Source organism: Mauremys mutica, chromosome 2 (assembly GCF_020497125.1).
Source record: "Mauremys mutica isolate MM-2020 ecotype Southern chromosome 2, ASM2049712v1, whole genome shotgun sequence".
Classification (NCBI taxonomy): Eukaryota; Metazoa; Chordata; order Testudines; family Geoemydidae; genus Mauremys; species Mauremys mutica.
Genome location: NC_059073.1, coordinates 53693690 through 53754637, shown reverse-complemented (window position 1 = coordinate 53754637; position 60948 = coordinate 53693690). Strand labels below are relative to the sequence as shown.

The 60948-nt window shown below is 44.1% G+C and overlaps 2 protein-coding genes across 2 annotated transcripts; both read left to right on the top strand.

Moving 5' to 3' along the window:
- The first annotated feature begins 18704 nt into the window (after positions 1-18704).
- MRPL53 (mitochondrial ribosomal protein L53) lies at positions 18705-27500 on the top strand. The gene is made up of 3 exons (XM_045003097.1): positions 18705-18849; positions 23376-23488; positions 26472-27500. The coding sequence occupies exons 1-3, from the start codon at positions 18758-18760 to the stop codon at positions 26597-26599; spliced, it is 333 nt and encodes a 110-aa protein (XP_044859032.1). The 5' UTR covers positions 18705-18757; the 3' UTR covers positions 26600-27500.
- An 18203-nt stretch (positions 27501-45703) lies between these two features.
- Positions 45704-52819, top strand: LOC123364947 (fatty acid-binding protein 5-like). Its single transcript, XM_045007494.1, has 4 exons — positions 45704-45858; positions 50750-50922; positions 51958-52059; positions 52560-52819. Exons 1-4 carry the CDS (start codon positions 45783-45785, stop codon positions 52608-52610), a joined length of 402 nt encoding a protein of 133 aa, XP_044863429.1. The 5' UTR covers positions 45704-45782; the 3' UTR covers positions 52611-52819.
- The last annotated feature ends 8129 nt before the right edge of the window (positions 52820-60948 follow it).

Genomic DNA, 60948 nt, shown 5'->3' with positions numbered 1-60948 from the left:
TAACCATAATTAGTCAAACACTATACAACTAGAAATACTTGCAGTAAATGTGTGTGTGTTCTATCTATCAAGTTAGAGAGGTGGCAAGATTGAACGTTATTGCCAAAAATTATTCTCTCCTTCCCCCACAGCCTGACACTGGCTTTTTGTAAGATCTGAAATTTGAAATCAATAGACAGTTCATTTCTGTTCAAGCTGCTTAGTCTTGTAAAAAACAAACAAAAACCACAAACAAACCTGGAACTGAAATTAAAAAGGACCGCTATGTAGGCATTTATTTTTGGCATATATTTTAAGATGATTAGAGAGAGAGAACTGGTTTTTAACCTATGATTGTATGCCCAAAATTTTCAGACTTGGGTTTCTAAAGGTAGGCACCTAAATCCTTATGAATGTAGGGGCCTAAATATGTTTCAGTACCAAACATGAGGTGTACACCCTTCATATTGATCACCCAAGTACCTTTATTTCAGCATGTTTGTGTCTACCACTTATCCTGTTCTTGCTATTCAATTCTGACTGTCAAATTCTTGAGGTCCAAACCTGGAGATTACCATTTTTTTCCTATACCTCTCAGAACTGTAGCCACCCAAACCCAAAAACCCATGTGGATCTCTAGATCAGTAAATTTTGTAAAATGGTAGAAAATTGATGGATAGATGAAGAATTTATAACAGAAGCCTGTTCAGCACATAAGATCACAAAGAAGAAATAAACATCCCTTAATAGCTCATGAAATGAGCTTTATAGCTAATGAAAAGAGCTCACTGAAGCCAGCTTCAGGCAGGTTCACTCAACTTTTTTAAAAGTGCACCTAATATATTTTTAATATCTCATTGGGGACATGAGCCACCACATTGCTCGTGACTTGGGCAACAAATGTCAGTTCTTAGCATACACTAAAAATGGGATTTGCTTTTTTTCTTAGTTATGTTGGGACAAGTGTGATTGAATCAGTAAAACCTTCTCCCAGTGCATGTTGTATTATATAAACTGCTGCAAAACTAAGCATAAGTGAGTGCTGTAAATTTATATGAAAGTGTGTGTAAATTTATATATTTAACAAGTGAATAGAGGGCACTGAATTCGCTATCCTAGAGGCTCTGAGATGTTTAACTTAGCTAATGTCTCAAAGTTAAAAGGGGAATTCAATGTGAATGTGCTATCAATAATTCAAGACAATGAAAATTGATATAAATTAAGAGGTTTCTTCAGTTCTGAGAGACAGAAGAAAGACAGGTATTTTGAAGGCATCTATAATCTTGATCTGAAATAGTTAAACTTCTAGAACTAGATACAAAATTCTCTGCTTATCGTATTGCAAAGTTCCAGTGACAATGAATAATATTCCAGAAGTCTCATTCCTGTAGCTAACACTGTAGGATCAATGTTAATTAAAAAACTTCCAATTAATTTTATTTACTATTATGGAATCATTTGTGTAGCATCCTGTGTTCCTACTTTGAATTGTGTGGGGTAATTTTCCTGAGAACACCTATTGTGTAACATAATTCCTTTCTGCACAATTCCTGTATTATGATAATTTTCTTATATTTTGACATAGCAATTACATTGTTACCAATTAATGTAATATTATAGATTGAAGTATTTGTCAGGTGTCTCCTTAAAGTGGCTAAGATCTATATCTAATAATGCTGCAATAAATTTATGTGCATCTTTGATTACACTGCATTTGGAATTCCTGTGTGGAAGCAACAGATGTACTCTTATTGACTTTGGGAAACTTGTGTCCATAGATGCACATTACACTACAAGAATATACAAGTGTTGCCACAGTGTCAATTATTTTTCTGATTCCATAACTGCATAAAACTGCAAACAAAAGATGAGGCTCCAGTGAGAAGTACTGGCAATATTAAGAAACTATGCATCTAGATATAATATACTGACAGTTTGGGGGACAAATGGCACAAGTCTACTATGCATGCACAGAATTGCCATACTGTTTTTATAATTAAAAAAAGATAGATTACTGTTGGTACATAGAATCATAGAAATGAAGGTCCCTTCCAGTCCTAAATAGGTCATGTAGTCCAATCCCCTGCACTGAAGACAGATTAAGTATTATCTAGACCATCCCTGACAATTGTTTAGCTAACCTGTACTTAAAAACCTCCAATGACAGAAATTCCACAACCACTCTAGGTTATTTGTTCCAGAATTTATAATTACCCTTATAGATTAGATATTAGTAAAAACTTCCTAACAATCTCCCTTGCTGCAATTTAAAACCATTACTTCCTGTCTTGTTCTCAGTGGATAAGAACAATTCATCACTGATATACCAAGGTACAGTCCAGATCAGTGGGACTATCACCCCTGCCCTGCAACCTGGAGAGCTTTACAATGCTTTGCTGAAGTACCTTCTATCTGGTCCACTCAAACAGCCAAATAGCTTGCAGGCCACACCCTGAGTGTCTGTGTGTAACTGCAGTTAAACGCTGGGTCTCCTTAGCCTTGGTTATACTGCAGGATGACACCAACACACCCCCAGTCTCAGATTGCCCCCCAGAAGTGTATGTCCTGTTCTGTCTAGCCCTCTTCTGAACAGTACATATATTTTAAGTCCATTAAACTTAAATGAGAATAATATGCCAGTTAATTATCTCAAATAGTTAAACTGAAGTGCCTGAATAGACACTCTGGATTAGTTAATAAACTTGCTTTATCTACAAAGATAGATTAAGTACTACAAGTAACAGGGCATAGAAGTCAAATGGTTACAAGAAAAAGAAGTGTACAAATGCCTAAGGCCTTGGCTACACTGGTGCTTTACAGCGCTGCAAGTTTCTTGCTATGGGGTGTGAAAAAAACACACCCCCTGAGCGCTGCAAGATACAGCGCTGTAAAGCGCCAGTGTAAACAGTGCCCCAGCGCTGGGAGCGCGGCTCCCAGTGCTGCAAGCTAATCCCCACGGGGAGGTGGAGTACCTGCAGCGCTGGGAGAGCTCTCTCCCAGCGCTGGCGCTGCGACCACACTCACACTTCAAAGCACTCCCATGGCAGTGCTCCCGCGGCAGCACTTTGAAGTTTCGAGTGTAGCCAAGCCCTAACTATATTAGATTCAAGCAAAGTTTCTCACCATATGCTCCAGCAGATGACCAAACTCTCAGGTCAGGACCCTAGGGTACCCCGCCCATACCCTAATGAGGCTCAAGGCATGACCTGGTTAATTTAGGCACCCCCACCCTTTCCTTACTGAAGGCTCGGTGTAAAGCACCTGCCCTTACCTACGGGGCCCAAGGAAAACCTGGTCAATTTAAGTACTGCCTTACCCACAGTGCTCAGGGCCATATGGGTCTGCAGAACCTTTTCCCAGTGAAAGAGCTTTACACAGCTGTGCGCTAAATGTCTATTTATTAGCAACATACACAGAATACATATGCCAAACAAATCTCTTATGCTCACTACTCCCAATATATGGACAACTTTCACCTGGTGGTCAGTCAGGATTCACTCATCTGGGGGTGCTGGTGATGCCTGTGCATGTCATGGTCATGCTGAGGGGTCAGTTCTAGCAGCTTGATTTTGAACTGCAGTCTGGAGACGGTTTCTAAAGAGCATGGATTTTTAGCTACATTATATAGGTAAAACTAGCTACCTCCTATCGCCTTATTCTATACCCCCAGGTAACAAAATTAAACCAATCATGCACTGGCACCTATGTTTACTCCTCCCTGCTAAAATATTTACATTTTAATCTTTCATGCTCAAATTGTAACTTATTTATGACCCTCTTTGTTTGTGCAGCTGGTCAGCATAAGTTTGCTGGTCAGGAGCTTATTTTATCTATTTTACCATTTGTTGGGGTCTTTTTGTATCCTTCCTAAACTTCCCAGCGCCTGGGTGCATCTACTTTACAACCCTTGGTGTTATAACTCATTAGGGGCATTCCTGAGGTAGGGGTGTCTTATTAGCGGTGGAGCATTTTTCTTAATTTTTAGTGGTGAAAGTCCCCAAGTTTCACACAAAGCTAATCCAGGCTAGTTCAGTGTGGGGATGCATTAAGTCCCAGGGCTACACAAAACTGGTTAAGGCTAGTTTAGTATTGGGGTGAACTAGGTCCCAGGCTACACAATAGGGTGGGAATACAGGGGTGTATTCTGTCACCCTCCTCTTTAACAACCTTATGTGTACTTGAAGTCTGTTATCGCAGCTCTTCGCACCCCCCCAACCCCTCTTCTCCAGGCTAAGCTTCCCACCCCCAAATCATTCAGTGCAAGTCATATTTTCCAAACCTTTAATCATTTTTGTTGCTGTCCTCTGGACTTTCTCCAATTTGTCCACATCTTTCCTGAGATGTGGTGCCCAGAACTGGACACAATATTTCAGTTGAGGCCTTATAAGTGTGGAGTAAAGCAGAAGAATTACTTGCTTTTTTTGCACCAGTGTTACACTATGGACTCATTTAGCTTGTGATCCACTATGACCCCCAGATTTCTTTCTGTAGTTACTCCTTCCTAGGCAGTCATTTCCTATTTTGTATGTGTGCAGTTGATTATTCTCTCTTAAGTGGAGTACTTTGCATTTGTCCTTCTTGAATTTCATCCTATTGACTTCAGATCACTTCTCCAGTTTGTCCAGATTTTTAATCCTATCCTCCAAAGCACTTGCAACTTCTTCCAATTTGGTATGCTCCGCAAACTTCAAGTGTACTCTGCCATTATCTAAATCATTGAAGATATTGAACAGAACCGGACCCAGGACCAATCTCTGCAGGACCCTACTTAATATGCCCTTCTGGCTTGACTGAAGCACTGAAAACTACTCTGGGAAAGGTTTTCTAGCCAGTTATATACCCACTTTATAGTAGCTCCATCTAGGTTGCGTTTCCCTACTTTGTTTATGAGAAGGTCATGTGAGACAGTATCAAAAGCCTTACTAAAGTCAAGATATACCATGTCTACCACTCCTCTTCCCTCCCCCCCCCCCCAAGTCTTATTACCCTGTCAAAGAAAGCTATTAGGTTTGACATGATTTGTTCTGGACAAGTCCATGCTGACTGACTGTTACTTATCACCTTATCTTCTGTGTGTTCACAATTGATTGCTTAATTATTTGCTCTATTCTCTCTCCAGGTACTGAAAGTTAAGATGACTGGTTTTTAATTCCCCGCGTTGCCCTTATTTCCCATTTTTATCAATTTACACTATATTTTCCCTTTTCCAATCCTCTGGAATCTCTCCCAGCTTCCATGACTTTTCAAAGATAAAACCGCTAATGGCTTAGATATCTCCTCAGTCAGCTTCTTGAGAATTCTAGGATGTATCCAAGTCATCAGAGCCTGATGAAATACATCTAACTGGTCTAAGTAATTTTTAACTTGTTCTTTCTCTATTTGAGCCTTAAATCCTACCTTATTTTCACTCACATTCACTATGTTAGACATCCAATCACTAATAACCTTTTTGGTAAAAAGTGAAAAAAAATTAGCTTTTTACCAAGATACACTATTACAATTAAATCTGTGGAAAGTTAGTTTAGAGTGTCTCACTAAAAAGATATCTAGTTCCTATGTTAAACAGGTCCATCAAATGAAACAAAATGTGTTGTGATTTCTGATTACCATTCTGTATTTTACAACACATCTGCATAAATAAGCACCTGGAATATGTGGTGAAAGTTCTGTGATAAGCACAACAATTGAGGAAGAAGGGGAAAATATTGTTGCACCTCTTTGACCCAAGCAGCTAGTCAAAGCTTGGAGTGCTGGGAACATTCTAGTTAGGAGGAGAAATTGGGGATAGTCATATTTCTTTGATGCAGTTTGATTTATTTACAAAGAATTTATAAAGTCTTATGTCTCTGAATGCAGAAGGAATCAAATAGCAGGAAACAGCATCTCTTGCTCACCACACCACACCACAAACACTCTCTTCAGCCTGCACCCTGACCCAAAACATATCATGTTTCTTCTAGGGTCAGAAACTCTGCTTTCAGCTGTCTGCCTATCTCATGTGTTATATTTTTTACAGCTACTTTCACTTCCCCTCTAAGCCAGATCAGTTGTTTAACCAGCACAGCCTTCTTCCTCGATTGTGGCTTTTTGGGGCATTTAGTGAGGTGTTTTTAAATGGCTCCCAATTATTTCATATGGGCATAGTGGGGGAATCCCAGGGAATGGGTGAAGTCCCATAGTCCTTGTCCCAAAGCCTGGTGGCACAATGAGGTTTTGCAAGGTCAATGCAATTTCCAAGTTCAATACATAGTCCATGCCTAGGGTACTGGAGTGTCTCATGGTGGCCAGTACCTCGTAACACTATCTACAGTGACTCAAGAGCATGACTACTAACCTCAGGGTAGACTGTTAGGAACCAAAGCACAAACCCCAAATTGCTTGGGAGTTTTATACTTAGATTTGTATAAACTCCTCAGGTATTATTACAGCCTAACCACAGTCTCCTGGGGTGCTCCAATCTATCTTGCCATGCTGGTGAGCATACCTTTGTGACAGATGGTCCCTTTCACCATGAATCACAGCAATATTCAGGTTACTCCCAGTCCAAGGACCAGTCACTCACCCCAGGTCAGTTGCAAGTTAGATTTCACACCGAGACAACACTTGTAGCCTATCCTATAATACAGGGGTTGGCAAACTTTGGCACACGGCTTGCCAGGGTAAGCACCTGTGGTGTTTAGATGCTGCTGTAATTATTAGAACTGGGAGCACTGGCTGTTGGGAGTCTGAAAGGACTGGAAACAGGAAGGAGGGGGCAGGAGTTGGGGAAGCAGAGTGAGAGTTAGAGGGTGCAGCAGCAGTTTGGTAAAGAGGTTTCCACTGTAAAAATAAGTCCTGTTGAAGTTTGATAGTACCTTGCCTGGTTGATACAACAGCACCCTGGCAGGCTGGGGTGGTTTGTTTACCTGCCACGTCCACAGGTTTGACCAATCGCAGCTCCCACTGGCTGTGGTTCGCCACTCCAGGCCAATGGGGGCAGCGGGAAGTGGCATGGGCCAAGGGATGTGCTGGCCACCGCTTCCCACCACCCCATTGGCCTCGGACAGCGATCTACGGCCAGTAGGAGCGAAGATCGGCCAAACCTGTGGACGTGGCAGGTAAACAAACCAGCCCAGCCTGCCAGGGTGCTTACCCTGGCGAGCCATGTGCCAAAGGTTGCCGACCCCTGCAATAATAGGAAAATTTACACACTTAAAGCAGATAAACATATTCAAGGGGTCTGCTACTCACCACTTGGTGGCACCTGCTCATGGCTCATCCACAGAATTAGCTCATCACACTCAGCATTTGTTCAATCTCTTGCCTCTGTCATTTGCACTGCAGCCCCTCTCTTGCTCATCACAAGCTGCAGCACCTCTCTTTCTTAGCTTAGCCCTCCAGTCAAGTCACCATTATCCTTCCCTTCTGGGGTTTTATCACAAGCTCCCTTCCTCAAAGGCTCTGGCACTGTGCTGACTGCACCACTCCTGCCATGGCTGATAGGGTAATCCAGGCCCAATCTCTACACCAGCTTCCAATCCAGGGACCTTCAAACCAGCAGTTCATATCTTTCCCTCTCAGGCCTTACTGCTCCTTCCCTGGACTCCACCCCCCTTTCTCAGGGTGCTACTCTCCTCCTTTTATCAGATAATGTGACTACAAGCTTCCCCACTACAGCTCCCTGCTCTAGCCTCAGCTTCTAGACTTTATAGAAGCCCTGCCTGTTCCTGCCCAGGTGAACTTCCTTCTCAATCAGTCTCATTTCCCCTTAGTTGCCCAGCAGGTGCAGCCCAAGACCAATTGGCTTCTCAAGCCACTTTAACCCCATCCATGCTGGTCAGTGGTGAATGCACCATCACACATGTATACACAAATGAGTTACAATCTTAAGTTTCAAAAGATGATAGAAGCTTCTACAATAGATAAGCTCAATATGTCCTTTAGGGCTAACCCAGACTAAGCAGCTGGGGATCTCTTGCTTATTCCTAGAAACCCTTGCCCTCCACATTCCTAGCAACATAAAGATACCAAGTTCCTTTTGTTTGAGGTGTTTATCCCCTTTCTGCTATGTCCTCTGAACTGCAAACTCAGCTAGTGGCAGAAATCCATTTGGATAACTCCTCTTCACGGGGGAGGAAAGAACAGAACAACAAAGTTTTTTGTCCCCTTTAACATCCCGCAATGGGCTGTCTGGTGTTGATCAGGGCCGGCTCCAGACCCCAGCGCGCCAAAGCACGTGCTTGGGGCGGCATGCCACGGGGGGCGCTCTGCCTGTCGCCGGGAGGGCGGCAGGCGGCTCGGGTGGACCTCCCGCAGGCGTGCCTGCAGAGGGTCCGCTGGTCCTGCGGCTCCGGTGGACCTCCCGCAGGCATGGCCTTTTTCCCTTTGAGTTGACTCGAGGAAGACATTATTCCTGGGTGCGCTGGAACATTTATTTTCTTTTTGATACCTCATCAGAAGAGACATAAAAAGGCCTGTAAAGGGTGGGATCTCCCTTGCAAGGACTAGAGACTGGGCCCTGAACATAAGCCACCCAGTGTAGATAACTGGGCATTTCCTGGGTCTTCCACTGTCTAAGAAAAACCTAAAGGGACTGTTTTACAAGATGGCTCAGACATTCTTCTTTAGCACACTTCCAAGTTTCCTGAAGTCATCTATTATCTGTGAGATATCCTGTGAAGTAGTGTCATTTGTGCTGATATAAGCCATCACCAATGGATCCTTGTCCATTGACCTCAGAAGACTACACTCTTAGAGTGATGTCTTGTGTCTTGGCTCCAGGAAGGCAGCACACTCTCCTGCTGTCTGCCTATCTCTTGCAAAATGTTCTTTTGATATTTCTGAGTACTGAATCTCCATCAAGAATCGTCTGTCTTCCTTGGACGGTTGGAGAACTCTGCAGGTAAGATTAATTTTCTTATAGGATGGGCTGAGCTCTCGTCCACATGTGTTTTGTACATCTCTCCATTCCCTTGGACCTGCTGGATCTTGAGCGGTATCTTCCATAGTTTCCATATTGAGGATGTGGCATCTATTTGAAACTTCTAGCTGTATGGAATTCTGTGAGGGACCAGACCAGCTAGCAATAGCTGTTGGCTTGCTCCCTGACTAACTGCTCTGGCTAGGCAACCAATGAGCCCATCTGCACTGCCTTAGAACTCACAGTGGCCACAGCCCCTGATTGGCGGCTGGTTTAGTGCTCTGCCAGTACGCCTGGCCCCACAGCAGATCAACGGCTGCTCACCACATAGCACACCTGTTGCTGTGCTTGCCCTTGTTCCAGTCTCTGCTCCAGCCTGCTTGCAGTCTGTGCTCCCCTCTGGCACCAGACTTCTGGCATTTGGCTTTTGCTCCTCTGGTACTGACCCTCAGCTAATTTCCTGGACTTTGCCCCTCCTGTACCCAGCTCTAAAACTCTCGCTTTCACCACTAGGCCTGACTGTCTATGTTCCAGTCAGCAACAAATTCCTCCTCCTTCTCTTCTGTCTGGTGGCCACAGCTTTCCTATCCTCATCTGTCTCAAACCATATAGAATGCTGCTGTGAGATCTTGTCTCTGGTGGTTGTGAACTGCCAGGCCTCCTCTCTGACTTCCTCTCTCACTGATTCTTCTGTGGGCAGCTCCATTCTTCCTTGAACCTGGGGTACTGGTGTTTTCTGAACCTGGCTGTCTAGGAACTCCTCAGCTTCTCTGATCCTTAGTAGCATCTCAACTTGCATCTCCAATCCAAAAATCTTTTCCTCCAGCACAGCAACCAACTTGCACTTCATGCACAGGAAATCCCTTCTGGCTTCAAGCAGGAGAGAATACATGGCACATCCATTGCAGGTCACTGTCACTGGTCCATCAGTGACCATCTTGATATCACACATACTACTGAACCTGGAAGGAAAGCCTCACGCACATCCTCTCTCAACTCCTTCCAAAACTCTCCTGTTACTTGTCTGTGTTAGTGGTTCTTGAGTTTGCCTACAACTCTTGAGTTCGTAACAAGTCTTCCCTGCTTCGCTCAGCTCAGCTTTGCCCCTCACCACCAGGGAGTGATTATATAAGAATATAAGAAATAAGAATGGCCATACTGGGTCAGACCAAAGGTCCATCCAGCCCAGTATCCTATCTACCGACAGTGACCAATGCCAGGTGTCCCAGAGGGAGTGAACCTTACAGGTAGTGATCAAGGGATCTCTCTCCTGCCATCCATCCCCACCCTCTGACAAACAGAGGCTAGGGACACCATTCCTTACCCATCCTGGCTAATAGCCATTAATGGACTTAACCTCAATGAATGTATCTAGTTCTCTTTTAAACCCTGTTATAGTCCTAGCCTTCAGACCCTCCTCAGGCAAGAAGTTCCACAGGTTGACTGTGAGCTGTGTGAAGAAGAACTTCCTTTTCTTTCTTTTAAACCTGCTGCCCATTAATTTCCTTTGGTGGCCCCTAGTTCTTATATTATGGGAACAAGTAAATCACTTTTCCTTATTCACTTTCTCCACACCACTCATGATTATATATACCTCTCATATCCCCCCTCAGTCTCCTCTTTTCCAAGCTGAAAAGTCCTAGCCTCTTTAATCTCTCCTCATATGAGACCCGTTCCAAACCCCTAATCATTTTAGTTGCCTTTCTCTGAATCTTTTCTAATGCCAGTATATCTTTTTTGAGATGAGAAGACCACATCTGTAAGCAGTATTCAAGATGTGGGAGTACCATGGATTTGTATAAGGGCAATAAGATATTCTCCATCTTATTCTCTATCCCTTTTTAAATGATTCCTAACATCCTGTTTGCTTTTTTGACTGCCGCTGCACACTGTGTGGATGTCTTCAGAGAACTATCCATGGTGACTCCAAGATCTCTTTCCTGATTAGTTGTAGCTAAATTAGCCTCCATCATATTGTATGTATAGGTGGGGTTATTTTTTCCAATGTGCATTGCTTTACTTTTATCCACATTAAATTTCATTTGCCATTTTGTTGCCCAATCACTTAGTTTTGTGAGATCTTTTTGAAGTTCTTCACAGTCTGCTTTGGTCTTAACTATCTTGAGCAATTTAGTATCACCTGCAAACTTTGCCACCTCATTTTTTACCCCCTTCTCCATATCATTTATGAATAAGTTGACTAAGATTGGTCCTAGGAGTGACCTTTGGGGAACACCACTAATTACCCCTCTCCATTCTGAAAATTTACCATTTATTCCTACCCTTTGTTCCCTGTCTTTTAACCAGTTCTCAATCCATGAAAGAATCTTCCCTCTTATCCCATGACAATTTAATTTTCGTAAGAGCCTTTGGTGAGGGACCTTGTCAAAGGCTTTCTGGAAATCTAAGTACACTATGTCCACTGGATCCCCCTTTTCCACGTTTGTTGACCCCTTCAAAGAACTCTACTAGATTAGTAAGACATGATTTCCCTTTATTTTGCCCTATATTGACTTTTGCCCAAAAATTTATGTTCTTCTATGTGTCTGACAATTTTATTCTTTACTATTGTTTCAACTAATTTACCCAGTACTGACGTTAGACTTACTGGTCTGTAATTGCCAGGATCACCTCTAGAGCCCTTTTTAAATATTGGCGTTACATTAGCTATCTTCCAGTCATTGGATACAGAAGCTGATTTAAAGGGCAGGTTAAAAACCATAGTTAATAGTTCCACAATTTCACATTTGAGTTCTTTCAGAACTCTTGGGATAATGCCATCTGGTCCCAGTGACTTGTTACTGTTAAGGTTATTAATTCCAAAACCTCCTCTAGTGACACTTCAATCATAGACTCATAGACTTTAAGGTCAGAAGGGACCATTATGATCATCTAGTCTGACCTCCTGCACAATGCAGGCCATAGAATCCCACCCATCCACTTCTATAACAAACCCCCAGCCTATGTCTGAGTTATCGAAGTCCCCAAATTGCGGTTTGAAGACCTCAAGCTGCAGAGAATCCTCCAGAAAGTGACCCGTGCCCCATGCTGCAGAGGAAGGTGAAAAACCTCCAGGGCCTCTGCCAATCTGCCCTGGAGGAAAATTCCTTCCCGACCCCAAATATGCGATCAGTTAAACCCTGAGCATGTGGGCAAGACTCACCAGCCAGCACCCAGGAAAGAATTCCTCAGATTTGTCACCTACAAAGGATGGCTCAGGTTTGGGAATCTCCCTAACATCCTCAGCCATGAAGACTGAAGCAAATAATTCACCTAGTTTCTCTGCAATGACTTTATCATCTTTAAGTGCACCATTTGTATCTTGATCGTCTAGGGCAGTGGTCCCCAATCTTTTCGTCTGGCGGGCACCAGACGAAGGACCGTGGCGGTGCTCGAGCATCTGCTGAAATGCCGCTGAAATTCGGCGGCATTTTGGTGGCGACGCCTCTCGATGACATCACTTGTCGGTGGCAAGCGTCGTCATCGAGAGGCGTCGCCACTGAAATGCAACCGAATTTTGGTGGCATTTCAGCGGATTCTCGACTGCCGCCAGGACGCAGGCGCATTTAGATGCCCCCGTGGGCGCCATGGTGCCCGCGGGCACTGCGTTGTGGATCACTGGTCTAGGGCCCCACTGGTTGTTTAGGAGGCTTCCTGTTTCTGATGTACTTAAAAAATATTTTGTTATTACTTTTTGAGTTTTTGGTTAGCTGTTCTTCAAACTCCTTTTTGGCTTTTCTTATTACATGTTTACACTTAATTTGGCAGTGTTTATGCTCCTTTCTATTTACCTCACTAGGTAAATTAACCACTCAGACTTCAAACAGCTGAGCTGATCAAAGCTCCAAGAACATAAGAACTGCCATTCGGGGTGTGACCCTCTAGCCCAGTATCCTGTCTGCTGACAGTGGCCAATGCCAGGCCCTTCAGAGGGAATGAACAGAACAGGAAATCATTGAGTGATCCATACCCTGTTGTCAACTCCCAGCTTCTGGCAGTCAGAGGCTAGGGACATTCCAAGAGCATGGTCTTGCATCCCTGAACATCTTGGCTAGTAGCCATTGATGGTCCTGTCCTCTATGAACTTAGCTAATTATTTTTTTAACCTTGTTATAGTTTTGGCCTTTACAACATCCTCTGGCAATGAGTTCCACAGCTTGACTGTGTGTTGTGTGAAGAAGTACTTCCTTTTGTTTGTTTTAAACCTGCTGCCTACTAATTTCATTGGGTGACCCCTGGTTCTTGTATTATGTGAAGGAGTAAATAACACTCCACACCAGTCATGATTTTATAGACGTCTATCATATCCCCCCCTCGGTCATTTCTGTTCCAAGGACTAGACCCTTGCAACCTTTAGCAAGGCACTCATCAAAGCCCCCAGGGTTTGCTCAGGGGCCCACAGCCGGTACATAAAGAACAACAAACAGAGTCAAACAAAAAAAACCCACAGATAGACCAAATGCACCATTCACCAAGCCCTGCTACCTCCATGCATGAGGCTGCAGCTGGAACTTCTCCCTCCGAAACTCCCCTGTTAGCTTCCTCTGTTTGTGATTGATCTTCTGAAGTATTTTTATGAACCTCAGTGGCAAGTCATCTCTTACCTCAGTGATAAGTCAGTGATCCTCCATGGGAGATAGGGAAGTCATCCCTTCAGTTTGGTGTAGAATTTTAACAAGGGTGTCCCATGTGTCTTTACTGCTCTTAGATGGCTGAATCTACACTACAGGGTTATGTCAGAATAGCTATGGCACTAGGCTCTGACAGTATAGTCCCTGTAGTGTAGACATGGTGTGTGTGTTTCTCTGCTTCCAGAAAAGACCTGTTTTATATAGCCAAGCTTGGCATTCTGTGCAGCCAGCTGGAGACACTGCCTCTGCACATAACAGGCAGGCATGCAGGGCTTGTTTGGCTCACCTGTCTTCTTTGAGGGCTGCTGCCCCCAGGCAGCATTATGTTTTATTCATACAGAGAGTACTTTGTGTTATGAATAGGTGTTTGGAATTTAATTACCAGATGCTAAATCCTGGGCCTGTAGCCATCTGTGACAGAGGGTCTTGGGGAAATAATCAGGAAAAAAAGATTAAAGGATCCAAGGGAAGGAATCAACTTAATAGCAGAAGGGAGCCTGAACCAAGACTCCAGAACCAAACATGATCTTTGAAGAAACTGAAGCCAGATCTCAACTCTGAAGTGCATGCATTTCTCTATGTAATTATATTACAGAAAGGAAAATGAAAGTGAGGAGAAGTAATGGAAAAGGGACAGACCAAAAGAAAAAACAATCAGAACAAGGAAGAGAAAAAAGAGAAAAAAACAGGCTGACAAATCTAGCTAAAATGATAGCTTGCTGCCGCCCGTCGTTGGGTAGAAAAGGTTGAATTAATTAAGGGTACATAGTCGCCATTTTGGATTGATAAAAGGATAATCAGTCCTCCATCTTGGCATCCCTTCTCCTTCAACTTTTCGAGGTTGGCGCCAAAACAAGGAAAAGACAGGAAAGATGGTGTCTTGTGGCAGTAGAAGCTGCCTAGCAACAGAGAACGCATATAAGAGAGTGTCACCCTCTGAGGGGCACTCTGTGTCTCTGGATGCTGTAAAAGCAGGTCAACCTAGTGAGGCATAGAAGCTCTCCCACAGAGTACCAGCCTTGCTATTAGCTAGAGCCCTGAGGGATTAGGACTTGAGGTGAACCAGTAACGTCTACCAAGATTCCCTTAACTTACCTCCACTCACCTGTTCCATCATCACGTGAGATAGCATTCGCATTCAGCATGTAGGATGATGAAATAAAGAATAGAAGACAGAAGAAACCATACTGAAGATCTACTTACCTGTCACCGAAGTTCCTAATGTCCAGTTCCTGTTGTGTTCCTGTTCCTGGCACCTGTCCCTGAGAACCTGGTTCCCGTCTGTGCTCCTGTTCTCCTGTCCAGTGTCTGCAAGATATAGTATAGTCCTTGTTGTTAAGTCCTGTGTACCCCATTGTGTATAGGGTTTGGGGCTCTGGGGTTCACCCCCATTTACATCATTTGTGTTAACAACCAATCTGTTATTGTGTTATCTTAGTTTTCAGGGAGTCCTAGCCTGCTATTGTTACTCTTAATAAATACCTCCTGACTATTTGCAACCTCAGTGTGCCTTTGTCTTAACTACACAATTGCTGATGATAGATGTGGAGGGGGTAGAACACTGCAGATAGTCCATCTTGTGTAAAGTAAAACCTAGTTCCAACTGTCTCAGGCTAACACCCTTTCCATAATGAGGGTGTGTGAAGGGGCTGAATTGCTGCCTGATGCATATATTGGTTAGATATAAAACTATGGACTGCTGAATTAGTCAATGGGACTACTGTATTTTTCCTTTTGAGAAAGTTTGCCTCTTTAAAATAGTAATTAGAATAAAAATCAATCAGGTTGGGATACCAGTGTTACAGATGTTACAACATCATTGTCTGTTAAAAGTAACTATACTCTAGTTATCACTATACAGTACTTAAGAATAATTAATCACTTGGTTTCAAATGTGAATCCTTGGAGAATAGTCTCTAGCATAGACATTTCAGAGTTCTCAGATTAACTGCTGGAATGGAAAGGAATGATTCAGGTCCTTTGTGGATAATTTGTTATGAGCTATTCTGGAATCAAATTAAGACACTATGGGACAGAGTTCAATCTCAGTTATACCTGTGTAAGTCCAGGGTAAGCGGAGACACTGATAGAGTTAAACTGTAAAAGATCAAAACTAAGATTCCTGCTTCTGTTCCATATTCATTCTAGGACTTGGTTGTAACCAAGTACAGAGAAGATCCTTCTTTAAGCAAACAAGATGCCTACGGTCATTTCCCTTGGCTTCATTTCATAGAAAGATTCTATCTTTTTAAGGGAGGAAGAAAGAATGTGTTGTATTAAGGTTATCAAACTTATATTTTCCCTTATGTTACTTTAAGTTGGATGGATCACATTCAGGCAGCTAAAAAATTCCTGAAAGGGGGATTTTTTTTATATCTTTTGAAAGTGATGGTTCAAATCTAGGAGGAAAGATAAAACTTTTATAGATTATGACAAAGGCCAACAGGTTGGTTGATTTGCATTATGGAGGAGATGATTGGAGAAGGTTCTCTTTGCCCTGGATTCTGCACAGCAAACTGTACAAATTCCACAGGAAACTGCTATCAAAATACATATAAACACATATAAAGATTATTTCTGCCTTACCTGTTTTGAAATCAACAGGAGTACAGGGTGCCCAGCACCTGGCAGAACTGAACTCTTAATGATCAATAAAATACATCCTTTCTTCCGCATTCCCAAATCAAGGTTGATCCATCCTGCTCTAAGAAAGGCTGATGACAAAGTGGTTATTCACCCATGAAAGCTCATGCTCCTATAAGTTTGTTAGTCTATAAGGTGCCACAGAACTCTTTGTCGCGTTTACAGATCCAGACTAAGGGTAGGTTTACACTTACCTTCCGGGTCGACGTGGTGAGTTCGACTTCTCGGAGTTCGAACTATCGCATCTGATCTAGACGCGATAGTTCGAACTCCGGAAGCGCTGCGGTCGACTCTGGTACTCCACCACTGCAAATGGCGGTGGCGGAGTCGACGGGAGAGCCGCGGAGTTCGACCCCGCCGCGTCTGGACGGGTGAGTAGGTCGAACTAGGGTACTTCGAATTCAGCTATGCTATTCAATAGCTGAATTTGCGTACCCTAGTTCGACCCCCCTTCTTAGTGTAGACCAGGCCTAACAGGGCTACCCCTCTGATATTTGATGGAAATGTTGTTACTGAGTTGTATTATAATGAAGCAAGAGAAGGATTGTTGAAGTTCTATAGTTTGGTTTCACCTTTTAAATATAAAACTTTCTATTTGCCCCCTATGTGCCTGATCTGGCACTTCTTACTCAGGCAAATCCTCTTTTAAATCACTGAGTTTTTGCTTAAGAAGTATGTTTGTTACAATGCTTTCTCTCAGACTTATTTTTGCAAAGACAAAGCTATAATATAAATGAATTTGGAGACAAAGTTTTAAAATATTACTTCTGAAATTAGTTTGACTATTTAACTCCATCTTTCTAGTGAGATGAAGCCTAAACAATAAATTAATTTAGTGACTACATTAAAAAAAAAGAGCTAAAGCTACATTTCAACAATAGTTTAGCATTTCCAAGTGATGTCAACTATTCTATTTTGTACATCAGTTAATTACTGGGGAAAAAAGCATCAGAAGCACTTCAACCAAGGTAAAAATGAAATACAGTATTGAAAGACTCCCTAGAATTTCACACTGTATTTAAATTCGTTACCAAAGCTGATTTATTCCAAGCTCCCACACCAAAGGTTTGCTAGGATCCCAGTACTCTACCAACAATTTCAGATAGTACACAACTCCCAAAAACTTTACAAAAGTTGTTTCTGCCCTCTACTGTAAAATTGATGAATTGCATTGGCTATGCTGCATTCCAGTCAACTTCAACAGTGTTTGTTTAATGATATATGATTTAGCTGGTTTATCTTACCTCTTTTTATATATTTTCTAATGCACCTATTTTAAAAAGTCTTTATTTCCATTTCTGTCAGACTCTTCAGTAGGTCTCTCTTCTATATTTTATAATAGTAATGATTCAGATTCTTGCATCCGAAGAAGTGGGTATTCACCCACGAAAGCTCATGCTGCAAAACGTCTGTTAGTCTATAAGGTGCCACAGGATTCTTTGATGATTCAGATTGCCCTTTGTTTAGTATACAACCATTCTTATAAAAAAGGTTTGTTTAAAAAATTGATAGATATTATCAGAGGAGGCCAGGCAAACCAAAGCAAGACACAATTCCTAGGAGAAGTGGTGGAAACCAATTGGTACATTTTACAGAAATAGACTCAGATCCTGCAGTGAGCTCTGCATGGATGTATCCATGCCCACACAGCAACGCACTAGAGGATCAGGGCCATATATGGCCAGGGATATAGAGCTTTATATCCTTAACTCCTGCAATTCTAAATTCTATGAAGGCAGAGAAACCTACAAGAAACCATGGTAGGCCCTGATTCTGCAAGTGATACTTCATGTGCCAACTAGGGTTACCAATTTTGGTGGGATATATTCCTGGAGGTTTCATCACATGACATAATCTTTAATTAAAAATTAATCTTTAATTCCTGGAGACTCCAGGACAATCCTGGAGGGCTGGCAACTCTATTGACAACCCACACTGAAGCCAGTGAATGTCCATCTGCACAAAGCCAGCTGGAGTGGGGCCGTGTATAAACAAACTACAGGGCACCATGGCAGGGATATATACTACGTTTACAGTTCTACACTTTTGCTCCTGCTGTTTAATAAGTTTGATGAAGAAAAAAGGATCAAATAAAAATGTTAACATGAAAAGAATCAAATTTCCTAACAATTGCTCTGAACTGGAATCTTTGCTCTTTGTCTTTTGAAAGCTTTGATGAGGCCGGGGGTGTCCTGCTCTTCACGCATTTCCGTTCATTGCCTTGCACGGTAATGAACGGTACCCGGCGGGGCGTACGCTGCCCCGCACCCATCCGCCTGCTCCCGGGGCAACATCTGAGCCCGTTCCCAATACCGGGACAATTTCTTTACATGGGTGAAAACGGCTCATGGGAGGCGGCAGCCCCAGCAGCCACCTCTGCCACCCCGCAGCGGGAGAGGCGCGACCCCGGCCGAGGGGCGGGGCCAGGCTGGCAGTACCCCCAGGGCACAAGCCCAGGCACCCGCAGAGCGGCTCCGGCATCCGGGACCTGCCGCGGCGCCGCGCTCCCGCCGAGCACTACATTTCCCACAGAACTGCGCGCACCGCGGCCCGCCTTGGCGAAGGGGCTTCTGGGAATTGTAGTCCCGGGCCGAGCGAGGGGAAGATGGCGGTGCCCAAGGCCGCGGTGGTGCTGAGGCACGTGAAGAGCGTCATGGTCCGGTTCTGCCCGTTCCAGACCAACGTGGAAACCACACGGTGAGGAGAGCTCGGGAGGGCGGCCAGACACCCCCCATTCCGTCTCCACACGGGGAGCGGCCCGTCTCCCCTAGACCTTCCTCACGGGGAGCAGCCAGTTCCCTCCCATAACCCCCTCACGGGGAGCAGCCCGTCCGCCCCCCCATAACCCCCTTCACGGGGAGCAGCCCGTCCGCCCCCGTAACCCCCTTCACGGGGAGCAGCCCGTCCGCCCCCATAACCCCTTCACGGGGAGCAGCCCGTCCGCCCCCATAACCCCCTCACGGGGAGCAGCCCGTCCTCCCCCCCCGTAACTCCCTTCACGGGGAGCAGCCAGTCCGCCCCCCATAACTCCCTCACGGGGAGCAGCCAGTCCGCCCCCTACCCCCCCTCACGGGGAGCAGCCCGTCCCCCCCCCATAACCCCCTCACGGGGAGCAGCCCGTCCGCCCCCGTAACCCCCATCATGGGGAGCAGCCCGTCCCCCCCCATAAGCCCCTCACGGGGAGCAGCCCGTCCGCCCCTGTAACCCTCATCATGGGGAGCAGCCCGTTCCCCCCCCCATAAACCCCTCACGGGGAGCAGCCCGTCCCCCCCCCCATAACCCCCTTCACGGGGAGCAGCCCGTCCGCCCCCTACCCCCCATCATGGGGAGCAGCCCGTCCGCCCCCCATACCCCCTTCACGGGGAGCAGCCAGTTCCCTCCCATAACCCCTTCACGGAGAGCAGCCCGTCCGCCCCCGTAACCCCTTTATGGGGAGCAGACCGTCCCCCCCCTACCCCTCCTCACAGGGAGCAGCCAGTCCCCCCCTATATCCCGTTCACGGGGAGCAGCCTGTCCTCCCCCCATATCCCATTCACAGGGAGCAGCCCATCTCCCTATACCCCTCCCTGCCCCAGGGCTGGTGCAAGGATGTTTCGCGGCCTAGGCGAAACTTCCACCTTGCAACCCCCCCGCGTCCTCACCTTGAGGTGCCCCGCAGCAGCTACCCCCCCTCCGCCCTGAGGCACCCACCTTGCAGCAGCTCCCCACCCCCCCCAGCTCACCCCTGCTCTGCGCATGAGCAGAAGCACCCCGAGCACGCTGTCGCCGCTTCACTTCTCCCATCTCCCAGGCATGCGGCGCCTAAGCTGATTGGCGCCGCAAGCCTGGGAGGTGGGAGAAGTGAAGCAGCTCACCTCTGCCCTGCCTCCTCCCTGAGCCCGCCGTGGCTGCTTCACTTCTCCTGCCTCCCAGGCTTCCAGTGCCAATCAGCTTAGGCGCCGCAAGCCTGGGAGGCGGGAGAAGTGAAGCAGCCACGGCGGGCTCGGGGAGGAGGCGGGGCAGGGGTGAGCTGGGGTGGGGAGTTCTCCTGCATGCCGCCCCCCCTTACTTGCTGCAGGCGGCCCTTCCCCGCGCTCCCCTGCCCCAGCTCCCTCCGCCTAAATGCCGGCGGCGACCGGGGCAGCCGAAGATCGGGCTGCTGTGGTCACTGCCGAAGAAAATGACGCCCCCCAAATCCCAGTGCCCTAGGTGACCGCCTAGGTTGCCGAAATGGTTGCACCGGCCCTGCCCTGCCCCCAAGCCTTTGATTGCCAGATACTGGGACTGGATGATGGGCTGGATCACTTGATAATTGCTCTGTTCTATTCATTCCCTTTGAAGCATCTGTCCTTGGCCACTGTTGGATGACAGGATATTGGGTTAGGTGGACCATTGGCCTGACTCAGTGTGGCCATTCTTATATTTAAGTTAAAATATCAAATATCGTGAGAATTGGCCAAGTTAAGACCCCGGCAAGACCTATGCAACCCCATTGTTTTCAGACTACTGGTTTGGTGACATCTGTACAGATAATGCTCAAATAAATTTGTTAGTCTCTAAGGTGCCACAAATACTCCTGTTCTCTGTACAGATGTGTTCACTCGATTTGCACAAATATAATTTACATGAATTTAGCAAACAATGGTTGATGTTGTAAAAGAAGGAATAGAATCTAGTTCCCCCTCTGATGTGCTGTCTTTACTACATTTCTGAGAGTAAAATGCAACAGTGAAAATTACTGTCACTACAATAAGATGATATGATTTACTATCAGTAAGCAGATATATGTCTGAACGCACTGAGGAGGCAATTCTTTAATAGAAGGGTGCCATTTTTTATTAACTTTTCAAAGAAAGATATTGTAACGAAGTTCCACAGGAAAGGTATCCTGTAACAAATGATCAGAAGATGGGTTGAAATACAACTAGTCTGTCTTCTGCTTCTGTGTCTTTGGGTATGTCTACACTATGACTGGAAAGTGTAAATTCCAACTTGAGGGGACATATCTGCTGGAGCTGGGACTGAGCTAGCATGCTAAAAATAGAGTGTAGCAGTAGAGGGGATGGAGCTAGCCGCACTGTAGTTTGAGACGCTAAGCATGTGGTGGGTGGGTAGCCCTTTCTGCTGCCACAGCTACACTCTATTTGTAGCACAATAGCTCAGTCAGAGCTAGCATGGGTTAAGTCTCCTCTAGCTAGAATTTGCACCTCCAGCTCAAAGTGTAGAGGTACTTACTAAGGCCTGCAAACACGCATGTGCTTAACTTTACTATGCTAAGCACAGAGGCCCCAATCCCAAAGTCATTGAGGATCCTATGTGAGTGCAAGGCTCAGCCCATGTGGAGTCAGCTGTAAGATTAGGGCTTTTGTTATTAGTAGGGCCCTACCAAAGTCTCGATCCATTATGGTCAATTTCATGACCATGGGATTTGAAAATTGGTAAATTTCACATTTTTAGATGTTTAAATCTGAAAATTTCATGGTGTTTTAACCGTGGGGGTCCTCACCCAAAAAGGGAATGTGTGGGAGGGTTTCAAACCTGTTGTGGGGGGATCATGGAGTTGCCACCCTTACTTCTGTGCTGCCTTCAGAGTTGGACAGAGTGGGGAGGAGGGGGTGCGGAGCTATCTGCAGCCAGGAGAGATACCCAAGAGCACCCTTGCTGGGAAAGAGCAAGTTCTGTCCTCCCCAGCCCTGCCTGGACTATCACCTAGGAGCCCCGTTTGCTGGGATGCTCCCAGCAGCACAGGGAAAATCTGATCCAACTCCACAAGCCTCCTCTAGCTGCAGGAATCTCTGGGGCTGCTGTCCAGTTCCAGAGCATCCTGCAGCAGGGGGAGGCTCCCAGAGGTGGCTCTAGTCGTCCCCTGCAGTCCGCCCCCTTTGCGAGAAATGGCTTATTTCATGGTCCATGACGTGTTTTTCATGGCTGTGAAATTGGTAGGGCCCTAGTTATTAGTGTTACAATACTTAAAAATTGTGAGGAAAAACACAGTGCTGATGTTCTTTGGTAATCAATTGCCTGAAGTCCAAATAATTGTGCTTTTTCCATGACATAACTACTTCACTAAAGGAACATAAAACACAAATGTGGAGTAGATTTGAGGAGTTATTTTAGAACACACCCGTATGCATGCATATGCATACACGCACAGTAATAGAGGTTAAGGCTAGAAGGGACAACCAGATCATCTAGTCTGACCTGTATATTACAGGTCGCTGCTGCTGCCACCACCACTCAGTGCCTGCACGCTAAACCCAACAACTGAAATTAGACCAAAGTATTGCAGCTCTCAGGAGACTAGATACTATGAGCCACAAGCAGAGAATAGGAGAGGCCAAGGTGCACCAGTGCCCAAGACCCTCACAATGGTAGGTAAATGATTAAGTAATTAGAGATACCCAGCTAATCCTGGCAAGTAACCCGCACCCACACACTACAGAGGAAGGTGAAACACAACCAAGGTCACTGCCAATCAGACCTGAGAGAAAATTCCTTCCTCACCCCATATATGGTGATCAGGTAGACCCTGAGAATATGAGCAAGAACCAGCCAGCCAAGCACCGAGAGAGAGAAAGAATGCTCGATGCCGCCTAAGAGCTCTGGCCCACCCCTTCCAATGTCATATCTCCAGCTGTTGCCATCGCTGATGCTTCAGAGGAAGGCAATAAAAATAACCCACAACAGAATACATTGGTGTGTATGCAGGGAATCCCTGACTCCTGCAGGTGACTGACCTGGCTTCAAAGGGACCCTATTAATTTAACTTTGGCCATAATTTAAATGTTGAAAAACAAATTACACAAACTTCAGCAAATCATTAGAAATGTTACCATGGAGTTGGGGGAAAAATCCAATGGAAACAGATATTTAAACAAAATAAACATTTCTCTGAACTCCAAACACTGAAACATTGACAACCTGAAAGTAAAATTGGTTATAAAGAAAAGTAAAACTGATTTGATTAATAGCTGGGATAATGCAATCAATCAAAAAGAAATGCAGAAAGTAAACAAAATAGTGAAAAGCAAATTGGATTTTAAAATTTCTTTATAGTAATAGTCTGTTAAAATGATCATGCAATCGAGTCTGCACTTCTGGAACTCCTTGTAGAACTGGGGCAGTAAATGTAAATCCTAATGGGTTTGTATTTTGGTTAGCTAGCAACATCAAACTATGTAAATTAATTGCAGAAATATGTTCAGTATATTCTTACTTAATCTATATTTCTTAAATCTTTTCAGAATATTTCTTGAACATGTAAACAGTAAAAAAGCCCGTGCCTCCAATATCAGCTGTGTAGTGACAACAGATGTAAGACATGATGGATCTGAACCTGTTGTAGACATCATGTTTGGTAAGGAGTTTATCATTCATCTTAAGGGAACGTAGCCTTTCTAGACTCACACTGGAAGATATTTGTGGTTGTTTCCTGTAATTTGTATTTGTATTGTGGTAGTACCTTGACATCCCAGTTATGGATCAGAACCGTATTGTGTTAGATGTGGTACAAACATGTTTTTGAGCAAAAGTAGGATGGAATCAGTCAGGTTAATGGATATGGAAGGAAATCATAAAAAAATCCGTCTACTGGATTTAGAACTGGGAAGAAAGGGAATGCTTAAAAAAAAGAGATTGACTTAATTACAAACATAAAGCTCCAATACTTAAATGAGAGGTCTGCAAGTGGACCCTTGTACCTGTGCAGAGCCCTGTTGAAGTCAGTGTGGCACCATGCTGCCACAGAGACCTGTCCACCTCTATGCATCTCACTTGTAATATTGGAGACATAGACTTCTCAGTCTTGAGAACTTAAGGTCTGATCCTGCAGCTACTTATGCAGTTGAGTAACTTGGTCACATGAGCTGTCCCACCTCAGTGGGACTACTCACATGTATAAATGTTTGCAGAAATGGGTCTACAAGATGTGCAGCCAGCTCTGTGGGCTCTAATTTATACTGGAGGTTTCTGTCAACCTCAGAGCAGCCCAGATTTGAGGCACTTCACAAATTGCTTTAATCCACCGTTGTTCTCTCTCCTGAGCTTTACCTTCTGTTCTGCTGCCTTCGAAGAGGTCCAGCAGAAAACCCACCCCATTAAGTTTTTTCCTTCACTAATGATTATCTATTTGTTTTTCTTTAAACTTTCATATTTTAATCGGGTCAGCTGCCATTTCTAGTGAACACTGCAAAGATTCAGCTTTGATATGTCAAACATATATATTTTTCAATCAGTGTCTCTACAGTATTTCCTTCCTTGTTTATTTCCCATCTTTATCTCTTGCCTAGGTATACTAGAGATGAAGCTCAATGCTGTGCAGAGCCTCTGCCAAAAGGGATTATTTTACTGATGCCAGGAACTACTGCTCTCAATTTTTCACTTTCCCAAGGTGCTGAGCATGTTGCCAAGGAAGCATTTCCAGCCCTTGCAGCCTGCGAACGCAGGACCTCTGCCTGGGGATTGGTCCTGCTTTGAGCAGGAGGGTGGACTAGATAACCTCCTGATGTCCCTTCCAACCCTGATATTCTATGATTCTATGACTTGAACTTGGTAACTGCACAAGACAGTGCATTATGCTGCTGGGCTTGCTATAATTTTTTGAGGGATACTGTCAACTTGAAAAATCTAGTCACTTTGCAATTAGTTTTAGGCACTACATTTTGTTCCTAGTTCTCCCTGACAATTTTTAGGTTTTAAAAATGAAATTTTCCTAATTTTAAAAATGTTTGTTCTTACCTGTTTCTGTAGTAAAGACACACACAAACAGGGTAAACTGATTAACTTGCTTCCTCTTCAGGGGAAACTGAAACTGACTATACACAATATATAGTATAGTTGTAGTTTGTTGGTCTCGGGATACTAGAGAGACAAAGTGGGTGAGGTAATATCTTTTATTGGACCAACTTCTGTTGGTGAGAAAGCTTGTCTCTCTCACCAGTAGAAGTTGGTCCACTAAAAGATATTACCTCACCCACCTTGTCTCTTTCAGATGTGGAATCCACTCCCTTAGGGCTGATCTATACTACACAGGTCGATGTAAGGCTGCTTATGTCAACCTAATTATGTCAGTGTCTACACAACAGCCTTCCTCCTGCCGATGTTAGGCCTTGTCTACACTACCGTGGTAAGTCAGCCTAAGTTATGCCACTCTAGTTACATGAATAACGTAACTTGAATCGATGTAGCTTAGGTCGACTTACTGTGGTGTCTACACCGTGCTGCGTTGATGGGAGATGCTCTCCCGTCGATTTACCTTACTTTTCTCGTTCCGGTGGAGTACTGGAGTCGACTGGAGAGCGCTCTGCGATCAGTTTAGTAGGACTTTACCAGACCCGCTAAATTGACACCCCCCCCCCACATTGATCACATCAGCAATGATCTCTGGTAAGTGTAGACATAGCCTAAGTGCCGTACTACACCATTATAACTCTGCCTGCACAAGAGGCGTAAGACTTATGTCGATGTAGATAGGGTGATGCAATGTAGGGGTAGACACTGCTGTTACTTACATCAGCTGTTGGCAGGAACCATGAAATTGACAAGAAAGGCAGCTAGAGTCCAGCTTCCCCCGCTCCCCTGGAGAGCTGGGCGGCTGAACTCCAATCCTGCCTGGGAGCTGGGGTGAGAATGGACTCCACTCTTGGCTGGGAGCCGTGGTGAGAAGCCTGGGTGACTGGATCCTGCTCCCAGCTGCGAGCTGGGGCGAGAAGCCCCGGGCAGTTTCCCCCACACCCCCCCCCATCCGAGTGGAGGGAGGGTAACACACCGGAAGTCTGTGCGGCAGCCGGGCTCCCAGTAGGGAGCTGCCAGCGGAGCTGAGAGACTGGTCTCTCAGCTCTGCACACTACCCCTCTTAGGTCAGTGGAAGTGCTCCTTGTGAGGACACACACCACTGACCCAAGGAGGGTAGTGTGGAACTGTACCACTATAGTAATTACAGCAGTGGCTGTAAGTCGACATAATATAGGTCGACTTACCTTTCTAGTGTAGACATACCCTTGGAGTCCAAGTTTGCTGACCTTCAGAGAATAGTGTGAACTACTTTAGTAACACATCTGTTCTGAAACTAGATCATATCTGGGGAGCTTTTTCTTATGTTTGGATGAGGCAGTTCAGGGATGGATGCTGTTTTTATTGTTGTGGGCAGTTAACTTTAATGTGTTCCTTGCTCTTAATGTATGATATGCACACAGATTCAATGGTAATAGGTATATGAAATCATTGAATATTTTTAAGTAAACTGAATGAACTGAGTGTTTACACTGATTTTAGTTTGAATGTATGCTAAATTGTTTCATGTAACTTCATCACCTCTAAAACTTACAATCTTTCCTTTACAGCTGATGGAGACAGATTGATAATGAAAGGAGCCAACTTGACAGCAGCAGAAATGTTATCAGCTTTCAACTCCAGATGCATAGCAAAAGACCTTAAGGCAGAAGAGAAAACCAAGAAAAAGGGTGCTTGAAGATCAAAGGAACAATTATGGTTAAAATTGTTTAGGCATGTGAAAAGCAGCGAGCAGCTTTTGTCATCAGAACTACATAGGAAACGTCACTAATAACTGACATGAAATCTTAAAAAGAGACATGGACAAAATGCTGGCCAATTCAACATACAGCTGAATGATTCATATAAATATATATTTTTCCTAAGGAAAATATAATGGAGAAGCTAAAATCATTAACTCTGGCAGGGTCGACAAGTCTTGTATGCACAAATAAATTCCTCTAGCCATATACACAAACCATCAGTCTCTTGACCATGCGCACGGTGGATCAATGCCATGCCTATTTGTATATTAATATGAATAATGAAGATGAGCCTAAGAAATTTGTTACAAATGGAAAAATTAAGTTTAGACAGTGTTTTCAGCATACATGCTATGCACTGGTATCCAAAACTTTATTAGATTGTTAAACGACGTTATTGCTTTTAAAGTTAGTCAGTAAATATAAATGTGATGAATAAGTTTAAAATATCTAGATTTGCTGTCACTCAGCTACAGTATTTTAGACAAAATTCAGGACAGATTCTATAGTGTTCTACTTGTCCGTCAGTAAGTAACTGATTTTGATTTAAGCAGGGCCGGCTTTAAGCTGATTCCCCAGAATGGGGCCCCACACCTTAGGTGTCTTTTAAATTTTATTTTTTTTAACTCACCCGGCGGTGGTGGGGGTTCGCTCCGGGGCTTCGGTGGCATTTTGGCGGGAGTGGGGGGTCCGCTCCAGGGCTTCGGTAGCATTTCGGAGGTGGGGGATGGGTGGTCCGCTCTGGGGCTTCGGCGATATTTTAGCAGAAGATTTCTGATAGTGAGGTTTTTTTACCCACGAAAACTTATGCCCAAATAAATGTTAGTCTTTAAGGTGCCACCGGACTCCTTGTTGTTTTTGTGGATACAGACTAACACGGCTACCTCCTGATAGTTTGTAGCAAAGTTCCTCCAGAGGTAAGAAGCAGGACTGAAGACAAAATGGAAAAGCTGCCTTTTATAGTCTCTTGACATGCGGCCTGTGCTTCCTTTGTTTCAAACACAAGCTGCCCAGCACATGGCTTGGAAGCCTTAGGGTATGGCTACACTTGCAGCTGTACAGTGCTGGGGGGAGTTAAACCTGTCTTTGTACAGCTGAGTAGGGAAAGCGCTGCAGTTTGTCCACACTGACAGCTGCCAGCGCACTGTCATGGCCACATTTGCAGCGGCATTGGGAGCGGTGCATTATGGGCAGCTATCCTAGCATTCAAGTGGCTGCAACGTGCTTTTCAAAAGGGGGTGGTGGGATGGAGTGTGACAGGGAGCGTGGGGGGAGAGAGAGTGGATTTTTGGAGTGCTGACACTGTGCCAGCACACTGTCTTGCAAGTTACGACCCCTCTCCCTCCTCCACCCCTCTCTCACTCACTGAAAGCAAACAGCAGCTGTTTGTTTTTTTCTCACAGACCAGATAAGCAGCCCCTCCCCGAAACGGACCCTTCCCCTCTTTTCCCCCCCACTTCAAGCAAACATTAGCTGTGGGCCTTCCAAAAGGAGCCCCCCTGCCTGCCTCTACTTATTCACAGCAAACAGTAGCCGTGTTTGTTTTTTTGATAAGCAGCTCCTGAAGTCCGGAGTTCACAAGAAAACAAGGAGAGGAACCTTCACTTAAAAGGATTATGGGGAGTTTCCGGAGGTCAATCACTGCATAATAAGGTTACTCCCTGTTTATACTGGAGCACCAGCATCTCAGCCACTCCGCAGCTGCTGTTAATCCTCTCGGGGAGGTGGAGTACCTGCAGCGCTGTAGCCACGGAGATACAGCGCTGTATGTGCCTTGCCAGTGTGGACGGGGAGTGAGCTACAGCACTGTGAGCGGCTTTATTGCGCTGTAACTCTCAAGTGTAGCCAAGGCCTCAGAGTTCTTGCTGAAGGCATTTCCCTGCATGCTTTGCTGAGTCATAAGGTGTATCTGCCTTCTCTCAATGGGTCAGCTGTATAGCTGATGGTCCTTAATGGGCCTTCAAGCAGGCTAGGCAGTGCTGATACCAAACTGTCTGGGGTTGTCACCCAGAAGCATAGCACAAGTTTGAAATACAGACATGTATACATATATACAACCCATAATATACAAAGGTGATACAAACATATAAACAAGATTATCATATCTGGTAAATTATGACATTTTTGCAGCTATCTGACATGGCATATCAGGTTGATTACTTTGTGGGTGTTACCCCAGGAGAAAACGTTTGAAATCCTGGTATACCTTCTGCTGAAACTTTTGCAACAGTACCAAAGTGAGAAAATCTATGTGGGAAAACACCAATAGAATTACAGCATATGAGTTGCCTAAATAAAATTTGCACAAGTATTCCAAATGCTGGTAGCAGATTATGCTTCTATATAAATAGTTATTTAAAAGAAATTGTATAACACTGTCTTCGTGGTTGAACTGTGCAATATGTTTTTTTAAAAATCCTAAGTATATGAATAAAGTTAACCATAGGCATAAATATTTGCAGGATTGGAGCCTTAGATTGCAAGACATTCTGGGCAGGGATGTGTCTCTTACTCTCTATTTGCATAGTGCTTAGCCCAGTGCGGCCATGATCCTTGTTGAGGCCTCTATGTATTACGGTAATACAAGTAATAATCAGCCTATGCATATGTGCAATATGTAGGCAAACATGAACTCAGCATGTTCATAGCAAATTTAAAAGGAAATGCTTAAACTGTGATCTCAGATTACTATTGTAGCACACTGAAAATGCATTAATAAAACCTGACTATACACAGAGCAGGATGAAGTGGGAGAAAACACAAAAGGTAGCACTGGGCAAATCTAGATCAGTATTTTAAAGGACTAAAACCTGACCTTCCTTCCACTCCTTATACAAATAATGGGAAAACTTGGAGGAGTTAATTATTTATCTACACATTAAAGTTATTCTGGATTAAGGCAAACTGTGAATTGAATGTAGAATAGCGATTCCTGAATAACTCAGGCCATATCTACTCTACCTTAAGTCGACAAGTTATGTTGATGAACAGCCACCACTGTAATTAAACCACTGTTGCATGTCCACACTCTGATCCTTGTGTCAGCAGAGCCATCCACAATAGCAGTTCTTGCACTGACAGAGCAGTGCACTGTGGGTAGCTATCTCACTGGGCAACTAGTGGGAGGGTGTTTTGGGAAGGGTTTGCAATGCCTGATGGGGGCAGGTTCAGCATCACATGATGTGGTTTTCTCAATCCCATCATTCCGTGGGCATCCTATTCTGTTTCCTGTCTCTTTTCAACTGACCTGCACACCAGCCATCTCTATCAGAAAGCATGGACCCTGCACTGCTCTTCAGTATTGTCCTGTGCGTTATGAACACAAGGCTATAAGAGGAGCTAAACGGGGGAGAGGGTTATTCGGCTGAGGGAGGCCTTCAAGGAGCATTTTAACACTGTGCCACAGTAATTTGTGTTGCTGTAGTGTGTTGAGCCTGGCATTGTTTGCACCGTGCTATGAACCTTGTAATGATTGCTGTGTGTGCCTGACTGTAACAATTCACACACACCTATTGCTATGGTTAGCTGCAGCCACCATGTGACGGAGAAGAATAAAGATAAATTTAGTTTCCATAAGTAGATTTTTTATTCCACAGGCATTCAAACATACCTATGTAATGCTGAGATAAACTTCATACATGCAGGGGAAAGTATCTTTAAAGGGGAGGGAGCAGTGAATTCACAAGCACATATACCAATGAATCTCTCACAGGTGGGTGTATGTTTGGCTGTCGTGTTTAATACCCCACGGAATGGAGTGCCTTGGGTATTGCTGCAGCCCCAAAGATACGTGGAATGTGTGTGGGTGGTGGTGGTGGTTGGGGGGAGGGGTGTAGGGAGGTCCTGGAATGCTTTTTCTTTTCCAGTTAAGCTCTGTGATTGGAGGTTTCAGACAGAATTAAAACAAATCTCAAACGTGAATTTGTTTCAGATAGAGATGATTTACATTTTTATCTAATGATTTGTTGTAGAGTGCTGCAATTCACATGCAGAACGCTGTAGTATGAGGTGTATAAGAACTCCCTTGTGCTTCTCTCCCCCTGCTTCCTTACAGTGATTTCTCTTTATATCAGGACTTGTGCACCTAGGAAAGGATTTTATACCCTTTGTTTATGATTTCTCTGAAGCTACTAGCTTTTATGGATTCCGTTGTAAATACATTTCAGTACTACCACTCCAATATGGAATTGAAGCAATAGATTCAAAAGAGCATATCAGAGCAAAAGTAACTACAGGTGCAGTGGAAAGACAGAGATTCTTGAAATTGGAGGCACTGGTCCAGTTTTCTTCTGAAACCTGATTGCTTTTCAGACACCTCCTTCCTTCTTTTGACAGAGGAGAGAGTCCAGAGGATCGGTGATCACTGTGGAGGTACAGACCCAAGTCATATTGTCCAGATAATAAAAGTTCACTCCAATTCTGAATATGTGCAATGTAATGGATATACACCCTCTGTCCACATGACACTGATTCACTTTTAATAACACTGTACAGAGCCATGTAACGCTGCAATTAATTTTAACATAATGTTTACTAAAGTAAAGATGTTTTGAAAACTGGGTATTGTTTTAACACAAGAACCTTCCTCAAGAGAAGTAAATCTCTTTTCTTTAATGAATAATCGACAGTAGGCACACAAAAATTGTATCAATTTCTCACCCTCCATCAGTAATTTAACCCTGTGCAGTTTACATCTATATGAAAAAGTGAATGCCAGTGGTATCTGCTTTTACTTATACAGGGAAAGTTTTAATTCTGTTTCATTTCATTCTTCCTTAAAACCATGCCCTCTTTTTCTACAGCCTAAGGCTAAGCACCCTGACCCCCACCCTGACTGCTCCTCCAACCAGCCTCCCACCCATACACCATCACCTTGACCTCAGCCCCCTCCTCGTAGAAGTGGCATGTCTGTGGCTCTGCACCAGAGTGACTATTTGCCTCCCTTGCCTTCTGGTATGCCTGCTGCAGCTCTTTAATTTTTACATGGCACTGCTACATGTCCCAGTCATAGCCCTTCTCCTACATTCCCCAGGCAAGTTCCTGTGGCTAGAGTGGAACTTTAACTGTACAGTATCCTCTCCCCACAAACCCATGAGCTCCACCACCTCCCATTTACTCCAGGCAGGAGCGCATTTGCTGCATGGAGCCGACATGCTCAGCTGAGTGGTTGTTATATGAGCAAACAGGAAGAGCAAGTTCAAAACTTCCTGGGGCTTTAACGGGGAGGGGTGTTCACCTAGGTACCTGGCTGCAGGGCAGCCGAGTTCAAAACGGTGACCAGAGTGGTAATGGTGGGCATTGTGGAATACCTCCTGAAATCTACCTAGGGCCAGGGTGATGTAAGCAATGGAGTGTTTACACTGACACTGTGTCACTCTAACTACATTGCCCTAAGCTCTATGTCGCTCATAGAGGTTGTTTTATTAGGTCAGCATAACAGGTGAGTTAAAGTGGCAGGAGGAGCATTGCAGTGTATACACCTCCATAGTTAGGTCGACGTAAGTACCTTGAGTCAACTTAACTTTCTAGTGTAGATATGCCCTCACAGGAAATACATTTATTCCAGAGTAAGAGTGACTTTTTCTGGTTTAGCTCCATTTCCAAAGCAGATTCCACAATAAGGGTGTCCATGCATGGAGTTACTCAGGAATAGCTATTCTGGAATAGTTACTCCTGAATAACTCCATTGTGATGCTGTTTGGAATTGTGAAACACTTTATATTATCATTATTAATACCAATATTATAAAATTGAAATGAATCGTCCTAGATATGCCATGTAAAGTATCTGTGAAAATGTTGATTTGCCAAGTATGACAATCTTGCTTATATGTTTGTAACACCTTTGTATTGTGAGTTATAGATATGTATGATATATCTGTATTTCTGAACTTGTGCTGTGTTTCTGGGTGACACCCTCAGACAGATTGGCATCAGCACTGCCTAGCCTGTTCGATGTCCCATCAAGGGTCATCATCTGTACAATTGAAAGGAGCCAGGGAATACACCTGATGTGTCAGCAAGATATGTAGGGGCATGCCTATGGACAGAACTGTAAGGCTTTTCCATGCCATGTGCTGTGCAGCTAGTGTTTGGGACAAAGGAAGTACAAGCCGGATAGCAAAGGATATAAAAGGCAGCTGCATCATCTCCATTTTGTCTTCATTCCTGCTTCTTATCTCTGCAGTAACTTTTCTACAAATGAAGCTCTGAACAAAGGACTGAATGACCCATCCAAGCTTTGGATGTGTTTCAGAGGGACTTTCAAGCCAGCAAACTCAGCTATACTGCTAAGAACCTGATATATGGACTTTGAAATCTCTGTATGTATCTGAGTGCTTTACCATTTAACAATTCTCTTCTTGTTCTTTTTTTCTTTATAATAAACCTTTAGTTTTAGATGCTAAAGCATTAGCTGACAGCGTGGTATTTTGGGTAAGATCCAAACTAAAATTGACTATGGCGGACCCTTTGGGGTCAGAAGAACATTTTGTATAGTGAGCAGAGTTTTTAAATAACTTCTCACTGTGCTGTACCTATGTGCTGATTGGGAGCCAGAGAACTGGAATGCAATAAAGGGGGCTGTGTGATTTCTTTTTTCAGCTTCTTGATAGCCAGTGTGAGGGATCAGAAGCACAGTTTGTGAGTGGTTGGTGAGTTTAACTCCCAGTTTTGGGAGCATCTGCTTTCCCTTTTGCAGCCTGCCCTGACCTTTGCATTTTCATTGAGGGCTGCCCCAGGCACAGGGTCACATCCATATGTAGACAATCCCTTAGAATATAAAATAAGTTATTCAAGTTTGTGACAAACTATGGATGCTTATAAACATCCTTTTCATTTAGTAAAAGTGTCTGTACTCGATGCTAAGATTTTGATATTTATAATGAGCATTTCTTTTTGATGGTTGTTATAAGTGTAAAAATGTAAAACAAATAATTAGACTGGTTACACATTTTCCATATCTGATTTGATAGTTAAAAGGGCCTTTTGATTAGTATAAATGAATGGCTCATTAGCAGGAGAGGAGACAGTTTAAAGATAATACTCTAGTATTGCTCTTCAAAGGATGCACAGAAATCTGGTCCAAAACTGATAAAACCAAGTAAAATCAGATTGGTCTTTCCTTTCTACGCTGTCTCATAATGCAAGGAGAAGAAACACTCAGTGAAATTAATGGCAGGTAAATTGAGAACAAATATTGGTAAAAGAAGTACAGTACTTCTACACACAGTATCAAGTATCAGGGGGTAGTCGTGTTAGTCTGTATCCACAAAAACAACAAGGAGTCCAGTGGCACCTTAAAGACTAACAGATTTATGTGGGCCTAAGCTTTCGTGGGTAAAAAACACACTTCTTCAGATGCATGGAGTGAAAATTACATATACATAGTGTATGTAATTTGTGAATTACATACACTGAATTACAAAGTGAAAACTACATACACACAGGATGTAGTCAGAGTGTGGAATTCACAGTCGCAAGCCACAGGCTTGTCAAATGCTTCAACTGGGTTTTAAAAAAACTAGATATTTTAGGATCAATAACAATTTTTCTAGTTATATGCACTGAGGCAAAGTTAATGAAATTTCATACTGGAGGGGACAATCTGATCACTGCAAAGGGGAGAAAAGAGCCCCCTTCACAATGTGTAACGTTTGCTATTTGAATCATCAGTTATTGGCCAGTATCAGAGGCAAGATACTAGATTTGATTAGGGTGACCATATTTCCCTGTGCTGAATATGAGACACCTGGTAAAATTACTCGTATTCAAGTGAGTTCAATGGCACTCAGTCAGAACTATGCAGTACAAACGTTCAAATTAACATCAAGTTGACTGAGCCCCCATTAAAAAGAAATACTGAGTAGTTGGATTTTTTTATTTACCTGCTATTCTTTAAGGCTTTAAGGTTCACACAGGGGAGGTGACACAGAAACCCCTACCCTACCCCCCTACAAGGGGAGAGGTCACACACACGTACCCTTCTCTCACATGGGGGTAGGGAGTGACCGACCGACCCAACCTTCCCTGCCTGGTGCTCTCTGCCGTCCATGCCTGGCTGGGCCCCTGGGACAGATCCGCCTCTCTTGGTACCTGGTATGCGTCTTCCCAGGGCAACACATGTGGCGGGGCACACAGGGTCACATCTCTCCTCCTCCTCCCACCCTGATTTCTGCCAGGGTTCACACCAGAACATGGCCAGCAGCAGCCTTTCAGAACTGTGCAGGAGGGAAGGGACGGGAGCTGCTTCTAGTCACAGAGGAGGAGGAGAGAGGGAAGGGATGCCCTGGCCTGTGTCTTTGCAGAGTTCATCTCTTCCTCCTACTTACCCACCATGGCTGGAAGCAGCTTGTCCCTTCCTGCCCACACAGTGTCGAAAGGCAGCTAACACCTGCAGGCTGCTGCTGGTCACCAACATAACCCAGCCGCCACCTGTCCCCCCGGCTACAGAGCGGGCAGGAAGGGGTTAAGCCCTAAGGATGCATTGTGCACCAGGGCCCAGGGAACTTGACTGCTGGGGCTTCAGTGAACCAGCCAGAGAGGTGGCTCAGCAGAGGAGGGTGCCTAGGGGACAGAACAGCCCCCACTCCCTGGGGGCAGGACTCAGAGTGGTGGGGGGTGGGGCAGGTGAAAAGGGTGCTAAGCCCCTGCCCGGGGGGGGGGGGGTTGCTGTGGAGCCAGCAGGTCTGGGGCAGGAACAGTCTGGAAATTACTTCCCCCCTCTTCTCTCCCCCCCCCCACTCCAGAGCTTAGCTGAAGGACCAAGAGGCTTCCCCGTGCCAGTGCTGTGCGGGGCGTTGGCACATGCAGGGCTGGGCTTCTTCTGGCTAGTGCCCTGGACTGGAGGGTCTTGGGCTTTCCTGGGGCACCAGCCTAGCCAGAGGCAGTGGGGGAAGGAAGGAGCCTCCTGGCCAGGCTGCTTGTGAGCTGAGTGCTCAGACCAGGGGCTGGTTCTCCGCACAGCGCTGGGAGCAGGACACGCTCCACCAGGGGGGATATGGAGGAGCAGTGGGGCAAAACAGGGAGAGCACAGTGAGACGGGGAGCATGTAAAGGGCCGATGGGTGGGTAGCAGAGGCGATGTAACCGGCTGCCACCTGGCGCCTGCCCGTACTTATCAGCTGCCACAGTGTGCAGCCAGCGCTGGCCAGAAACATGACAGGGGGCGGGGCCCTGCTGGCCGAGAGCCAGCATGCAGCGGGCGCTGTGCTGATGGACCAGCAGGGGGAGCGGCTGGCCCCATGTGCTGCAGCTCCGCCCACCTCCAGCCTTGCACACCCATCCACATTGTCAGCTGGTGGGCAGGAGGCTGGTGAGCAGGGAGGCTGATGGAGGGAAGCAGAAAATATGGGACAATTTGCCCATTTTTAAGAAAAAGTCAGGACACCTGCAGGAGGGCTTAAATGCGGGACTATTCCTTTAAAAACAGGACGTGTGGTCACCCTACATTTGATGGACCTGTGCTCTGATCCTTTATTTAAAACCCTTTATTTTATACCCAAATAAATTAATCCATTATTTGTTTCTGGTAGAGTTAATATGAAGTTGACCATGGGATGGGCTAAATCAGGGATCGGCAACCTTTGGCACATGGCCCGTCAGGGAAATCCGTTGGTGCCCGGGATGGTTTGTTTACCTGCAGCATCCACAGGTTGGCTGATCGCAGCTCCCACTGGCTGCGGTTCACTGTTCCAGGCCAATGGGGGCTGCAGGAAGCAGCGCAGCTGAGGGATGTGCTGGCTGCCGCTTCCCGCAGCCTCAGTTGGCCTGGAACGGTGAACTGCGGCCAGTGGGAGCTGCGATCGGCTGAACCTGCAGATGCTGCAGATAAAAAAAAAAGGTCCCGGCCTGCCAGTGGCTTTCCCTGATGGGCCATGTGCCAAAGGTTGCCAATCCCTGGGCTAAAGTATATGGTCACCTAGGAAGTAGGACATGTTAGCTTAACAATGGGGTATGTATTAAATTAGGAGCACATCAGTGTCTGCTGGAAATGATAGTCTGGCATTTGAGCCAGTGCTGAAAAAACTGACAATTGTGGGCTCAGTAAAAACTGAAAAATGTGGCACTTCTAATAGGGGATAATAATAGTTAACCCTTAAGGTCCAGTCCTGCAAGATGCTGAGCTCTGCCTTTGAGATGCTGCGGACTGTGAACTCCCATCGACATTAATATTGGGTGAGGTCACCTAGCATCAGGCCACCGTGTTTTTCATCTTTCGAGTACTTTAGAGTCTGATTCTGTTTCTAACAAGGAAACTGACTAGAGATTATCTCAGCAAGGTCTCACCATTTACCAGTATAACACCCCCCCCACAAATAAATAAGGAATAATTTTGAAGGTATAACTTTTACTTTTTACAGAAGATCTTGGAATAATTAATGGAACTGCCTTTTGACCAAGCCTTGACTGTATCATAAAATGTGACACAGAATGCTTTTTAAATTAATTGGTTGGCTAATTACAGTTTTCTACTATACCTCTGGGCTAAGGGCTGCTATCCAGCAATCAGATCTGCACTGGTGGCCAAGCAGAGTCTCAGAGACTTCACAGGGACACTGCAGGGGTACAGAAATTTGCCTCCATGTAGCTATTGCAGGAGAGAGGCCTTTCTTACTGAATGTTTAATGAAATGATCAAATTAAAATGCATTAATTTTTTAAAGGTGTCAGTTGAGATTGCCAAGCTGACTGCTTAGGGGATGTATCCACACAACTTTCATTAGTTTCAATGGGTGTTGCAATCCTCTATTTGGCTTTGAAAACCTCAACCACTGATTTTGGCAATTTTGCCAAGCTATACTCCCACCTACATTTGTGAAGCCATACTGCATTCGGAGCCATTGTATGCAGGCAGAATCTGTCCCCTACTATAATAGAAAGGCAGCTTGGGGGAGGAGCATGCATACCTTTTGATGACTAGTGCTAGGGTGGAATTTAAATTTCATTGATTGCAATCCCTAAGTTTACACCTTACAATTTAAAGATTGAAATGTCTGCCTAAATTCCTGACACGACAAAAAAGCCAAAACAGAACAAAAATGTGGCCGTTAAAAAAGCTAATGCGGTCTTGGGATGCATTAGGCGAGGTATTTCTAGTAGAGATAAGGAGGTGCTAATCCCATTATACAAGGCTTTGGTGAGAGACCTCATTTGGAGTACTGTGTGCAGTTTTGGTCTCCCATGTTTAAGAAGGATGAATTCAAACTGGAACGGGTACAAAGAAGGGCCACTAGAATGATCCGAGGAATGGACGGCCTGTCGTATGAAAGGAGACTTGAGGAGCTCAGTTTGTTTTCCTTAACCAAAAGAAGGTTGAGAGGAGATATGATTGCTCTCTTTAAATATATCAGAGGGATAAATACCAGGGAGGGAGAGGAATTATTTCAGCCCAGTACTAATGTGGACACGAGAACAAATGGATATAAATTGGCAGTCGGGAAGTTTAGGCTTGAAATTAGACGAAGGTTTCTAACCATCAGGGGAGTGAAATTCTGGAACAGCCTACCGAGGGAAACAGTGGGGGCTAAGGACCTCTCTGGCTTTAAGATTAAGCTTGATAAGTTTATGGAGGGAATGGTTTGATAGGATAACGTGATTTAGTCAATAGGTCAATAACGTGCGACCACTGGTAATTAGTACCGAGGGTCAATGTTGGGATATTGAAAGTCTTTTTCCTGAGTGTCTGGCTGGAGAGTCTTGCCTGAATGCTCGGGGTTCAGCTGATCGCCATATTTGGGGTCAGGAAGGAATTTTCCTCCAGGGTAGATTGGCAGTGGCCCTGGAGGTTTTTCGCCTTCCTACGCAGCATGGGGCAGAGGTCGCTTGCTGGAGGATTATCTGCTACTTGAAGTCTTTAAATCAGGATTTGGGGACTTCAACAGCTGAGTCAAGGGAGAGAATTATTTCAGGAGTGGGTGGGTCAGCTTTTGTGGCCTGCATCTTGCGGGAGGTCAGACTAGATGATCATAATGGTCCCTTCTGATCTTAAGATCTATGATTCTATGATTCTATGAAAAAAAAGCCAAATTTTCTCTAGCTGTGGACCAAAGATGAAAACCTTCAGGTGTGATTTTTGATCACTCAAATGAGTCTCACGGTGACACTTAAGAAGTTATTTCTTTAGGTTGCACATAAATACATATTACTGTATATACAGCAAATATAGGTCATGAGGAACATTTTGTATATTCTTCTGCCACATGCATCTTTGGGAAACCTGCCACCTAAGGGCAAAACTCTGCCTAGATCTGGTGCACACATCCAAGGGCAGAATGGGACACCAAGCTTTGATTCCTGGATATTAGTTGGTGAGATAGAAAGCATGTAGCGTGGTTTGCAGATACCAGGGAGACTTTGCTGAGCACAGAGTTAGAGCAACCTTGTTTTGACTTAAATCTTAGCAGATTGCACATAGATTGGGCCCTATCAAATTCACGTTCCATTTTGGTCAATTTCACAGTCATAGGATTTTAAGTATAATACATTTCTTGATTTCAGACATTTAAATCTGAAATGTAACTGTAGGAGTCCTGACCCAAAAGAGGGTTGTGGGAGAGGTTGCAGTATTGCGACCCTTACTTCTGCACTGCTGCTGGTGGTGGCACTACCTCAGAGCTGGGCAGCTGGAGAGCAGTGGCTGCTGGCCAGGAGCCCAGCTCTGAAGGCAGCGCCACTGCCAGCTGCAGTGCAGAAGTAAGGATGGCTTGGTATGGTATTGTTACTCTTACTTCTGCGCTGCTGCCTTCAAAGCTGGGCCCTCAGCCAGCAGCTGCCACTCTCTTGCTGCCCAGCTCAGAAGGCATGGTATGGTATTGCCACCTTACTTCTGCATTGCACTGCTGCTTTTGCACTGCTGCTGGGCACCTGCTCTGAAGGCAATGCAGAAGTAAGGGTGGCAATACCATGACCCCCCTTCAATAATCTTGCAACCCCCTTTTGGGTTGGGACCCCTAGTTTGAGAAAAATGCTGGACCAGATTTCACGGTCCGTGTTGCATTTTTCATAGCTGTGAATTTGGTAGGGCCCTACATATACATATAACCCACTTCCCAGAGCTCAGACGCTACTGAAGTATCTGTAAACTAAAGGATATCGAGAGTATTGACATGCAAATGTCAAGGTCACACATAGCTTCACAATTCTCCATGTAATATCATAGTACCTCTTGAACTGAGTAAGGTTTACCCCACAAAAGCTGTGTAACCAGGGTCTCATGTTTCATCTTGTTAGCCCAGTGACTACACAGCTGGCAACAGAGTACTACCCAAACACAATAAGGAAATAGAAACAGTCAGCCTTGCAAAATTCTTCTTACTCACGGAGCAGGAAAGGTGAGTAACTTTTTTTGATGGCCTAGTACAGGGGTCGGCAACCTTTCAGAAGTGGTGTGCCGAGTCTTCATTTATTCACTCTAATTTAAGGTTTCGTTTTACATTTTAACGTTTTTAGAAGGTCTCTTTTTATATGTCTTTAATCTATAACTAAACTATTGTTGTATGTAAAGTAAATAAGGTTTTTAAAATGTTTAAGAAGCTTTATTTAAAATTAAATTAAAATGCAGAGCCCCCCGGACCAGTGGTCAGGCCCTGGGCATTGTGAGTGCCACTGAAAATCAGCTTGCGTGCCACCTTTGGCACACGTGCCATAGGTTGCCTACCCCTGACCTAGTAGAATGCTATTAGCTTGTGCACTGCTAAAAGTAGATTTTGTATGTGCTGTTAATATTTTTGGACAATTTTGCAAGGCTCCAGTAGGTGCTGACGCACCTCACATCTATAAGGAGTCTGGTGTAAAGAGAGTTTGGCCATTTCTCTAGACATATAATTAATTACGGGAAAAGAAGTTCTTCTCTCTTACCCAATACAGCCCACACATAACACTATCAGATTGCAACTTTATACGGGTTCCTCCCAGATTAAGTAGATGGGCATTTTAATGAGGAAACGTCTGGGACAGAATTATGCCTCGCACAAGCCAGCAATATGTTGTGGATGGGAAGGAAGGGCCCTGCCCAAGCAGCATCTATTGTAATTTTGAAAGATGTTAATTCCTCCCTTGGCTGGAATACAGGAGGTGAGACTATTGTCACATTAGAACAAACCTCATCTGCCAGTAATGCTAGCTGGCCCCAATTCCCAGCTCTCATTGCAGTCAAAGTCCATGATCTGTCTGCATCATACACAGATGTCTTGTGCAGAAGGAAGGGTTCTTTGCATCCTTTCCCCACCTTCTGCCCTTGCAGTCAGTGATAAACAACAAAATTATTCCCCACCCTTACACAACTCAAGCAGGATCTGCCTATTTGGGGTCAACATGCTTCTGTACTATCCCTCTGTGGCTGTACCCAAGCTGTCAAAATGGTGTCTCTAATTTTGGCTATGAATTTTCTTTGCACTGAATTTGATTCTATTCTCTTCCTCTTGGACAATAATGATTGACTAGTGACACATCCAGAATTTCAGGTCCGTCACCCTCTCAAAGTGCTCATCCTATCCAGACTGGAACTGTAATACTTGGCATATGGATTGGCCTCATTATGCTCCAATGTAAATGGACAGCTTTTCCTTCCCTTTGGATGTGGCTGGAGTGGAGAGGAAGCTGGCCAGTAGAGAGGGGCTATTTCTAAGGTAGTTCGAACTTGATGCCAACCTGAACTCAGACTTGAATAGGGATTTATAGAGAGAAATCTGAAGAGAAATTTGAGTGGGAGCCAATAAGAGCTCTGCATTTCTGAAAATGCAGCCACTTTTATTTTGGTGCCTAAATATGGATTTAGGTGCCAAAATTCATTCACCCACATTTGCTATGTTTGGCCAATATCAACACTCTGTAAAGTAATTGTCGTCAGACGCTACCGGTGTGGTGCTCTGCTCTGTTCAATGATGATAATAGTTGGCTGCATGCATGTGTTCCCTCTGTGTGCTGTCCCAGCTCTGCGCAGATAGCTGGCACAGCAGATCTCGAGCGTACCGCCCAGTGACCACAGACTCAAATAAGGTATGAAGGCACCTGCCCAGGTTTATTGTCAAACGAAATACAGTCTCTAGCTCCCTAGATCAGATGTCTACAGTTCTGCTAGTACATATGTGCTCCCTGACAATGGACCGGCTCAGTCAGGGGCGGGATTTGCCACTGCCCCCTAGGCCAGACAAAGACGTTCACTCAGGGATGCATTCTTATACATGGGTACAAACAGGTTACGCATCATTGAACGCACTGAGGTACAGCCCCTCTATGCAGTAGGGTGTTGTCTTTCTCCTGGTACAAGTTGGTTTGAACAAACAAGTTTATTCATCATACTGTCTATCCACTGTATTGTCCTTTCATATTGTCTATCCGTCATATTGCCCTTTTATACTGTCTTTAGGTTGGGTCTGCCTGTTCCTTGTTATCTGTGTGGGATGTGTTTGTACCAGGCTGTTCTGGTGCTGTCCTGGCATATGTTCATTTTATTAGTGCTTACATGTGTATATGTGCTTTTAGCAGCCTTCCTCTTGCCAACTTTTGTGAGCAGGGCCTGCTTCGGGCTCACAGCCTAACTTTGCTTTATGGTAGCAATGTCTTGACCATTACTTCAGTTCAAGCCTCAGGCCTCATACTGGGCCTCTGATACCAAGGGTTTCTGTCTCCAGTTCTCATCTTACTACAGTAATCAAACATAAATAATACGTTGTAGTGCAATGTACGTGTGTGCAGAAAGATACGTCTACATTGGTCACACTTACTAAGTTTCTTCTCTTGTCTGAGATATCACCAGTTCCAGCAGTATTTCCCATGTCAGGGAAGTTTTTTTTAAGTCTGACTGTTGGAGATATAGATACAACTCAACATTGCCAATCCCAAGCATTTAAAAATCATTAGACTGCATTTCCCCTGAAAAAATCACAGGATTATCTTAAAATGCATTTGATTTATTTTAAAAATGGGGACAATTTGTATTTGCCCTTAATGCCTTAGGGTACAGTTGCATTAGATTTTCAAGCTTTCTTTGCAAACTAGTGGGGCTAGACACTTTTTTAAAATGAAAGCTAAGATTCTCCCATATTCCCATGACTCCTGGAGCTGGGACTTTAAGAAAAACACTAAATATCAATAAGACATATGCTAAAATCACAAGAGTTGTCATCACTGTAGCTACATGGGTAACTAGATCTCTAGCTGGATACCTAGATTTTAGGTAAACGAATATTGTCTGACCACTAGATGGAAATAGAGTGTTTTCCATTTCCCTGTTGTATTGCTAACAGGGTGAACCAGAAGTGTATGTGAACGTAAACCCTCTGCAGACAGGACTTCAGAAGTCCTGGATCAGAAATTAATATTTTGCAATGGTAGAGTAAAGGCAGGACTTCTGCTTCTAGGGAGGCGTATCCTGCAGTCTTGTCCTCAGTCACAAGACAGAAGACTCAATGCTACCCAATATATTAAAGATTGTGACTAACAGATGTTGTTTGATCTGTAATCAGATGGTTTTTAATTTATCCTTTTTGAAATCAAGACTACTAGACCGACAGCAGAGTAGCTGCTGTGACATGAAATAGATGGCAAATATCAGGCTAATTTAAAACCCACTCAGATCCACTTGCGCAAGCAAGAAAGATCAAAGAGGAAGGAAGCTAAAGTATTTATGTCTAAAGTTAGCTACTTAATAACAAGAAAACAATGTGACTTGCTTTCTTATTAGTAGACATTATTCACATATTTAAAAAAAATAGGGTTACTGAAGATTAAGGACATAGAGAGCAGTAATTGACAACCCAGTGCCACCAGGAAGGGAATATTGCACTGCTTGTTTGGTTTATGGGATTGAACAACTGGATTTGTACAGGATCTTTTTTTAGAAAATCTGGTTGATTGCTAGAGCTGGTCAAAAAATTGGATGATTTTTTGGTGAAAAATGTTTCTTTTTTCAATAAATATTTTGGAATTTCAGAATTTTCCAACTAGCTTCATGGATTAGCTTTGCTGCAAAATCTAATGCCTACAGAGAGAACAAGACCAGTTGCTTCAACTGCACCTGAACAATTCAGAACCCTGACGTATCTTGGTGCAAAAACCTAGCACCAGCACAGGGATCTTGCTGTATTCATTCAATTTTTGATCCTCAACTTTAAATTCCATGGCATTAATAGAAAACAAGCATAGCTGTTTCTACTGCACCCATTTTCCCCAGACCCTGGTGCATCTTGAATTTTGCTGGAGCATGGATTTTTCTGGTCAAGTAGGAGTGACACCATGTGTTGTCTGTTTTGATAGCTTGGGGCCAAAAACGTGTTAGGATCCAGCCACTCCAGAACTAGCATATGTATCTTTGGGATGCTTTTGATTAGGGATGCATTGAGATCTGTAGTTTTTAGTGGAACTGGAATGGTTGCACTCCTCTACTTAGCTGGTAGAATTTTGGAAACAAAAAACTAGCTTGATTCAGCAGGGTTGAGATGCAAGATACATGTTTTTGTGGTGCTTCTGTGTCACTTTGCAGCAGCTAATAGCTGCTATGTTTTGTCTATTTAGTAGAATTTGGGAGCATTGTCATTAAACATTGGCAAGGTCCAGGTATCAGAAATGCATTTTTCCAGTGTTCTTAGGCTGGGATGCATGTGGGGTTCAATTTTTCCAGTGTAGTGGGAATGGCTATCCTTGTTTTCTATTTAGATGTAGATTATAAGCTCTTTGGGGCAGGGACTGTCTACTATTCTGTATCTGTACAGTGCCTCACACAACCCATTCTTGGCTGATCTTCAGGCACTACCATAAAAATATGATTAATAGGAAATCGTACAGTTTGGTGGTTGGAACCAGAAATTGCAAAGCTCCATGGATCCAGGTGCAAAATCCAGGTTTTGCATCAGTTTGTGCTGGATTTTCTGATGCAGTAACTGCCGCTACACTTGTTCTTTTTTCAGGCCTTGGGATGTGAGAGCCAAAATTAATAGGTAGCAGATATAAAACAAACATAAGAAAGTATTTTTTCATGCAATGCACTGTCAGCCTCTGAAACTCCTTGCCAGAGGGTGTTGTGAAGGCCAATACTATAATGGGATTCAAAAGGGAGCTAGATAGATACATGGAAAATAGGTCCATCAATGGCTATTAGCCAGGATGGGCAGGAATGGTGTCCCTAGCCTCTGTTTGCCAGAAGCTGGGATTGGGCGACAGGAGATGGATCACTTGATGATAACCTGTCTGTTCATTCCCTCTGGGGCACCTGACATTGACCACTGTCAGAGGACAAGATACTGGGCTTGAAGGATGGTTGGTCTGACCCAATGTGGCTGTTCTTATGTCCTTATGTTCAAAATTGAGTGGCTCTGGTGGTAGGATCCCTGCGCTAGATTCTGCGTTTTTGTGGCATTCATTTGCCAGAATGCAGGAGGGTCCAGGTGCAGTAAGAGCAGCTAGCCTTGTTTAGTTAGTCACTACAATGTAGTCATAAGGCCAAGATTTGGCTGGATCCAGCAGGATGCAGGGGCTGGATCAGGGTTTTTGCGGCACTGGTGCTGCAGTAGGCACCAGGGTCTGGACGCGTGTATGTGTGGTGCACTTGCTCACCATAGTGATCGTGGGACACGTTGGAGGCTTGTAACCGAATTGGCAGGATCCAGGTGGCTGTAGGTGGGTGTAGAGCTACCTTTCCCCCGCGGTGCCGCTGTTAGGGCTGCAGAGGTTCGGGGGTTGGGGAGCTGCGCTGGAAAACGCGGAGCACGTGCACTTTCCCTTCGGGCTCCAGTACCCAGAGCACTTGCCTTTGGCCAGGCGGCAGAAATGCAACCTCGTCTCCGCCGCTCGCCGGGGAAATGCCGACGCTGCACTCCCAGCGGAGCGGCAGCAGGTCTCTGCTTGCAGGCGCTGACGGGGCAACACCTCGCCCGGCGCCCCCGGGCAGGCACTGTCCTGGCGGGCGGCGGCGTGAACCTCACCCCGCGCTGTTCTCCCGGGGGCTGACAGGGGGCGAGGGCCGGGAGCCGGAACCCCTGACGTTGCCGGTCCCCATTGGTTCTCTGCCGCAGCGCATGGTCAGGGGCATCTGGATAAAAACGCATCTGGCCCCCCTCTGCCTCTACACCATCCTCCAGCCTCCACCTCCTGCGGGACGCGGACACCGCCTAGCGAGCCGGCACCATGAGCATAGACGATTTTGTAGGCAAGTGGAGCCTCTTCTCCAGCGACGGCTTTGACGAGTACATGAAGGAATTAGGTAAGGGGCAGGGAGACCGAGTGGGATAGGAATCATTGCTCACCATCTGTGGGTCCGAGGGAGGGGAAGGTGGGGGTGGCTGGCGGACGGGCGGGCTAGGTACTTCTGCCCCTGGATAGAAAATAAAGGAATGTGTCCCCCCCCCCGCACTCTGGGCAGCGAGGACTTTTCATTCAGGATCTCCCTGGCTGTTAGGTTTGGGGGAAGAAATGAGGTTTGGTGGACTCTGATGTCTGTGACTATCTCTCTAAATCCCACTGTTGCTGCCCGCTGGAAGAAAAAACGCTCTCTCCCTTGTATACGTGTGTGTAATTTATTTGTATTGTCAGTTATGATCCCCTGTGTGTGTGTATGGAGAGGGCAAGGACCCAAGATTTAAGGTGCCCCTTCCTTGCTCCCCCCCCGGACCTAGCTCCACTATGCTAGTTCATCTGGGATCCAAAACTTTGTGCTGGTTTCTTCAGATGCTCTGTCCAAGGTCTGCGGGGGCGTCACGGTGCCAGATGCTAGGAGCCGCCTGGGAATAGGTTGCTAACTAAAGTGAAAGGAGAGAGTTCCCAGGGCGTCAACATAAAAGCAATCGTGCGACCTGGAGCAATGGCTTGAATAGCAAGAGCCTCTCTCCCCTGCTGGCTACGCTGATGCTGGGCAGAGCACACTCTCTCGTGGAGAGGGGGAACCTCTTGGAATGGTTTTGGTCCTGCTCTGGGGTTAGGGAAAGGAGAGAAGAACAGAAAACAAAATCTATCCAATAGAGAGAAAATGAACATGTGTTCATATTAGTCTTTATCATACTGCACCTGAGATACATCCAATACTGCCAATACATCTGTGCGTTTATTGCCTAAACAAAGCACCTGCTGTGAGGCATTTGTAACCTCGTGGTTTGCCGAATGTCTGGACCCCTGGGCCATAATTTGCTCTCAGTGCCACACTGACATAACTGAAATTCCTCCAGATTTTTATCAGTGGAAGTGAGAGCAGCCTGGGACTCAGTGGTATACACACCTTGAATTTCTTATTGTTATAAACAAAGTAGCTTGCATATTATCAGGTTTAAGATGAGTTTTTGTGTTGTGCATTAAATCTGCAAAATCAGAGCACACTGGCCTGAAACTGACTAGAATCACAGTTCCTTATATTAACATTTCAATAACAGGTTGGAAACTTGTGTATATGTGCCTGCTTTCCATTAAATGACAGTCTTTAGTGTTAAGAACAGGTGGGTAAATGATAGCATGAGAAGAGAATGGAGTGGGAAATACCCAGCTATAACACACAATTATCAGCCTCTTCCTATTTTCTATTCAATTTGCGCTGTGATACTCTCGCATGAATTTGTCTGATAGTAGATTATCAGAAGGGGTCATATCAATGCAGCTGCTACTTGGATACAAAATATCATTGAAGAGACTCTTTCTATTGCTAGATGTAAAATGTATCTGTATTCCTTAACGGTTTCAGTAGTTGCACCACTAGTTCAATTTCTATCCTGTCTTTTCTTCCTGAATTGCCAGTCTCAGCTGTTCAAAAATCACAAGGGAGCCCCCTCCTCCCAATTCTGAGATTGGATTAAAAAACTGTTGGTGTCTTTTTCAATTTCCCTTATGGATTTTGAATCTTTTAGGGTCATGTTTTCAAGATGAGCTATGGGATATTCTGATGTGGGGTGCCAGCACTGAAGCTGTTCCCCTGTAGATAAATAATGCAAGAATCATTGGAGCAGGGGGACTGGGTATGCAGATAGCCTTGGGGGGGGGGGAGTGTACATTTGGCTACAATAGTTTAATAGCCTTACTGCAGCACAATGTGGTGTGATTGCTCCTTGCCAAGCCACTTGTTGTACTGTGATAGACTGTACTGCAAGCCAGAGACAGCAAAATTAAGATTTAAGGTCAATTTTTCAAAAAACTCCCTTAAGCACTTTTGAAAATCCTACCCTAAGTCTTAAAGAACTCACAAAGAACTTTTAAAAAATGACAAACTGTTTAATTGTTAACAAATTACCTCATAACAAGACAGTGCAACTTATGATATTGTAAACATTCATAGCAAAGCAATACAACTTCCTGCTATGCAATTTATGACATTAAAAAAGAGTGAGCTCAGGCAATGTTTGTTTAAAAAAAAATCTAAATCCAGATCTTAAAATTCAGACCTTGCAAAGACAGTCTATGTGAAGTACAAAATATAATAAATTGTTAGTTTGAGGTACAAGTCAACCACACACTTGGGAAATTAAAAAGTTAAAGTGAACACACTAGGTCCTTAGCTCATGTCCATCTGTCTCCTCCCCTGAACAAACAAGTGTGAAAAGAGGTATCAGCCTGAATTCTGACTTATTTTTTATCACCACCCTTAACATGTTTATCAACACTTTTAAAAAGCATATTTAAGATAGTGTAGGGCATATTTACGCTCCACATGAATTTAGATTTTTAAATCTAAATAGTTTGCAAGATTAAATGCAGATTTGGTAGGAGTATAGCTCTGAAAGAGTGAATGGCTCTAAATATAGTCTGCAAGGAATTGTTAGCATTTAACACAGAGCTCCTTCTACAGTTCCTGTTCAGATGATCAGTTCTAAATATTACCTTCGGGGCAGTTACATATCTGTCCACAAGCCACAGATTCACATTTTTAGACCCCATCTACAATCTTAAACATTACAAAGACTTGGTTCTTCAATGGTACTTCCACTTCCACCTGTCTCATGATTGGGTCTCAAGATTGCTTGGCTCTTCTGCCTTCCTGATGGGGGGCCCTAACCACTGGACTAGTTTTGGACTACTAGTTTTCCCATGGGGAAAAATTAGTCAAGCTCCCCACCCTGCCCCACCTCATCTCCTCCTCCACCTCTGCCTCCTCCCCTGAGCACACCGCATCCCCGCTCCTCCGCCTACCTCCCAGCGCTTGCTGCCGCCAAACAGCTGTATCAGGCTCCACGGGGGAGGAGGGGGAACATGGCACACTCAGAGGAGGAGGCGGGGCTGGGGCAGGGATTTGGGGAAGGAGTTGGAATAGGGGCAGGAAGGGGGTGGAGTTGGGGTGGGGACTTTGGGGAAGGGGTTGGAATGGGGGCAGGAGGGAGCGAGGCAGGGATGGAGTCAGGGCGGAACTGGGGGCAGAGGGAGTTCAAGCACCCACCGGCGCCAGTAGAAATCGGCGCCTATGCTACAGAGTCTCTCTGTGCTGCTCTCTCCCCTGCCCCTTCCCCCCAAATGATGGTTTCACTGAGTATAGATACTTATATAGTCCTTGGGCCAGAGAGAGAATGATTCTGTAGCACAGTGGTTAGAGTACCCGTGTGGGATACCCCAGGCCAGCTCCTTTGCTCCAATCACTTTCACTATTTAGCCACAGTGGAACAGGTTCAACAGGAGAGTGGGCAGCCCCTGTTCAAATCCTTTCTTCCCCCCCTTCTGGCAGTGGGGAATTAACCTGTATATCCCACTTCCCAGGCAAGTCCTCTAACTACTGAGCTAAAGTTATTAAGTGGGCTCCTCCTCCTCCAGCTCTTTTGTGCACAGCAAGGCAGGCACCTAATTCATTCCTGCAAGAAACAGTTTAGTTGCTGGAGCCACCTGACTCCAGGCATCGGTTTCCTGTTCATGGATCACTATTGCTAAGCAAAGATAGGCACCTCCCTGCAGCCTGGATTTAGGCACCTATCTTGATGAGAGGGGAGCGGCTTAGTACACAACCCTCTCTTGAGCATCTCCCAATGGCTAGCTTAGGTGGCTCCCTGCCTAGCATGCTGGCTTTTATGGATTGCATTTGAAGGCACCTGTCTCTCCCCATGTATTGTATTGGGAGCCTAGGTGCCTAATTCAGGCTTTGTGGATTGTAGCATGTTCCTATGATTTTCTAGTTGTTGCAATACTGAGCATTGTAATGCCTTTGTGGACCAAGGCCCTTCAGTTTTGGATGCAGATCTCACTACAGTAATGTATGCACTTATCAGCTTCATTTTGGAATGCTGCACTGTGCTGTATGTGAGGGCACTTTAAGACTCTTCAAACTACAGCTACTACAGAATGCAGCTTCTGACTTAGTGATACTTCTTGCAGAAAGAATGTCACCCTGGAGCTCTTCATTGGCTTTCTGTTTATTGTTGGATGCAATTTAAATGGCTGATTAATAGCTGCTGTAAAAAGTCCTGCATGGTGAAAGTCCTGAGTAACCCCAAAGCCTGAAACCTGTTGAGTTGGGTGAAGCACTCAAGCTAATGAGTCACTGGATTAATCAAGAGGGGGCTGAAGGCAAGGTGCTTTTTGATGAAGGGACCTCAAATGCTTCCTTTAGTAGTGTGCTAAAAAGTCCTACTTTGTTGAATTTCAAGTCATGCTCCAAAGCTCAAATTTTTCCTTTACACGTTTTTCTGCAGAGGGGAGTCTTCTAGCTTTTTTTTTTTTTAAAAAAAAAAATACTTTTGACATTGGTCTGAAAATGTGCATTTTATTATTTTACACACATCTAGAGTGACAGCTGGGTGTTCCGTAAGTAAGTTAGAAGAAATACATCTATATAATGAATATACATTTAAATGTAAATTGTATATAAAATGGATTAATTTTACAGTTTGAAAAGTCAATTGGAGAACTTTTAAAACACAGTTCACTTAAACTTGGACACAATCTTCTTGTAACACAGCTCTTATTTCCCCCTTTCCACCTTTCACATCAGTTTGTGTGAACGGAGATACTGCTTTTCTGGAGACCTGCAGGTCCTATAGGGGGAGAAATAGATTTGATTTAGATCTCAGGAGCATTCAGAATGAGTGAGTCTGCAAAATGAATTTCTCCTCCCTCACCCTGGATAATTAAAAGGGATCCTCTCTCTATGTGGGCTTAGTGTTTAACTCTGATATGCTGTTGTTCTTGCTCTGTAGGTGTGGGTATGGCCCTGAGGAAAATGGGGAGCATGGCCAAACCAGATGTTTACATCATCAAGGATGGAGATACAGTCACCATAAAAACAGAAAGCACCCTTAAAAATTCACAGCTCAGCTTCAAGCTGGGTGAGAAATGTGAGGAAACTACATTAGATGGCAGGAAAGTTCAGGTTAGTACAAGAGTGGGTTTTTGTTTTTTTTTCCATTGAATACACCCAGTCCACCGGCGTGGCTGGCTTACAGATAAATGCTATTTAGGGACCTCGTCTCCTCCATTCTTTCTCATGTTGAGTAGTACCCTGCTCTGTTGGTGGATGGGGTACCCTTGTCATCACAAGCCCGATTGAAATCCATCAGTTTTTATGAACTAACCAGTCTACAAATGGTAAAATACTGAAACCAGACAAAGCCTGGTATGTTTGGTTAATCATTTTCAGTTTGCATGGCAGCTGTGATGCATCTTGGGGTGATAAAACTGGCAGCTCTCCAGACCCATGGTAAAAATACCAAAGGCCAAATTTCACTTTCATTGAAGTTAATGTCAAAAAAGCCTTTTGATTTTTAATGGAGCAGGATATGGCCCTATAACTAATCTGATGACACAAGCTCACACATTTGCATAACAAGTGGAATAACCTGTATAGGGAGTAAATTAAATGTAACTCAGACTCCATATTCCCCATCTTTACAAGAGTTCAAGTAGCTTCCAACTTGACTGATTAAAGGGACTGTCCCTGGGAGGAGGTAGTGGAGGGTGAAGAAAGATTATTCCCTCTCCATAGGATTCTCCCAGGCCAATTATCTCCTTGTGTGAATGCTGGCCACTTGCCAAGACCCTCCCATTCCTCACCTGTGCACTGGCAACACATCTGCCAAGTGCAAGATTCAGACGTAGACGATACAAAAAGCCAAAGCACATGTATGAGGAGATGAACTTAGCACACTAAGCAGGTCTTGTTCACTTAAATTGTGTATGCTGTTGAAGTCATGTTTCATGTATCAATGTGCCAAAGCAGTGACTGAACAAGTAGCAAAGTAATAGAAGAACAGGAGTCATGAGAAATGTAGAGTGGAATCCTGACCCTACTGAAGTCAATGGCAAAACTCCCATTGACTTCAGTAGGGCCTTGGAGTATAGTGTGGGAGTGTATCACCTCCACTCAAAGAGACTGAGTAAAATATTTGAGTCCTGCTTTTCTTTGCAGACTCTTATCACCTTCGATGGTAACACATTGATTCAGCTCCAGCAGTGGGATGGCAAGGAGTCCACAATAACACGGAAGATAGAGGATGGGAAACTGGTGGTGGTGAGTGCATTCCTACTTCCTGATCATTGACTACTGTAGACTATAGCAGGAATCTAACTTTGAAAGAGACTCAATCTATTATAAACTGCTATCTGCATCCCTGTGTTCTGCAGTAATTTAGCCTATCTGAGGGGTTCTCAATCTTTTTCTTTCTGAGGCCCCTCAACCTACTATAAAAATTACATGGCCCACCTGTGCCACAACAACTGTTTTTCAGTAGATTAAAAGGCATTAGGGGATAGCAAGCAGAACAATAGCCCAGGGCCCTATGCCACCAGGAGCCCTGTGGAGCTAAGTTGCTCGGGCTTTGGCTTCAGCCCCGGACAGCAGGGCTTGGGATTCTGCTTTCTGCCCTGGGCCCCAGTGAGTCTGCTGGTCCTGCTCTCTGGTTTATTTTGGCAGACCCCCTTAAACCTGCTTGTGGCCCCCCAGAGGGCCTTGGGCCCCTGGTTGAGAACTTCTGGGCTATACACTACTGAATTAATTTCTTTGTTTTCCAGGAATGTGACATGAATGGTTGCAAGTGTACGAGAGTCTACCAGAAAGCATGAGGACATTGTCTCCATACAGGGTTGGAGCTTGCTACAAACCAGCTCAGTTTAGTGAACAAAGCTCCTCTACTCTTCAGGTTTTTCCTTTTCCCTGTTTTGTCGTATTTCAATGGACTACACAGCTGTGTGCAATCATAGTTCAAAGCCATGATGTAACTATTCTGAACGGTTGTGGCTGTTAAATAAAATTTTCAGATATATGAAGTGGAGCTGTTGTCAATATAGTGGAATTTTAAAGGTTTTCTTTTCCAAGTAAAGATTTATAAAAGCTCATTAGTTAGGCAGAGGAGCCTAAAATCAGTACTAAATCACAAATGATGGGGATATCCTCTCACTGGAACAGTTAAGGTATAGTTAACAGCAAACTGCATTTTGGTTCAGCTATTCATATTTCATTGATGATAAAGGTAATAAAATTGTATCAAGTGGCACAATCATTGGTATGGTGCAGAATCTTTCTAACCACTTTAAGATAGTGCCTGTTGCAAAAGTAGTAGAGTTGAACTCGTACAAACTGAGAGGAAAACTTCATCCATTGTGTTTAAACAGCTGAGCACATTTTTAGTTGGTTGCTTTCTGGTGAGAATCAACACCCTCTAACCCAACTAGTCAGCTTGTACATTTAGGGGCCAATAGACATGATAAAACTTAAGCAAGTGCTGAGGTGCTTGGCTGAAAGGAAGCCTTAATATGGAAATCCACTTTCTATTCTATTAGCGTTTTCTTAATAGCAATATTTTCTAGCAACATTTTCTTATTTCCTTTTTAGTAACATTCTGACAATCCAAAACTATGAATGACTGAAATATTTCCTGAAATAAAAGCCTCAATTTTACTTGCTCAAAACATTTGGTAATGCAGTTTATATGCTTACAAGTGCAATAATAAATTAACCCAAATATTAATGTCTTGGTTCATTTTTATAATGATTGGGAAGTGGTCAAAACAGATCCTCTGAAATTGCTATTCTACAAACTGTAGATTGTTTAGTGCTATCAACAGGGGCAGCACTATGTATTTTGCTGCCCCAAGCACGGCAGGTAGGTGGCTTTCGGCGGCACGCCTGTGGGAGGTGCGCTGGTAATGTGGATTTGGCAGCGCGCCTGCGGGAGGTCCGCCCATCCCGTGCCTTTGGCATACCTGCCGCCGAAGTGCCATCAAAACTGCGGGACCGGCGGACCTCCCGCAGGCATGCTGCTGACGCCAGCCTGACTACCGCCCTCACGGTGACTGGCAGGCCGCCCCCAGTGACTTGCCACCCTAGGCACGTGCTTGGTGTGCTGGTGTCTGGAGCTGCCCCTGGCTGTTAGACTAGACTAACTTGTTCTGAAAGCTAAAACTGGCTGGTAACATTTTTAACAGGATTCCAAATAGTAGGTTTAGAAGAATCTAGAGAGTCATGTAATCTCTCTGCTTGCATTTTGCAGAACTAATCACTACCTTATTCCTACTGATGTCTTAGCTAACCACTGCAAATACTGTCTGGTGTACTAACCAAGTGTTCTGTGTGTTAATGCTACCTAACATGGAACCTAAACTTCTTATGAGTTTGTGAATAATCCCCTTTATTTACATTATCAGGTATTTATAGATGGATTAGAGTTCTCTCAAGTTTATTTTCTAGATGCTTTCTTCATATGTTTCATATTTCTTGATGTGTTTTCTTGAACTGGCCTATCCTTGTATCATTTTTGGTCATTTTTTTGTATTTTTCCTCAATTTTATTTTGTTAAGCTTCCCTAATCGGTGAAGAGGAGATTTCTGTATAATGTATTCCATGTAGTGTGCCAGGACTACAGAGCAGTATTATTACTTTCAAGTTTATTCAGGAGCATTGGTGCCACATGTAGAAGCTATGACCCTGGATTTATGAAGTGAATTTCACTTCCTTGCACTCCATCCACATATAGCCCAAATACAACTCCTCATTGTGGGGGAAGTGAATTTTACCTCATCTGCATTTGCCTGTCTAAAATTTTTGGCCACTAGTATAACATTGTTAAATACCAGTTGTGCACAGGCCTGTATTTATGACATATTCTAATACTGGAAAGATGTTTTTATAACTAACATGCAAATTTTGCCTCGTCCACATTTCTACAAGAACTAGAATGATAGTTTAATAAACAGTAAAGCTAATGTTGTGCCAATATGTAAGAAGGGTAAAGGCTAAAGGGGATGACCAGGGTAATATTAAGCTCTTTTTTTCTGACATCAATCCTGGGCAAGATCATAGAATGTCAGGGACCTCAGGAGATCATCTAGTCCAACCTGCTGCTCAAAGCAGGACTAATCCCCAGATCCCTAAATGGCTGAACTTACAACACTGGGTTTAGCAGGCCAATGCTCAAACCACTGAGCTATCCCTCCCCCCTGTAATGGAGTGGCGGATACAGGACTTGATTGATAAAGATTTAGAGGAGGGTAATATAATTAATGCCAATGGGTCTATAGAAAATAGATGCTGTCAAACTAACCTGATATCTATCTTTGATGAGATTACAAGTTTGGTTGATAAAGGTAATAGTGTTGATATAATATACTTAGATTTCTGTGAGGTATTTGACTTGGAACCTCATGACATTTTGATTAAAAAACTAGAACAATATAAAATGAACTTGGCATGTATTAAATGGATGAAAAACTGACTAACTGATAGGTCTCAAAATGTAATTGTAAATGGGGAATCATCACTGAATGGGTGTGTTTCTGGTGGGATCCTGCAAAGATTGGTTCTTGGCCCTATGCTATTAACATTTTTATCAATCACCTGGTAGAAAACATAAAAGCCACTGATAAAGTTTTCAGATCACAAAAATTGGGGGAGTGGCAAATAATGAAGAGGGGAGGTGGCTAATACAGAACACTTTGGATTGCTGGGTAAGCAAACAATATGCATTTTAATATGGCTTGTATACATCTAAAAACAAAGAATGTAGGTGATACTTACACAATGAGGCCTTTATCCCAGGAAACAGTGACTCTGGAAAAAAAAACTTGTAGGTTGTGGTTGATGATCTGCTGAACATGAGCAATGGTGTGGCCAAAAGGACTAATGCAATCCTTGGATGATTAAACAGGAGAATCACAAGGAGTAGAGAGGCTATTCTACTTCAGTACTTGGGGGTTCACTGGTGCAACCTACTCCTGGGGGAATTCTGCGCCAATGTACAAGGCAGAATTTTGCAGAAATTAATGTTTGGTGTACAGAATTTCCCCACAGAAATGGGCTGCAGAAATGTTGGCCGCCACTAGGGGCTTCTGGACATGGCAAAGCCCAGCTCACAAATAGAAGACAAGACCAAGGGAAGGGTAGGGAATTGGAGGGTTCCAGCAGCATGTCCTGAAGTAAGGAGGCAGTGGTGTGCAGGAAACTCTGCGCAAGCTTAGGACCCAGCATCAGGGCTCTGGATCCCTGGGCTCTAGGATGGTAGGGGGTGTGTGTGAATGTCTGGGCTGGGGGGCCCCACAGCTGGGCTCTGCAGGGGGAGGGAGCAGAGAAACAGGAACTGGGTTGTCATATTGTTTCTATAACTCTCTACTCCTGGGGGAATTTTTGTGTATGTGTGTATTGTTTCAGACATACTTGCTGACTGGTATTTTGAAATAAAATAATTGAAACTGGTGTGATTACATAGTGTTATTTTGACAAATAAAATTTGCAGAATTTTAAAATATTGTGCATAGAATTTTTAATTTTTTGGTGCAGAATTCTTCCAGCAGTACAAAACACTGCTGGAGTATTGTGTCCAGTTCTGCTTTCCACAGAACAAGAAGGATGTTGATAAATTGGACAGGATTCAGAGAAGGGTACCAAGAATAATTTAAGGATTAGAAAACATGCCTTATAGCAATAGATTCAAGGCGCTCAATCTATTTAGCTTAACAAAGAGAAGGTTAAGGAGTGATTTGATTACAGTCTATAAATGCCTACATAGGCAACAAATATTTAATGATGGGCTCTTCAGTCTGGCAGAGAAAGTTATAACATGAGCCAATGCCTAGAAGTTGAAGCTAAACAAATTCAGACTGGAAATAAAGCATACAACTTTAACAATGAGAGTAATTAACCATTGGGACAGCTTACCAAGGGTCTTGGTGCAGTCTCTATCCCTGACAAGTTTTACATCAAAATTGAATGTTTTTCTAAAAGATCTGCTCTAGGAATTACTTTGGGGAAGTTCTATTGCATATATACAGGTCAGACCAGATGATCACAATAGTTCCTTCTGCCCTTGGAATCTATGAAAAACAGCACAACATAATTGTTAATTTGGGATCACTGCTCTATTACTTTGTTGTTTGCATTGCTAACACCATGTAATATTTAATTGTTCACCTTTCATTTGAATAGAAAAAAGGTTTCCATGTCTTTCATGAGATATCTGTTTCTTTTGTGAAGAAGTTACTTTCGATGGAGCAGGACACAGAGGGCTATCTGGTTTTGTTTGTCTTGTTCTACAGCAAACTCCAGGTGCCTTCATAATAGTAAGCAGGTTGTGATCTGAAAATGTGCTTTCTTCCTGGTTACTGGTCAGGTGACTTATTTTACCATAATTACATGATTGTGGAAAGCCACCTCATTTTGAAAGAGGATGATATAAATGAATACGGCTGTAGAGTAGTCTGCTACTAAGTCTGCTAACACTTATACATGTGCTTAACTTTAAACATGTGAGTAGGCCCATTAACTTCAAAGGGAGACTTAAAGTTAAGCAGATGTGTATATGTTTGCAAGGTTGGGGCCCTTAAAAACTAGATAATAGTATTAAAATGGTACTTATGTTTGAGTTTTGAACTGTATGGTTTGTAATACTCAACATTTGACAATCAAATTTCTTTCCAGTCTGATTTTATTCTCCATTTGATAAGCTAAAGTTTTCTCTTTTATAGCTCACATGCAAATATGACATATTGCCCTTAGTGCTAAAATGACTGATTTTGTCCTTGAATGTTGTCTAATTATCCCTTGTTCACCACTTCCCATAGGGTGGCTAAAAAGCTTGAAGGAGCTACACTAACAGATCAAAAACAAGAAATAAGGCAATATCCAGTATTCCTTCATAGCACTGTTGAAGAACTATAAAGCATAGAAGCAAGTTCTGGCATGTCACTGTGGTTCCATCCTTGATGATAATTTTAGGGACAGAGAAAAAGTCTTCTTTTATTTTTTTTTGTGGCTGTGGGAGGAAGGGAACTGTGGAGGGAACGGACAGCGCTGCTCTACTTACGGTTTCATGGTCTCATTAAAGGATGGAAATAAACTGGCATCAGTTTTGAGATGGCTGGAGGAGCAGCCTGTGATAGATTAGCATCAGTAATTAATTGTGATCGGGTCAGAGATTGGGGAGGGGAGTCGGAACTCTTAGGAGTATTAGATTTTGTGCAATGTTATGCATATCAGTTCAGACTACTTGGCCACTCAAGACACAAGAAGGATGCCAGGACTCAGGTAACGTAATTCATGGTAACTGTAAGAGGAAAAATTCAGTCATCCTAAGGAAAAATGAGTAATTAAATACCAATTCATGAAGCAATTCACTCCAAGGGACTTGTTTCTTCTTTAAGTTGGAATCTAGGAATAACTGTCTTGCCACATCAAAACGAGTATTTCCATCTCCAAGTTTGCATGCATACATATAAATCAGTATCTCAACTATTCAAATGCTGCACCAAAATTCACGTAGTGCACCACTTTCCATTAAGAAGCTGTCCTTAAATTTGAAAAGTGTTTCTCTTCTATCTGAGCATGATTTGGAAAAACAAGAAACTATATAGTAGGCTAGCTCCAGACATGAAATTTTGTAATTGCCTCCTTCTCCACTTGGGTATATGTTAGCAGTGCTAATGTGAGCCTATGTATTGGCAGCCTTCAGCCCAGTGCACAGCTTACCAAATAGATTACTCTTTCCAGTAAAAGGAATAACCCGCATAGGATGAAGGTGCATGGGATCATGTTAACATGCATGAAATGTCGTTTGGTCCCTCAGCTCAGTCCCAGAATGTCCTCCAGTGTTTCACCCATGGAAGATTGGTGGAGAACATACGAACAGGCATACTGGGTCAGACCAAAGGTCCATCTAGCCCAGTATCCTGTCTTTGACAGTGGCCAATGCCAGGTGTTTCAGAGAGAGTGAACAGAACAGGTAATCATCAAGTGATCCATCCCTGTATCTCCCGAGGATTTGGAGAGAAGTCAGAATTCAAACTGACACATTTTATCCCATGATTCCTCTCCTGGCTTTGGCTTTTCAGCCCTTGCATGTCAAACCAGAATTTGGCCCACGTGGCTTAGAATTTATTTACTTTTCTTTATTAGAGAGATAAAGGTAAGATTATTTGAGAGTGTCAAAACATAAACGTGTTGTGGCTTACCTTTGTTTTCTTAATCAATTCTCACTAGCAAATGCTTTTAACTACTCTCTGGAGATATTTATAGGTGAAGTCAAAGTCAGTCAGAGAAGAGGTATAAAGTTTTAGCAATAAATGGAATTAAATCTAATTCAGAATCAGTTTCATGTAGTGTCTGCAAAATCCATTGAATCCTAATTCTTTTACTTACAGTTCCAATTAAAAACATGCATAAAAAGTTCCATAAAGCACAATAATAAAACTGTAAAACTAACCTGCCAGAAGGCAGACATGCAGTTATTATGCTAATGTTTAACACTTAATGAAGGCCCAGCCTCTATCACCTTTATGCGCATGGTATACTCCACAAGTAGTCCCACTGCAATCATCAGTTGAAATCAGTGGGACTACTGGCACAATAAGATGCTATGTAACACCAGTAGGGGTGACTGAACCTGGCTCATAGTTTTCTGCACATTCAAAGTTATAAACAGGAATTAAGGGCCCGGTTGCGATTTTCAGCCAGGGCTTGTATTATGGCATTAGGTATGGAAGAGCCATGCTGCAGTGTGAACTCAGGAAAGAAATCTGGCCAACTTCCAGGATTTAGGTTCTGAGGAAGTACTTGATGGGCCATCAGTCCCCAGACCCTGTAGAACAGAGCAGCATGAACTCCCCAACCTTCTTGATGGCCCAGAACCAAGATCCATTGACCAGCATTCCCTCACCCAACCACTGTCCTTCCCACCTTTTGAAGGTGTTAGTTCCCAGAAGCCCTGGGAATGCAAGGACTATGATTGTACCTGGTCTTCCATCAGGGCTGGAAGCAACTTGCACTTCCTCCTCACCCCATGCACAAAACTGCAGGGCTGGACACAATCTGGCTGTAACTAATTAATTATCTCTGTGTAATAGATGGGGGAAGGCTCTCAAATGATTTGTCCAAGAGCACACAAGAAGTCACTAGGAACTGGAGTGATTAGAACTGTCTCCCAAGGCTCCGTTCATCTGTCCACACCACTCTTCTTTCCCCAAAAGCCTTACTTAAGGATCCACAACCCCATCCCATCAATTACCCCATTCATACAAGCACCACTTCTGAGGGGGATTGCTGGGCATCTCTCTTCCCATTTATAACATGTCTTCTGTTGAGGAGGTATCCAATAGATTCCTTCCTCACACTGGCATCTGAGCATCCCTTTCCCCCCACCACAAACATCCTATTTCTTCTTCAGTGGTATCTTCAGCTGTATCTCCAGTGTCAAGTGTCCTCTTCAAGAGAAAGTCCACTCTCCTGCTCCAATCAGCCAGACTGAGTTCTCTCTTTTCTGGGCCTACTGCATTTACTGTGTCAAACTATAGCAGCAGTCTGAGGCTTTTCAATAATTTAGGTCTTGTCTACAGGGGGACACTCAGGAGAGCTAATCCCTTACTTTGGAAGTAAATTAAGATAAACCAAATTAAGGCCACTTTAATTCTGAATGAGAGTGTCCACACAAGGGTTTAATGCCGTTTAACTAATCCACTTTAAATTCACACTTTTAGGGTATGACTACACTATGAAATTAGGTTGATTTTATAGAAGTCAATTTTTAGAAATTGATTTTATACAATCGATTGCGTATGTCCACACTAAGCGCATTAAGTCGGCAGAGTGCATCCTCACTACCATGGCTAGCATCAACTTACGGAGCGGTGCACTGTGGGTAGCTATTCCACAGTTCCCACAGTCTCCACCTCCCATTGGAATTCTGGGTTAAGCTCTCAATGCCTGATGGGGCAAAAACATTGTCACGAGTGGTTTTGGGTACATGTCATCAGTCGCCCCTCCCTCCGTGAAAGCACTGGCAGACAATCGTTTTGCGCCAGACACCAGAGCAATTAGAAGAGCCCAGCAAGGCATGCTATGCATCAGAGAGGCTTTGAAAACCAGTTTCATGATTGGCCAGGCTTCGATGTGACAGTTGTGTGCGTTTCTCCTTGATGC

Coding starts and splice junctions, on each gene's coding strand:
- MRPL53 (XM_045003097.1), top strand. CDS start 18,758: ATGGCGGTGCCCAAGGCCGCGGTGGTGCTGAGGCACGTGAAGAGCGTC. Junction 18,850..23,375: donor ACCAACGTGGAAACCACACG/GTGAGGAGAGCT, acceptor AAATCTTTTCAG/AATATTTCTTGAACATGTAA. Junction 23,489..26,471: donor TGTTGTAGACATCATGTTTG/GTAAGGAGTTTA, acceptor TTTCCTTTACAG/CTGATGGAGACAGATTGATA.
- LOC123364947 (XM_045007494.1), top strand. CDS start 45,783: ATGAGCATAGACGATTTTGTAGGCAAGTGGAGCCTCTTCTCCAGCGAC. Junction 50,923..51,957: donor TAGATGGCAGGAAAGTTCAG/GTTAGTACAAGA, acceptor TTTTCTTTGCAG/ACTCTTATCACCTTCGATGG. Junction 52,060..52,559: donor AGGATGGGAAACTGGTGGTG/GTGAGTGCATTC, acceptor TTTGTTTTCCAG/GAATGTGACATGAATGGTTG.